At 43.3% G+C, this 71,878-nt stretch overlaps 1 protein-coding gene across 2 annotated transcripts; it reads left to right on the top strand.

Annotated features, from left to right (window-relative positions):
* Positions 1-31,101: 31,101 nt before the first annotated feature.
* LOC116522364 (solute carrier family 12 member 3-like) lies at positions 31,102-71,291 on the top strand. 2 transcript variants are annotated; one of them, XM_032237246.1, is made up of 25 exons: positions 31,102-31,164; positions 31,993-32,068; positions 33,580-33,675; positions 37,235-37,374; positions 38,243-38,353; positions 39,590-39,701; positions 41,083-41,213; positions 45,497-45,581; positions 45,671-45,831; positions 45,951-46,058; positions 48,625-48,748; positions 50,583-50,684; positions 52,403-52,558; positions 53,519-53,618; positions 56,338-56,494; positions 56,856-56,948; positions 58,639-58,745; positions 60,369-60,451; positions 61,866-61,880; positions 61,962-62,048; positions 65,056-65,167; positions 66,736-66,822; positions 68,422-68,557; positions 69,178-69,245; positions 71,150-71,291. In XM_032237246.1, the coding sequence occupies exons 1-25, from the start codon at positions 31,129-31,131 to the stop codon at positions 71,289-71,291; spliced, it is 2,625 nt and encodes an 874-aa protein (XP_032093137.1). In that variant the 5' UTR covers positions 31,102-31,128. The 2 variants fall into 2 exon arrangements, with proteins under 2 accessions (XP_032093137.1, XP_032093138.1); XM_032237247.1 differs by lacking the exon at positions 61,866-61,880.
* The last annotated feature ends 587 nt before the right edge of the window (positions 71,292-71,878 follow it).

Here is a 71,878-nt window from a genome sequence, read left to right as displayed (position 1 = left end):
GTGGAGTGGAGTGGAGTGGAGTAGAGTAGAGTAGAGTAGAATAGAATAGAATAGAATAGAATAGAATAGTTTATTGGCCAAGTGGGATTGGACACACAAGGAATTTGTCTTTGGTGCTTATGCTCTCAGTGTACATAAAAAGACAAGCTACATCCGTCAAGAATCCTAAGGTACAAAACTTAATGATAGTCATGGGGTACAAATAAGCAAATAGGAAACGATCAATCAATATAAATCGTAAGGGTACAAGCAACAAAGTTACAGTCCTGCAGTCATCAGTTGGAGGAGATGGGTGATAGGAACCATGAGAAGATTAATATTAATAGTAATGCAGCCTTTGTGAATAGTTTGATCTATTTGTTTAGCAGAGTGATGGGGAAATACCGTTCTTGTGTCTTGTTGCCTTGGTGTGCAGTGCTCTACAGCGTCATTTTGAGGGTGGGAGCTGAAACAATTTGTGTCCAGGATGTAGGTATGTCAGTAAATATTTTCACAGTCCTCTTTTTCACACGTGCAGTGTACAGGTCCTTGGCGGAAGGCAAGTTGGCAGTAATTGTTTTTTCTGCAGTTCTGATTGTCCTGTGAAGTCTGTGTCTGTCTTGTTTGGTTGCAGAACCAAATCAGACAGTTATAGAGGTGCAGATGACAGACTCAAGAATTCCTCTGTAGAACTGTATCGGCAGGTCCTTGGGCAGTTTGAGCTTCCTGAGTTGGTGCAGAAAGAACATTCTTTGTTGTGCTTTTTTGACAATGTTTTAGGTGTCACTTTAGGTCTTGAGATATGACAGAACCTAGACATTTACCTGTAGGACATGTACATGCTGGTTTCAAATGTGGAGACCTTGACGAGTACAGGATAGAAAAAGAAAGTGGCTAGGACAGCTCTATTTTTTCCCCCTAACCAGATGCAACCACAACATTTGGCAAGGTCTGAGCCTCAGCCAATTAAAAGGGTTGTGTATTCGGTTCCTGCTTTAGCCAGTGCTAGCAAGTTCTTCCCATCTGGGGAGAGTCCCCAGCTTTGGGCCAGCGAGGTCATGCTTGTTCCTCCATGCCACATGACACCTTGCTACTGTATTCAGGACCTCACTGCCTGGTTAGTGTTGCAAGAAGACAACCTCAGCCAGCATGGGTGGGGCTGGAGTTTCGATGCTTATGGAGTGGCTGGCACATGGTTGTGAGCTCGCCTGTGTGCAAGAGTAAGGAAGGGGAGGATACACCGACTCAACGATGAGGCATTGCTCCATAGGTTTATTAGCTGCAGGGAGGCATGTCAACCAAGAACATGCTTCCATCTCTTCTTTAGGATCAGAGCGTGCCTGTTTGGGAAGGGCTACAGGATTGGCGGGACAGTCTGCGTAGCATCTTCAGAGCGAGTGGAAGAGAGGATTGGAGATGCACTGCTGGTTGAACCGTAACCCAGGTATTGCTTTGAGGCTGTAAGAAAAATCTTCTAAAGGTAGTTTCTTCCCGACTGCACTTGATGATGTTCTGCTTGCTTTCAATGCTTTCGCATCTGATGAAGTCCTGCTGGGCGAAGCTCTAATTCAGAGCCCTTCAAACTTGGCAACCTTAAAACTTGTGGACTTCAAGTCTCAGAATTCTGGGAGCTGAAGTCCACAAGTCTTAAAATTGCCAAGTTTGGGGACTCCTGCTCTAACTGTTGCCTCTTTATGGTAATGAAATGTGTTGTTGTACTTTGTATTTCAAGGGGTTGGGTGATCAGCTACAGCTTCCCCTAACTCCCTTAACTTTCTGAGTCAAGGAAAGCTTTCCTCTTCTAAGTAATGATCCTGTCCTAAAGCTGTTGGAGACGCAATAACCCTGTTTTAAAATATCTGTTATTCCCAAATTCTGAAATTCTTTGTGTGCATGAATGTCCCCTTAATCCCCTCTGCTTTTTCTTCTTGGCCTCTTCTTTTTTCCTTTAGATTTTGTAGAGCTATCAGATCCGACCTGCAAAACCCTAATTAATCACCATATGGCAGCAAAGAGCAATGTAAAAAAAAAAAGTATACTCTGCTACCCTCAAGTGCTGAACCTGATTTTTACACTCCATGTGGAGTAGCCCCTGTTTTGTTCCCTAAAATGTGGAGATCATTTCGGACGGCATGATCATTTTAACTGTGATTGTGTTCATCGATCACTTTATACGTATTATGTGTGGTTTGATGGGTTATGTCAGCTTACAGTAGCCTGTTCAACAATCACGGTTTGGAAAATTACGGTTTAGTCTAACATACGGATCTTCTTTATTTCCATATTTATCTTGTTTATTAATGTTTCATTGTTTATTTTATTGTTCTATTATTTCGCCTTCTGTTACGGTTACTCTGCTTTCTTTTCTTCATTTTTTTTTCATTGTTGTAAGCTGTCTAGAATAGCCCCATAGCAAGATAGGTGGCAAATAAATTTAACAAATACAATTTTAAAAATAAGTTTATGCTGGGAGAAAAAAACAAAACTGTTGGTACATTCAAACCTATAGAAACCTGGAATCATGCCTTCAAAGGGATAAGCAGCTTTCTCATAGTTTTTTAAAATAAGAAAAACAGTTGCTTCTTGAGAGGAGGAGAAGGTGGCCATTTTGTCAGGCTATTGGTGGTTTTCCTCAGTTTTCCTCAAACTTGGAAATTTGAAGATGTTTGGATTTCAACTCATGCGGGTTGAGGAATCCTGCAGTTGAAGGACACCAGTTTCAAAATTGCCGAAGCTAGCTTATCTTCTTTTCTTCAGAAGCATAACTCTTAATAGTTTTCTTTTGGGCATCCATATGTTTTGAGTTTATGGAACAAATTGTACTTTTGGCATCAGCATAGAAGCAAATTAAAAAAAATTATCTTAGCAACGCGGATCCTGATCGATAATACTTCTTGAGACATAAATCATATACGTGCCGATTTAGCAATAGAAAAAAAATGATTAGCAAATGATGCGTTGAAGTGTTATCATCAGTTGCTGTAGACTTGCTCTGAAGATTATATAACAAGGAAGTTATTTTCCTTCCAGGTCACTCTTCGTTACTGCTTTCTCTGTCTTTCCCAACAACTTATTTTGTCAATATGTTCTGACCTAAAAACATCAATCACAATTCTTTGTAACTAAGCCTTTCTTAAAAACCTGGAAAGTTGAGAAGAGCTTCCACCTCGGAGGTGGCCATATAGGAGAAACAATTCTCATGCTAGGACATTTCTTCAACGAGGGTTCCTAGATCATCCCTTAATTATTTGTTCCCTGCTGATCTTTGAGGTGATGTTTCTCAACCTCAGGAACTTTAAGAATTCTGGGAGTTGAAATCTACAAATCGTAAACTTGCCAGAGTTGAGAAACAATGTTCTAATGAATTCAGGGTGGTTCCTGAAACACGAGACCTTTTACTAACGCAGGATGTTATGACCAGTTGTATTGTGTCCTTTTACCTGGAACAGGCCACTTAGATGTCATCACACTTTCTTCTAGAGCTATGGAGATGTCGATCAACCATAGGGATTTCATGGATAGCTTTGAACCTGTTCTTATTTGTTGGCATAACTTAAGTTTACTGGGCTGATGCTTTGAAGTCCTAAGCAAAGATAGAAAATGGATGTAATAAGTGGATACATTTAAATTGGGCTAGGAATTAGGTAAGATAAAGGTAAAGGTTTTTCTCGCACACATGTGCTAGTCGTTCCCGACTCTAGGGGACAGTGCTCATCTCCATTTCAAAGCTGAAGAGCCAGGACTATCCAAAGATATCTTTGTGGTCATGTGGCCGGCATGACTAAATGCATGGAACATTGTTACCTTCCCACTAAAGGTGGTTCCTATTTTTCTACTTGCATTTTTACATGCTTTTGAACTGCTAGGTTGGCAAAAGCTGGGACAAGTAATGGGAGCTCATTCCGTTATGTCGTGCTAGGGATTCGAACCGCCAAACTGCCGACTTTTCAGTTCAGCATCTTAGCCACTGAGCCACCATGTCCCTTTTAGGAATTGGGTTGTCCTTCAAATAAATAAAGTTCTTAAGTCACATCTTTGGATCCTTTTCCATTGAAAAACTTTTTAAAATGGTAAAAACTCAGTGATTTTATGTTAGTTCCCACATCACATGAGTTTGTTTAACAAGCATCCAATGGCATTGTCTAGTTTTGTACAAGGAGCTAATTTATAAACTGTGGTGCTGAAAGGCACTCTAGATGGCTTCACTGAAGATACCTACCTTACGGAAAGATGTTTCTATCCATATTGATGTGTGTTGTTGTTAGTTGCTAAGTCATCACAACCCCATGGACAACATTCCTTCAGGCCTTCCTGTCCTCTACCATCCTCTGAAGTCCATTTAAGCTCATGCCTACTGCTTCAGTGACTCCATCCAGCCATCTCTTTCTCTGTTGTTCCCTTCTTCTTTTATCTTGTTTATTTGGATGGTGCTAAAATTGTGGTCCTTTAGAAAGTCTTTAACTTGGTTATTCTCCTGCTCTGAAACCCTGGTGAGTAAAGTTCCCATTGGGAGAAGGTATGAAAATGAGACAGGTCACTTCTTATTGATTACTGATTATTACTGTTTATTACTGATTATTATTGAATATTTTTGTCTTGGCTTGTTTTCTGTTGTAAGCTGCCCAGTATTCCTTTGCTCATGTTCGGGGGAGGGGGAACGACACATAATTTCTCCAAACAATTAAGCATGCTAAGGTAACCTTTGCCACTTTGTGAATTCATGGGCTGGAAGAGGATTTAAACACTTAGCAGTGCATCTTAGCAGTAAGATTTCATTTAATATAATGAATGATTGCTCACCTGTATGAAAGTGTGCATTGATAAAACAACTTTCCGTAAGGATGTGTTTCTCAACCTTGGCAAGTTTAAGATTGTGGACTTCCAGAATTCCCCAGCCAGAAGATATGAGGACTTTGAGTGCCAGAATTTTGGGAGTTGAAATCCACACAGCTTAAAATTTCCAAACTTGAGAAACACTGCTGTAAGGAATAGTCAAAGTACTGTCATCTGGCAGAAGCCATTAATGGCTTCAAAATAAGGTTGCACGACAATAATTGTGTGATGATGTCATTGAAGATGATTGTGATTCTGAACATAAAATGGGAATTTCCAATATTAACATCAGATCATATTCCTGTAGAAATGAAGATTTCTACAAAAAGAAAATGAAACCTACCTATCTTAGCACATTGCATAGCCACATCAGATCTTGTGGGAGAACCAAAGTTTTCCCTATGTGGTCTCTGCATCTGCTTCCTGTTCATTCTGAAATATTTCTGTAAAATAAAAGCAACTGTGTTTTGTCATATCTTGAGGTTTTGCCTCAGGAAAAATCACAAGTGACTCAAAAACACCTTAACTTTTCCAGAACTGAAAGACAAAATCCCAGACGGGCATCTTGACTAACTGTGATACTTTAATAGTACAAAACCATTAAATCTATAGGAGAACTGAAGAGAGAAATAAGTAGAATATTAGTTTGGCGTAGTGGTTAGGGAGCAGGCCTACAAATCAGAAGACTGTGAGTTCTAGGCCTGCCTTACACGTGAAAAATGGCTGGATGAGTTTGGGCCAATCACTAGGTGACCATGAGTTCTAGTCCTGCCTCAGGCATGAAAGCCAGTTAGGTAACCCTGAACCAGTAACTCTCTCTCAGCCCAACCTACCTCACAGGGATATTGTTGTGGGCAAAATAAGAGGAAGAAGAAGTATTAGATATGTAATAAATAATAAAAGGCGGGAGAAAAATGATAAACAAACAAACAAATAAATAAATAGCCCCATTCAGAGAAGTCTATTTGATGGATAAAAATGTTTCCCTGTTAATCCATTAATTTAACCAATTAATCCACGCAGTGTAACACAGGACTGCCGTTTCTCAGTTGCAAAACTCTAGCGGCTCACTAGATCGCAACAAAAAGCTAGTTTTCAGAATCTCATCTAATATTTGCAGTCTGTATATGTAGCAATGCCTCCCTTTTTACGACACTGTAATCCCTTTTCAGGGTAGAGTTGGGGGCGACTGAACGGAGGTGAGCATTTACTGGCCAGATGCCCTTCCTGATGCCTAGGTGTAATAGGCAGCAGATTTTTTTTTTCAGAAGCCCTTATGAATCCTAATATACACATCTCTCAATTAGCTCTTTTACAGTAAGATCGGATGCTATAGATCAGTGATGGCGAACCTTTTTTGGCCCTGTGTCAAAAGCAGGGGGAGCGCAGGGGGGGTCATGCATGGGTGTGCCATATCCATAATGTTATGTGCATGACCCCTCCCCCCATGTGCACACACGCACGACCAGCGACAAACCCCCACCCGTGCTTTTGGCATGGTTTTTCCCCCTCCTCAGGCTCCAGAGGCTTTCTAGGAGCCTGGGGAGGGTGAAAACAGCCTCCCTTGCCCCCCCCCCCCCGGACATTCACCCTGAAGGCTCTGGAGGGCGAAAAACGGACCTGCGGGGAACCTGGAAGTTCGGGAATGGTGACTTCCAGTTTGTCCATAGGGCCGATTTTCAACCTTTGGAGCCTTCAGGAGGCTTCCCTGAAGGCTCTTGAAGGCAAAAATGGACCTACTGACAAACCGGAAGTCACTTCCTGTTTGCTCATTGGGCTGTTTTTTGCCCTCCAGAGCCCTCAGGGAAGTCTCCTGAAGGCCCCTGAAGGCTCCGGAAGGCAAAAAAACAGCCCTATAAGCAAACCGGAAGTCTATTCCCGAACTTTGTAGGGCAGGTTTTTCGCGCTCTGGAGGCTTCAAGGAAGCTTCCGGAGGATGAAAAATAGCCTCAAAAGAAGGCCAAAGCCAGCTGGCCAGAGCGCACATGCACACAGGCCAACTAACAGGGCAGCACCTTGCGTCCCCCAACGAATGGCTCTGCGTGCCACCTGTGGCACGCGTGCCATAGGTTCATCATCACGGCTATAGATGTTTACAGCCCCTTCAATAAAGTCAGTGGGGCATGACCGAAAGATCTTTGTCTGTTGTCATCTACCATTAGAAGGTCCCTGCATCAGTTTGCATATGCTTCGCTGCTCTTAACGCAACAGTCAGGAAGTTGCTTAAACAAGGAGCACACAGAGAGGATCTCAAAATGATCCATGAACCCAGAAATGGGAAGTTGCCAAGATGCTTCTGGTCTGAGTCAAAATGCTTCCCTTTTTGTTCTAGCAATCTCAGGAATGGGGTGTGTTATGTCCCTCTTTCATAAGACGTGTCCGGGCACGGTCGTTCCTGATTGGCCAAGCCGCGAAGCCAGAGTGGGAAGATTAACGCATCCTGATTGGCCGCCACGTTGACAGCTTGGGGTGCAAAAACTGTCAAGTGGGAACTGTTCTTTAGCCTAGTTCTGGAGTTGCCGTTAGCGTGTTAATAAAGGTTTCTGTTAATAGCAATAGCAATAGCAGTTGGATTTATATACCGTTTCATAGGGCTTTCAGCCCTCTCTAAGCGGTTTACAGAGTCAGCATATTGCCCCCAACAACAATCTGGGTCCTCATTTTACCCACCTCGGAAGGATGGAAGGCTGAGTCAACCCTGAGCCGGTGAGATTCGAACAGCCGAACTGCAGAACTGCAGTCAGCTGAAGTAGCCTGCAGTGCTGCATTTAACCACTGCGCCACCTCGGCTCTATAAGTTAAGTTGCCGTTTCGCCTCAGTCATTCTTGCCACCTCAAGATATATAATAGGGTGGGCTTAAATGTCCCTGTTTAGAAGATGTGCTAGTTTCTTATTAATTTATTAATCACAATATTTCCCCACCTTCTTGCAATTCTTCCTCTTCCTCTTAGAATAGAATAGAATAGAATAGAATAGAATTCTTTATTGGCCAAGTGGGATTGGACACACAAGGAATTTGTCTTTGGTGCATATGCTCTCAGTGTATATAAAAATGCAAGATACATTCATCAAGAATCATAAGGTACAACATTTAATGATAGTCATAGAGTGCAAATAAGCAATCAGGAAAAAATCAATATCAATATAAATTGCAAGGAATACAAGCAACAAAGTTACAGTCCTGCAGTCATAAGCAGGAGGAGATGGGTGATAGGAACGATGAGAAGATTAGAAGTAGCGCAGATTTAGTAAATAGTTTGACAGTGGTGAGGGAATTATTTGTTTAGCAGAGTGATGGCATTCAGGAAAAAAAAAAACGGTTCTTGTGTCTTGTTGCCTTGGTGTGCAGTGCTCTATAGCGTCATTTTGAGGGTAGAAATGGAAACAATTTATGTTCAGGATGTGAGGAGTCTGTATATATTTTCACAGCCCCCTTTTTGACTCGTGCAGTCTACAGGTCCTCAATGAAAGGCAGGTTGGTAGCAATTGTTTTGTTCTGCAGTTCTGATTATCCTCTGAAGCTTGTGTCAGTCTTATTGGGTTGCAGAGCCAAACCAGACAGTTATAGAGGTGCAGGTGACAGACTCAATAATTCCTCTTCCTCCTCCTCCTCTTTCTCCGCCCTCCTCCTCCAACCAATGTGACCCCCAGGATTTAAAAAAAACTTTCGTCCCACTTCCGCTGCACATAATGCAAGATATCCTGAACAAAATTGTGAGTTGCTCAGAAAGCGACTTCTTATTGAACCTGCTGCAATGAAAAAAGTAAAGACACTGATTTCCCCTTCCCCGCCACACAGCAGATGTGGTTGGTATAATTGATAGTTGCCTTCTGTGCTTTGGGATTTATGTAGTTGAATATATTTAGAGATCTGGGCAAAGCAAAGTAACTGGGTTTGGTCTGCAAAGAGCAATTCAGCTCCCAGTGGGTTTAGCCAGAGTTTGAGGCATTGTAAAGTCCATCATTGTAAGTCTCACAGAGGACTTATAAACAAAAACAAAAGAAAGAAGTAGATTATCAGATAGGAAGAATTGCCAGAGATTATATGGGCTATTAGCACATCAGAGTCTGGGTGTGAGCCAGACATTTTTGAGTAAGGTACATATGCAAAGTGATAAGAATCCTCCCCTCTGTTTAATTTAGAAAAAAATGCTGCATCCTTTATTGAATTCCTACTTCTCAATGTCCCCTGATTTTTTTAAAATTGGCTTTGCACAAGACCACTGCTTTCAGTTCAAAAGCAGCTGTACCTACACCACTGAAATATTTCTGCACTGAACCTTTTTTTAAAGTGCCATGTTTGAGGTCAGAACAACAGTTGGAAGGGATCTTGAAGAGTTGGAAGGGATCTTGAAGAGTTGGAAGGGATCTTGAAGAGTTGGAAGGGATCTTGAAGTTTCCAAATAGAAAGACAAGTGAGAGAATCAGAATCTAGCTGGAAAGGACCTTGGAGGTCTTCTAGTCCAACCCCTTGCTCAAGCAGGAGACCCTGTACCATTTCAGAGAAGTGGCTGTCCAATCTCTTCTTTAAAACCTCCAGCGATGGAGCATGGGCTGGCTGGGGAATTCTGAGAACTGAAGTCCATGCATCTTAAAGTTGCCCAGTTGAGAAGCACTGGACTAGAAGAACTCTAAGGTCCCTTCCAACTTGGTTATTCTATTACACCCAAACCTTTGTACCTTGGGAAGCATCTCCAAAATATGACCGTATGCTTTCCATTTGAACATATCCAGATGACTATTCTGGGTCATTGGTTCAATTGCTGAAAATTGTTTAAAAAAAATATTTTTTTGAAGGGGGGCAATATTCAATTCTTGTAACTTCCAAAACCTGCATTCTGAAGAAGGATAGAAGGGATCTGGCAAGCTGTCCCATTGGTTAATTGTTCTCACTGTTAGGAAGTTTCTCCTTAATTCCACTTTGTTTCTCTTCTTGATTAGTTTCCATCCATTGTTTCTTGTCCTCCCCTCTGGTGCTTTGCTAAATAAGCTAACTCTCTCCTCTTTGTGGCAACCTACCAAATAATCCTGCAAATATTCTTTTTAGTCTCCAGGCTTTTAATCATTTTAGTTGCATTTCTCTGCACTTTTTCCAAAGTCTCAAAATCTTCTTTGCAATGGATGCAGTATTATTCCAGGTGTGGTCTTTTTTGAAACCAAACATTCTCTGTCTGTTGAAAGTTATTCACAGAATATAGTTTCAAATCCTCAGATTGTTGTCTGTCGCCAAGTCTGTTGCAATTTCTATTAATCTTTCTTAAAATGGTGTTCCCAGGATAAGATGCAATACTCAAAGGATTCCAGCAGTGTGAGAAAACGTGGAATTGTGACTTCCCATGATTGGGAAACAATACTTGTGTTATGGAAATTCATCTGCATTTTTTTGTAGCTATTTGACACCACTGACACACATTCCATTAGTAATCCATTTTTAGTTCAGGTTATGTTTTAAATACGGTAGTTGTTAATCAGCAACAGCAAAGTGACATCACCCTACAGTGATATCGATAAAACGATACAACTTTGTGGCACAGCTGAATGCCAACTCTGGCAATGGAATGGAAATGGTGGTAGATTTTAGGAGAAACCCTCCTATATTATCACCTCTTATAATATTAGACAATACAGTATCAACAGTGGAGACCTTCAAGTTTCTAGGTTCTATCATATCTCAAGGCTTACAATGGACACCTAACATCAAAAACGTCATCAAAAAAGCACAACAAAGAATGTTCTTTCTGCACCAACTCAGGAAGCTCAGACTGCCCAAAGAGCTGCTGATTCTGTTCTACAGAGGAATTATTGAGTCTGTCATCTGCACATCCACAATTGTTTGGTTTGGCTCTGCAACCAAACAAGAGCTGCAGAAAAAACCAATTGCAACCAACTTGCCTTCCATCAAACACCTGAATATTGCACAAGTCAAAAAGAGGGCTGTGAAAAAAAACTATAGGCCCCTCACATCTGGGACACAAATTGTTTCAACTTCTATCCTCAAAACAATGCTGTAGGGCATTGCACACCAGAACAACTAGACACAAGGAAAGTTTTTTTTCCCCGAATGCCATCACTCTGCTAAATAACTAATTCCCACAACACTGTCATATTACCTACTAAGACTATATTATTATTATTATTATTACTATTCTCTTCCTTCCTAGTACCTATTTCTTCCCACTTATGACCAGTGGTGGGTTTCAAAAATTGTTCGAACCTACTCTGTGGGTGTGGCCTCCTTTGTGGGAGTGGCTTGCCGTCCATGTGACCAGATGGGAGTGGCTTGCCACCCATGTGACCGGATATGAAGATGCCGACGACACTTGTCAGAACCACCTTAAATTACCTCACACACAGCACTGGCCTGCATAAGAATATGATGTAAACTTGTTTTTTAAAAGGCATCTTTGGTTTGCGTTAAAACAACTTCAACACACGCAATGTTCTGATTGCACCACAAACGCAGTAGTCATCCTTACCTTTCACACAGGCACTGAGTTTTATATATATGAGCATGACAGTGTAGAATAATCATATCCAAGGACCAGTGGTGGGTTTCAAAAAATTTTGGAACCTCTTCTGTAGGTGTTGCCTGCTTTCCGGGTCCACTGGTGGAACCTCTTCTAACCGGTTCGGTAGATTTGACGAACCGGTTCTACCGAATAGGTGCGAACTGGTAGGAACCCACCTCTGCTTATGACTATAACCATGTTGCTTGTATTTTTCCATTTCCATTGTTTTATTTGTTTCCTAGTATAATTTGATTGCTAATTAGTAGTCTATGACAATCACTAAGTGTTGTATCTTATGATTCTTGATAAATATATTCTATTTTATTTTTCTTTATGTACAGTTTATGCACCAAAGACAAATTCCTTGTGTGTCCAATCACACTTAGCCAATAAAGAATTCTATTCTATTCTATTCTATTCTATTCTATTCTATTCTATTCTATTATATTTGCCATAATATGGCCAGAGATTCCATTGGGTTCTGCCCACAGTTATATTGTTTAGCCCATATCACTGTGGGATGATCGCCTGTTGTTACTACCCTGTTTCCCTGAAAATAAGACCTCCCCAGATAATAAACTCAATCGGGCTTTTGAGCCCATGCGCTAAAATAAATCCTCTCCTGAAAATAACCCCCGCCCGCCAAATATTGCAACACAGAAGCAGCCAGGAAGTGCCCATGCTCGCTGTCTCCTGCACCTCAAAAATAATAAGGCCAAGTGCTTATTTTGGAGGTCAAAAGAAAATAAGCCCCTGTCTTATTTTTGGGGAAACATGGTAACAACTAAGCCTTGAGCATTAAATACTGACTTACCATACAAATGTGGTATATTCAATGTAGTACAATTATATATCCAACGTGTTACTTACCTACCATGGAAGTCTGTATATACAATATATTACAATTAAGTTTGAGTGTTTTGATATGGAGATCCTTTGGCTGAGATCATTCTAGGTCATAAATGTGGTTGTTTGGTTTTGGCTTTATTTTGACATGCAAATCTAGGTGTGATGCTTTGCAAATCACAGTTTACCCTCCTGCATGTTGTGTAAAGCTAACCTATAGCAAACAATGACTTAGCAAAACATTTCTTTAGGGAATGGTTTTTCGGGAAAGGAAGTATATGCCTGCAATTCTTCGGTGTCTTATTTCATCCAGGTTCTCTGTCTTCATTTCATTCTGCATTTGTTTCCTTCTATGAAGAGAGTCAATTTGATCTAGTGATTAAGACACCAGAAATTGTAAGTTCAATTCCAGCATCAGCCATGAAAGCCAGCTGGGTAACTTTGGGTCAGTCATTCTCTTTTCAGCCCAACAAACCTCACATGATTGTTGTGAAGAAAATAGGAGGAGGAAGGTGTGCTGGACATGTTTGCCATTTAAGAAATCCAATTTGATGTAATGATTAAGGCACCAGACAAAAGAGCAGGAGACTGTGAGTTCAAGACTCATCTTAGCCATGAAAGACAGTTGGGTCACTTTGGGACAGTCACTTTCTCTCAACCCAATTTACCTCACAGGATGGTTGTTGTGTGGGGGAAGGAGGAGGGTGACGTATTGGATATGTTCACTTCCTTGTGAAGACCTGTCCAACCCATTACGACCCCAAGGACAATGTTCCTCCAGGCCTTCCTGTCCTCCACCGTCCTCTGGAGTGCATTCAAGCTCACACCTATTGCTTCATCCAGCCACCACATTCTTTGTCATCCTCTTCTTCTTTTGCCCTCCATGTTTCCCAGCATTGGGCTCTTCTCCAGTGAGTCCTTTCTTCTCATTCAGGGGCCAAAGCATTTGAGTTTCATTTTCAGGATCTGGCCTTCTAAAAGAGCAACCAGAGTTGATTTCTTCTAGGACTGAGCGGTTTGATCTCCTTGCAATTCAAGGGACTCGCAGGAGTCTTCTCCAGCACCATAGTTCAAAGCCTCAATTCTTTGGCGCTCAGCCTAAGGTCCAACTTTCATAGCCATACGTTGCAATTGGGGAAACCATAACCTTGATTATAGGCATTTTTGTGGGCAGGGTGATGTCTCTGCTTTTTAGTATGCTGTCTAGATTTGCCATAGGCCCTTGGGAGATATACCCAAAAGAGCAAAGCATGGCATGAAAGTCTTCCTTTCAGAGATTGATTTAACTGTGCTCTCTGTGAACTTCCAAAGAGATATGCAAAAAGATGAAACCCAGCCTTCAGTCCTGAAGTAAAGAGATAAAGAGTTTCCTAATCACCCAAAACACAAATAGTATAAAAAACAGAAATAATCACCCATGCCCACAGGGTATTCAAAAATAATGGTGTGTTAGCACAAAACTGGAAAAGTGAAGAGATCCCTACTGATGAGAATGTGATTGGGAAAGTATTAGAATATGCAGAAATGAACAGACTAAAGCTGGTAATTAAGGAGAAAGAGCAAACTCAATATTATAGGATATGGGAATTATTCTATCAATGGTTAGAGAATAAAAATGGAAATTGGAAATAAAAGAAGGAGATTAAAGAAGACTAGAAAATATGTTAAACTAGAGATGTAAACAATACAATAATTGTTAGTATTATGATTATGAGGATTATTATGTTTAATATTATTATTGTATTAGTATTTGAAGATAAGTTAAGAGGGAAAAACGAACAAGTTTACTATGCTGAATTGTTCAATATACTATAATTGTAAAACTAGAGAATTAATACCAACGTAGTGAATGATGTTGTAAATTCTGATGGTTATTGCACAGAGATACCGTATTTGTACTCAAACAACACATTGTTTAAGAGAAGATGTAATGTTTATATATATATTTTTAATAATTGTATGGGGGAGGAACCAGAAGGAGAAGGACCTGACTTGGCTGAGAGTTTGAGCAGTGCCTTGTCTGAATCAGAATCAGAATAGAGCTGGAAGGGCCCTCGAGGTCTTCTAGTCCAGCCCTCTGCTCAGCAGGAGATCCTATACCATTTTAGACACTTTACTGTCCAGTCTTTTCTTTAAAATCTCCATTGTTCTGAAGGCCAGCTGTTCTATTGGTTAATTGTCCTCACTGTTAGGAAGTTTATCCTTAATTCCAGATTGCTGTTCTCTTTTGTTAGTTTCCACCTGGAGGGTTATGAGTTCTCCACTTTTGTGTTAAAGACTTTAAAATATGGAGCACAAGTGAATTTTCAGCTGGGATCTGGCTTATTCCATTGCCCCAAGTGTGAGAACATTTTTAGACACACACAGATGCACAACTACTAGTTGAGGAATGGGAGCGAGACCCATGCACCACTGATCCATTTCTGCCCAGGCATTTGGACTGAGAATTGACTGAGTGTTTTATTATTACCTTAGTAATTTAAAATGGTAATGTTTATTCAGCACCGTGTGTTATTTTTTTTAAATAATGTTTTGTTTTATTTGTATCCCACTTTTATTACTTGATAAGAAGCTCAAGGCAATGAACATAACCAATACTCATTCCTCCTCCTTTTCCCCACATCAACAATCCTATGAGGTGAGTTCGGCTGAGAAAGAGTGGCTGGCTTTCAAGGCTACAACATGACTAGAACTCACAGTCTCCTGGTTTCTGGGCCAGTACCTAGACTAGCCTCTCTTCTGTAGAAATAAGAATTATCTATGCATCAATAAATATTATTTATCAGAGGTTGTATTCAGCAGGTTCTGACCAGTTCTGGAGAACCAGTAGAGGAAATTTTGAGTAGTTCGGAAAACCTGTAAATACCACCTCTGACTGGGTCCTGCCCCCATCTATTCTTTGTCTTCGGAGTCCCAGCTGATCAGGAGGGAATGGAGATTTTACAGTATCCTTCCCCTGCTCACCAAGCCATGCCCACCAAGCCATGCCATGCTTTACAAGCCACGCCCACAGAACCGGTAGTAAAAAAAAAAATTGAATCCCATCACTGTTATTTATGCTACACATTTTGGGGTTTTTTAAATTTCTCCACCACCCAAGATAGGCGACTATATAAATTGTTTTAATCAATCAAATTGTTTCTTCTCAATGGAAGAAAGAACCACCTTACAAACTGTAGGAATAGAACGAAATATGGGTTGAAGAAAACATATATATTAAAGCTGCATTTGTTTCAAAGTAATGATTGCTTTATATCCACTGTAAACAAACTTAAATTTAAATCTGTGCTTTTGAATTTAGCTATTTCGAATTTTTTCACAATGCATTCTCCAGTGTTGTAGGCCAGGGGTGGTAAACTCAAGAACCGGGGGCCAGATCTGGTCCGCAGAGTACTTAGATCTGGTTGCGGGGCCAAACTGCGAAGGAGTGGCCCATTGTGCTTCTGCCAGTAAAAATGGGTTCCCAAGCAGAGGGTTGTGGCAGCTGAAAACGGAGTGCTCAGAGCACTGAGGCCACCATAGGTGCCCCTGGCAGGAGTGACATTGAGCTGGCCACGGACCCACCCCTGGCAGTGATGGGATTCAAATAATTTAACAACTGGTTCTCTGCCCTAATGGCCATCTGGGTAGGTGGGGCTCGGTGGTCATGTGACTGGGTGGGCATGGCCAACTCAAGGTCACTCAGGTCGATGGACGCTTTGCCTTAGCTGTTACAATGTAATAAGGGTTAACCGGAGAGGCAGTTTCTGTAAGTAGGGCAATAAAGATTAGACTAGAAACAACACCAGAATGTTTCCTTCCTTCCTTCCTTACAGGATTAATTATGTAAAGTGGAAAAAAACAAAAGGAGATTTCTTCAAACAATCGGTTCTCCGAACTACTTGGAAAGTTACCAACCGGTTCTCCCGAATAGGTGCGAACTGGCTGAATCCCACCACTGCACCCTGGCCACGGCTCCCCAGCCCCCCCCCCACAAAGTCAAACACAACCCAGATGCAGCCCTCAGTGAAATCGAGTTTGACACCCCTGCTGTAGTCCTTCTTAAGAGTTGCCAGTTGCTTTCTCCTCTCCTGCTCTCCTGGAGCCTTTGGTAAAGGAACAATCAAATGCATGTCCTGTCTTGCTTTATGCAAAGTTTAATTTGAATATTTTTTTTTCATATTGTTGTTAAAGGTGTGGTGATGAAAAGAGCAGGTTGGAATATTTACTCAGAGTACTTATTTCAATTGGTTTATTTAGAGTTTGGCTTACTAAGTTACCGGTATTTGGCAAACCGATCTCACCCAGCCAATACTGTGCAGCATTTAAGATTATTGGATGAGAGACCCAGGTTCAATTCCATATTCATCCCGGAAGATCCATAGGTAACCTTGTAATAGGTTATTGTACTTGTTCATACTTCACACTAAGCCAGACTAAATCTGATTTCGGCTATGTGTACTGTGTAGATTCAGCTATTACAATATGGAAGCCATAATTTATAACTCTACCATTCCAGACCAAAGTCTCTCTTTAAAAACTGCCAGTGATGGTTCTGCAATCCTTATTACCTCCTGAATATTCCATAAACCATGCAGGCTGGGAAATTCTGGGAGTTGGAGTCCACCCATTTTAAAGTTGCTGAAGTTGAGAAACACTGGTTTTGGCCGTCACATCTACTTATAATGACTGTAGACCAGGTAGAATTCAATGTGAGAAAAGGGACTCCTTTTAACAGATTAACAGAGTTGGAACTCTTTTTAACAGATTAACTGAGTTGGAAGGGACCTTGTAGGTCATCTAATCCAAGCCCCCTCCCCCATCCAAGCAGGCAACCCTACACCATTTCTAACAGATGGCAGTCCAATCTCTTCTTAAAAGCTTCCAGTGATGAAGCTGCCACAACTTCAACTGAAGGCAAGCTGTTTCATTGGTTGATTGCTGTCACTGTCAGAAAATTTCTCCCTATTTACAGATTGAATCTCTCCTTGTTCAGTTTCCATCCATTATTCCTTGTCTGGCCTTCAGTGCTTCAGAAAATAGCTCGACCCCCTCCTCTCTGTGGCAGCCCTTCAAATATTGGAACACTGCTGTCATGTCTCCCCTGGTCCGTCTCTTCTCTAGACTAGCCATGCCCAGTTCCTGCAACAGTTCATCATATGTTTTAGCCTCCAGTCCTCTAATCATCTTATTGCTCTTCTCTGCTCTCTTGTTCCAGGTCTGTGCATCTAACAGGCCATAGTTAGACCCAGAATGTTGGTCTATGTGACCATTACCCTTATCCAGCATGACAATTATCCTTGTTCAACAACCATTCTGTAGTTCTTAAAGACTCCTTTTTGCCTTGGTGAGACAAAGGTTTTGAAATAATTAGTGGGTCCCAAGAAAAGTAAAACTGAAACCCTCTATCATACAATCTGCTCCAGCGGAACAATGTGCAGGAAATGTCATGGAAAGATGCTAACATCTTAGGAAATTCTTTAGTAGGGACATTCTCCCTTCCTCTGCTGCCCAGCCCAAAACTTTGATGATCATTTCATTGAGCCAGCTGAAAAATACTCAGCGGTGAATGTCAGGACATTTTGCTTTCCAGGAATTGTCACCTTAAATTAGAATAAGCCAAACAGGTGAATATAAATTGACTTCTGAATGATTAAAAATCAAGGGTTTTTATCAACTTCCTTGAAAAGCAGGGAAGGGAGAGGAATTGAGATGTTGACAATGAAGCAAATAGCACAAGACTTTCATACATATAGAGACGGAAGGACTCACACATTCCCACAAGTGATGAATGGATATTGCAGTTCATGAAGTTGGCAGAGATGACAACACTGTTTTGATTAAACAAAAGACTTTGTCTAGCTGTGTTCCTACTGGGAAACCAACTTTGAACTGTTTACTTGAAGGTGAAAGAAATTAAACTTTAACTCTGGATGGTTGGAATTGTTTGCAACTGTAGAAATACTATGTGCTATAATTCATTTTTGAAACTCAACATTAAGAAAACTAAGATCATGGCATCAGGCCTCTCAATTCCTGGCAAATAGATGGGGAAGAAATGGAGGTAATGACAGATTTTATTTTCCCGGGCTCCAAGATTACCACAGATGGGGACTGCAACCAAGAAATTAAAAGATGCTTGCTCCTGGGCAGGGAAGCTATAGTACATCTAGACAGCAGACTAAAACGCAGAGACATCACCCTGCCAACAAAAGTGCATATAGTCAAAGCTATGGTTTTCCCAGTTGCAATCTATGGCTGTGAAAGTTGGGCCATAAGGAAGGCTGAGGGCCAAAGAATTGAGGCCTTTGAACTCTGGTGCTGGAGAAGATTCCTGCGAGTTCCTTGGACTGCAAGGTGATCAAACTGGTCAGTCCTAGAGGAGATCAACCCTGGTTGCTCTTTACAAGGCCAGATCCTGAAGAGGAAACTCAAATACTTTGGTCTCCGAATGAGAAGGAAGGACTCACTGGAGAAGAGCCTAATGCTGGGAAAGATGGAGAGCAAAAGAAGAAGGGGACGACAGAGAATGAAGTGGGTGGATGGAGTCACTGAAGCAGTCAGCGTGAGGTTAAATGGGCTCTAGAGCAGTGGTCCCCAACCCCCGGTCCGCGGACCGGTGCCGGGCCGTGGAGTACCTGGCACCGGGCCGCGCAGCGGCCGGGGGCCATGATCGCTGCAGCGGCCGGGGGACATGAACAGCTGCCCAAAGGTCCGCGCGCGCGCTGGTGGAATCCCCGGGCGCTGCTGGTACCGCCGCCACCGCCGCCCCCTGCGAAACCCAAGAGCGGCTCTTCTCCTGCGAGGCGGCTGGCTGAACAGCTGCCACCACCGCGCGCCTTCCTGCCTCAGCTGCTCCGTCGCTTCCAAGGAACGGCATCAGCAGCGGCAGCTTTACTTCTGAGGCGCTGCACACTTCCCCAATAGTCGTCACAGCCCAGGTAAGAGAACGGGAACTTCCCGCCTGGCTTTCAGCCCGCACCGAAAGGGGGCCGTTGGGGTTTTTTGTGGAAAACCCATAAAATTGGGTTTTTTTTTTCCTTCCATCCTCTGAACTGCTGTTTCCTATCATCAATTCAGACACGGCCTCTCCGGATTTTTTTTTTTTTAAAAAAAACCCACACCAATTTCTTTTCCTTGCCCCTAAGCAGATCAGCCCAAATCCTCTGCTCTGATTTCTTGAAATAAAACACACACACACACACACACACACACACAGACACACACAGACACAGACAGACACACACACACACACACACACACCTACCTTTCAAGCCTGGGCCCATACCTGCCCCAGTGTATTTTTTGGCTTTCTCCGGGGGGGGGGGAGGCGAAGGACCAGGCTGCAGCGCAAAGGCTCCTGGGCCGTGCGCAAAAGCTCCTGGGCCGTGCGCAAAGGCTCCAGGGAAGAGAGCCCCGTGCGCCCCTGCGCGCGCTCAGCGGGCCACGGTAAAATTATCAAAGGCTGACTGGTCCGCGGCGATAAAAAGGTTGGGGACCACTGCTCTAGAGCAGTGGTCCCCAACCCCCGGTCCGCGGACCGGTGCCGGGCCGCAGAGTACCTGGCACCGGGCCGCGCAGCGGCCGGGGGCCATGATCCCTGCAGCTGGGCGCCGTGGCTCTCCTGCTGCGCCAGCCGCTCCTCTTCCAGCCGCTCGCCCAGCGCACAAAGCTCCCGGCAGCAGCGCCACAGCTCCTCGAGGCGCCGGCGGCTCTCCTGGTTCTGCGCGCGCAGCTTGCGCAGGTCCTCTTGGCCCAGGCGGCCCCCTTCCAGCTCCTGCATCGCCCGCAACTCGGCCTCGTATCGCTCCAGGCTCTGCGCGCAGCTCCAGCTCACCACCAGCGCGTAGTCGGAGGCCAGCTGCCGCTTCTCGGAGCGCCCGGCCCGGAGGACGCGCGGGGCAGACAGCAGCGCGGCTGGCCGCTGCTTGCGCGCTTCCTGCAGCCCTTCGTGCTCGGCCAGGAGCTGCTCCAGCAGCGCCTCCAGAGCGGCGCAGTCGGCCCACAGCCCCTCCAGCTGCTGCCGCCGCCGGGCCAGCTCGGGCTCCAGGCGGCGGAGACGCAGCTCTCCAAGTTGCGCGCTCAGCCTCTCCAAGCTCTCCAACTCGTGGCGCAGCGCGTCCCGCTCCAGCTCGCCTTGAGGTGATCTCAAAAAATAAGCTAGGTTGGATATGACTGGGATAAGATTTCCAGATGTTGACTTGGCTCAAGTCACCGGTTCCTTTTTCTTGCTGAATGAAAACTCCTGCATCATGGTTGTATGTAGGATGTATTTAGAAAAATTCAAGATGGGAACCATCTTGGTTTTTATGTGATGCAAATAAAAGAATAAATAGGCTTTTAATTTCATAGTCATGGCTATTACCTTGACATTTTCGATGTCACTCTGACACCCCTGTCCCAGATAATTTGGTGAATGGACAGAGAGGCTACCAGCTAGTAGTAGGCTGGCTTGAATGCACTTACTAAGAAAGGATTCACAGTGAATTCAATGAATAACATTTTTGGGTGATCATCAATCTGATGGGAGCTATATATCTATTGCAGCATTTACCTGCAAATTTAAAGGAAGTCCAGAAAGCGATTGCAATCTATTTGGCATATATTTACAAATACATATTGAAAATAATGCAACATCTAACATTTTCTGATCATGGTGCTGTCATTGGTGTACTATCCTGGTAATTAAAAATGGTGTCTGTAGAAGAATAAAAATGTGGTTGTGTGTTAACAAAAGAATAGAAACTATAAGCATATAATCTTCCATTCAAATAGTTAGAAATTAACTAGAAATAGTTAGTCCAGTTTACAAGCAACAGCCTGACGGTAGATCAGTTTACTGAAATATGGATTACTTAAAGGGGTACTCCGGGCTGGGAGTTTTTTTACACCCCCACCCCTGCGCGCGCTCAGCGGGCCACGGTAAAATTATCACAGGCTGACTGGTCCGCGGCGATAAAAAGGTTGGGGACCACTGCTCTAGAGGATGGTAGCGGACAGGAAGGCCCAGAGGAACATTGTCTATGGAGCCGCAATAGTTTGGACATGACTTTGCAATTAACAACAACATTGTTCATTTTAGAGCAAAAGAAATATTTTATTCTTGTATCTGTATCAAAGAAAGTTGGAAGTTATTCTTTTCTACACCTTTCTTCTCCTTTTTTTTCTTACATTCCCAATTTTGGCTTTTTGACACCCACTTCTTATTTTATTTCATATTTTCTTGCATTTTAGCTTCTTTCGGAACTGAACAGTTTTTTGGGGAAAAGAAACCAAGTAGTAAATCCTTATCTTGAACACACCCAGAACTTACATGAGACTATTGTAATGCTTAATGATTATGTAATTCTGAATTTCTATACCTGGAGCCCAGGATGCTGGGACAGATAAGGAGAGAAGAAATTCTCAACTAAGTTAATTGTCTCTTCCATGGATAAGAGATACTTTTCACCTTTCTTTCAAGGTATTCATGGCTGAAAACAATATATCCACACACACACCCTTTAATTTTATCTTTCTAAGAATCCTCTGAGGGGAAAGGAGCTAAAAGGTTGCCTGGGTTTGTGTATTTGCTAAGTCAAGATTTGGTAATAATTACATTTGGGGAGGGGCCCGAGGGGGAGGTTTAAATCACATTGTCCCAGTTGGCATAATCTTCTAAGCTAAGTCTCACTCAAAGGTATCATGATTTTGCATGATTTGAATGTCAATTCTGGAAGTTGAAGTCCATCCCTCAACTATCTTTGAATATTCTCAGTTATCCGGGTCATAATTGTCTCAAAGGTGCTTTAAAAAAAAAAAGGCAACTCGACTATATATTTTTTTAAAAACACACACAATCCAGTTGCCTTTTGAAAAAAATAAAAAGCACCTTTGAGACATCCCTCTTAAAGTTTCTGGTGTTAAGAAACGGCCTAAAACTTCAAGAACTTGTCAGCTGGACTTTAAAAACCAGGCCTCTGGTTATCACAAGTGCTAGTGGGACAAATTCAAAGTTTATACTATGAGCAGGTTAAAAACGTTTTGCCACAAATCACCTTGCTTTTAAGTTTCACAAATGAATTTGAATATATATATGTCCCAGGATAATGTTGCAGGATACAATCTGGGTCGGTCACTGGGACTAGAGGTTTAGTCTTTAGAGGTTTTTGGATTTGTGATGGAGTCCATTCTCGGGGAACTTCTCTCTAGCAATACAATACAATATAATAGCAGAGTTGGAAGGGACCTTGGAGGTCTTCTAGTCCAACCCCTTGCCTAGGCAGGAAACCCTACACTGTTTCAGACAAATGGCTATCCAACATCTTCTTAAAGATTTCCACTGTTGGGGCATTCACAACTTCTGGAGGCAAGCTGTTCCACTGATTAATTGTTCTAACTGTCAGGAAATTTCTCCTCAGTTCTAAGTTGCTTCTCTCCTTGATTAGTTTTCACCCATTGCTTCTTGTTCTGCCCTCAGGTGCCTTGGAAAATAGTTTGACTCCCTCTTCTTTGTGGCAACCCCTGAGATATTGGAACACTGCTATCATGTCTCCCCTAGTCCTTCTTTCTATTAAACTAGATATATACCCAGTTCCTGCAACCGTTCTTCATGTTTTAGTCTCCAGTCCCCTAATCCTCTTTGTTGCTCTTCTCTGCATTCTTTCTAGAGTCTCCACATCTTTTCTACATCGTGGCGACCAAAACTGGATGCTGTATTCCAAGTGTGGCCTCACCGAGGCATTATAAAGTTGTATAAGCAGAATGTGTGCTTTGGCCTACTCTCTGTGTGGTATTTATATGGTGCCCGTTGTGTGTGGTTTTTAAGTTTCAGTTCACGATCTTTCTTTCTGCAGTGAGTGAAAAGTAAACCTTCTGTCTCCCTCCACATTACAGTTAGTCCTCAACTTACAACAGTTTGTTTAGTGGCCACTTAACATTACCACGGCACTGAAAAGTGTGGCTAATGACCATTTTTTTCACGGTTACAACCTTTGTAGCATCCCCATGATCAAAATTCAGGTGCTTGTCCTCATATTTATGACCGTTGCTGTGTCCCAAGGTCACAGGATCCTCTTTTTGTGACCTTCTCACCAGAAAAGTCAATGATGAAACCAGATTCACTTAACAACCGGGCTACTAACTTATCCACTGCAGTGATTCGTTTAACAACTGTGGCGAGGAAGGCCATAAAATGGAGCAAAATTCACTTAACCAATGTTTCACTTAACATTAGCTCTGTTTGTTTATTTCTACAAGCGTTGTGTTATTAACATTTATCAGTTGGGGTGTCTCTGAAAAAAGCTACGGTTTGAAGGATTTACTGTCCCGTCTGAGCTGCCTCTGTTTCCAGCTGTGGCTTGTGTACATATGAGTTGAGAAACACTTTTGTAAGATCAGGGCAAACAATGCTGCATGTTGGTGTGCAATCTTCACTTTAGTTCCCTGAATTAACTTCAAAGCCTCTGTTCTGGCATGCACCTTTCTTTCTTTCTTTCTTTCTTTCTTTCTTTCTTTCTTTCTTTCTTGTTCGTTCTTTCTTTCTTTCTTTCTTTCTTCATTTATTTATTTAGAATGGCTTGGATCGCTGTCTCTCTTTTCAAAAATATTTTCAGGACATTCAGGTCTTCCATGTTCTTAGTGTTTGAATGTATGTTTGAATGTTTAATCCAGTGTTTCTCAATCTTGGCAACTTGAAGATGTCCGAACTTCAACTCCCAGAATTCCCCAGCCAGGGTTGCCAAGGTTGAGAAACACTGGTTTAATCGATTTATAAGCCGCCCAATCCCGAGGACTCCGGGCGGCTTACAACGAAAGAAATAATAAAAAATGAAAATACAAAATAAAAACAAGTTAAAATCAACACACATACATTTGATTACGATCGGGGGCTGGACCTCAACAATGTGCCTTGTGGAAGTTATCTAGATCAGGGGTCACCAACCTTTCGGACCTCAGGGATACTAAATTCATAATTTCAAATCCCGCGGACCCCTAATAGGATCTGCCTAATGACTGGCTGGCTGGGCCTGGTGAGGTGGTCATGTGACTGGGTGGGCGTGGCCAACTCAATGTCACTCACGTCAAGGGGCGGCTTGCCGGCTTCTACTTGCCACTCTTCCCCTGCCCACTCAAGCTCCTTAGGGCCCCAACAGGAAGCAATTGTTGGAGCTAAGCAGCCACCACGAGAAAGCTCAGTTCAAATTGGATCTGACAGAGAAGGAGGCTCAGCAGAAGCACCTCACTGAGGACTACGAGCATAAGCTTTCCAAGACCTGCGAGAGTGCAAGGCCAGGTACAGGTGCCTGGAGGCTCAGCGGGCTGAGATGGGCAGCCAGTTCCAGGCCATGATGCAGTCCCACTGGAACAAGGCCCTCCAGCTCTTTGCCAACAGTGGCGCTTCCCTCTAGCTTTCACCCAAAGCCCCACACCAGGGGACTGAAGCAGACCCTGAGTCAGAATTTCTGCCCCCCTCCTACCCATATCAAGAACCTCCAAAGGGGGAGGCTCTCTGCAGCAACACAAATGTTCGTTGTACATCTCTGGCCCTGGGACCATAGTTTGAGGACCCCTCATTAAGTGCAATATAAAATCCTACTTGGATTCAAAGCTGGAATCCAAATCAAGCAAGCAAGCCCCTAGCCTCCTCCTTCTTCTCCAGTCCATGCCTTAACAGATGGTTCAAGTCCCTGAGCATGCAAGGCAAAGAAGCATGGCTTAACCTGAAGCACAATATAAAAAAAGATGTGGAGACTCTGGAAAGGGTGCAGAGAAGAGCAACAAAGATGATTAAGGGACTGGAGACTGAAACATAAGAAGAACGGTTGCAGGAATTGGGTATGCCTAGTTTAATGAAAAGAAGGACTAGGGGAGACAGGATAGCAGTGTTCCAATATTTGAGGGGCTGCCACAAAGAAGAGGGAGTCAAACTATTTTCCAAAGCATCAGAAGGAAAGAATGGCTGGGAACTAATTAAGGAGAGGAACAACCTAGAACGAAGAAGACATTTCCTGACAGTGAGAACTATTAACCAGTTCCCTTTTTTTGGCCTCCAGAAGTTGTGGCTGCTTCATCACTGGAGGCTTTTAAAAAAAGACTGGACAGCCATTTGTCTGAAATGCAAGAATCTCCTGCTTGAGTAGTGCTTGCTCCAAAGTACATCATCTACCATACCCCAAGCCCAAAGTTCATGAGAAGTTGAAACTGGAAAAAAAAAAAAGTGCAAAGAAGAGCAACTAAATTAATTAAAGGCCTGCAGACTAAAACATATGAAGAATGGTTGCAGGATTTGGGTTTGGCTAATCTAGATAAAAGAAAGACTAGGAGGGATATGATTGCTGTATTCCAGTATCTGAGAGGCTGCCACAGAGAGGAGGGGTGTGTGTGAATTAATTAACAGATTTGTTGACAGGCAACAATCTGAGGATTTGAAACTATATTCTGTGAATAACTTTCAACAGACAGAGAATGTTTGGTTTCCAAAAAAAAAAAAAGACCACACCTGGAATAATACTGCATCCATTGCAAAGAAGATTTTGAGACTTTGGAAAAAGTGCAGAGAAGCGCAACTAAAACGATTAAAAGCCTGGAGGCTAAAAATAACGTTTGCAGGATTTGGGTATGGCTAGCTTAGGGAAAATAAGGACTAAGGGTGACATGCAAGCACCATTCCAGTATTTGAGATGTTGCCCCAAAGGGGAGAGAGCTTATTTAGCAAAGCACCAGAGGGGTGGACAAGAAACAATGGATGGAAACGAATCAAGGAGAGAAGCAACCTGGGATTGAGGAGAAACTTCCTAAAAGTGAGGACAATGGACCAGTGGAACAGCTTGCCTCCAGAAATTGGGGGTGCTCCATCACTGGAGGTTTTTAAGAAGAGACTGGACAGCCATATGTCTGAAATGGGATAGGATCTCCTTCTTGAGAAGCGGGCTGGACTAGAAGACCTCCAAGGTCCTTTCCAGCTCTTGTCATTCTGTTAAGCCTGCCTGCAAGGCTTGGTCTGAAGCCTTCATTCTTGCATCCTGCTGCTTTTTGGCCTGCTGCCCACCCCTTGCCCACGGGCCAGCCACACACCCAGCCAGACAGATCCCTGAGGCTCCAGCCTTCCTCCAGCCTTCCATTGTCTTTCTAAGTTTCCATTGCCTTGTACAAATGGGCTTGTGGAAAGAACGCTGCAGGGGCAGGAGATAAGGCGAGCAAACAGGGCCCTTAACTTCTTATGTTATGTGCAAGAAAGGGGGAGGATGTTCTTTCAATTCCACCCCTAATCTTCTCTCCCCCCCATCGCCTCCGCCCCCCCTTTTCCTTCTTGCATTTGGAAAGTTTGTCTATTTGAAGAGGGGGGGGGGTTGGAGGTGTGGATGATGGATAGGAGGGATCAAGTCAGTGAGGAGCTGTTGGGACCAGTTTAGAAGAGCTGGACCTGCCTTTATCAGGAGGCTTTATAAGTCAGGAGAGATAGCAGGTGAGAGATAAGATATCAAGGAGACGCTGAAGGAGCAGGTAGATGAACTCTCCATCTCATCTTCTAGTTTCTGGGACTTTTTCTTTTCTGCCCTCATTCCTGGTTCCTGGGTCTCTGCAGTTGGGCTGTTCTTCACCTCCTGCTCCCTTCTATCTCATTCTTTCTGCCTTTATTCTTCTTGGTTTTAAGCCATCTAGCACAGCATCAGTCCTAGGCTGGAGTGGTTCTTTCCATTTTGACTTTGAGGAGTGAAGGCCAAATTTCGTACCTGCAGAGAAACGAACTGTATGAGGTATCTATTTTCAGGGCAGTTCTTGGAAATACTCAAATACTCAAAATGTGAGAAAACAGATTTTTACTATCTCTCTCTCTGTCAGTTTCCCTCTCTCTCTTTCTCTCTCTCTCTCTCTCTCTGTCTTTCTCTCTTTCTCTGTCTCTCTGTCTCTTTCTCTCTCTCTCTCTCTCTCTGTCTCTCTCACCCCTCTCTCTCCCTCTCTCTGTCTTTCTCTCTTTCTCTGTTTGTCTCTCTCTTTCTCTCTGTCTCTGTCTCTCTGTCTCTGTCTCTCTCTCTTATAGTTTATATAATTAATTTGGTCTTTTGGCCATCCCTAAGAAAAATAATTCCTGTATCTTGTTGCAGTGTAGCCTTTTGGAAGGAAAATAATAATTCTGCTGGATGAGACCAAGGTTGGTATAAATATCCTAATAATAAATATATTTTAATATGTAAAATATATGTAAAATATATTTTATAAATGTCAAATATATATTTAATTAATTTTATAATTATTATTTAAATATATTTAATTATTAGGAAAACGCATTGCCCCAGTAAATGGGAGTTTGTAAAGGTCAAAACCATCCTTGTGGCTCTTGTTAATTTATTATAGCATGACTCTTAAGCTCTTGGGGTTAGTTCTACCACAAGAAATCAGATTCATCCTTAAAGTGGCACAAAATTCTTTAGTTAACTTTAATGGATTAATTTCATCTTTTTTCTGATGAGGTATATTCCCCCTGGTCTGTTAACATAATACTGTTAATAATATTGTTAAAATAACAGGAACATAAATCAAATGTTTTGAATGTGGGAGATTTCTTTTTCCAGCTTATATTTTTCCTGGAAGAAAATCAATTGTATTCAATGGGATTTACCTCTGATTTGATATATTTGTATGTGGTCTTATAGGGAAACTGCTGTAGTTTCTACCTGAGAATTAGTTCAACTTAAATAGTGCATCTCTTTCTTTCTGTATCCTAGAAAATGTGCTAAATTGAAAAGTACGGTATTTTGATTTTGTCCTTGGCAAGATCAGGATAGATGGAGACTGTGCTTTTAATTCTGTAATGACTTTATTGTGTAATTGATTTTATTTCTAATAATTTAACATGACCATTTTTACCGCTATCGTTTTTTATGAAGTGCATACTGCCGTTTTCTACTGCCATTTCATCACAGCTTATATAGTTTTAATATCAGTACCAATTATATTTTACCTGGAGATTTTTGCAATACAATGTTTGTATAGTCTTTGGCTAATATTTCTGATGTTTTGCTATTTTTTCCATAGGTTTTTATAATGTATATTAACATTATCTCACATTATTTTAAACTGTACTATACTAAACTGTTGTCTTAACAATTTATATTTGTGATGTTATTTTATAGTTGGGGCAGTAATCTTAAAAGCTCATTTTTTATTGCACCTTAGTTAGGCTGTTTGTGTAGAGATGGTGCTAAATTGCCATCCTATAATAGTATTTTATGCAGATCAATGACCTAGATAAAGCTTGATTGCTTATAGATGGCAGCCCATTGCCACTATCCCTTTATTTAATGGATTAGAAAACATGATATGCATTTCAAAGCTGTATGGAAACAAGGGGTTCAAACTGAGTTTAGAGAAATGATGTCTTATTTTTCACTTGTAAAAATAAAGAGAAAAGTGGAGAAAGCTTTGTGATGAATATAGTTCAACTAGACTAGGAAAATGATCTTGAAAATTTAATCATTTTGGTGTTAATTAAGGGCATGCTTGAATTATTTTGAACTGGGTGTTTTGGAATGGAACTCTTCAGCTTCTGATCTGAAAAAAAACATTTCTGCTTTTCAGAAACAGATATACAGAAAGAATATGAGCCATATATAACTTTTCTATTCCCAGGACTAACAGAACCAAATATACTTGTAAATATTCTGTGGGTTTGTTCTTATTTTATACATCTCTTTATCCAAGGTATCAAATTCTAAATCACAAGAGTCTCGTAAAAAATACTCTTGTAAAAATAATCTGTCCTATGTTATGGAATAAATTCTTATTCTAATTCTAAACTCTAATTCTTTGCAGTATTTTAAATCACATGGTTATCTTGCCAGAGAGGTTCAGTTATTGGGTAGGTGACTTATAATAAGAAGGCTCTGCATAGTCACTGCCAGGAGCTTTTTGCCTTGCTCAGGAACACAGTATGTGTGCATGAGGACCTCTATGAGGATAAATGTTCTATCTTGTTCAGGACCCTCTTGTGTGGTTTAAAATTTGGGGATGAAGGATTATCTTGTGATAATACATTTCTGGGCCCAGGAACTGCTCAACCAGGACTAAATTCAAGTTGCGACCTTAGCTAAGTAAGAGAGATGGTATAATGGTTAAAATACTGGCTTGAATTGTTGTTGTTAGTTGAAAAGTCATGTCTGACCCATCCTGACCTCATGGACAATGTTCCTCCAGGGCTTCCTGTCCTCTACCATCCCCCAGAGTCCATTTAAGCTCATGCTGACTGCTTCAGTGACTTCATCCAGCCACCTCATCCTCTGTCCTCCCTTTCTTCTTTTGCCCTCTATCTTTCCCAGCGAGTCCTTCCTTCTCAATAGGTGGCTAAGTATTTGAGTTTCATCTTCAGGATCTGGCCTTCTAAAGAGCAGTCAGGGTTGATCTCCTCTAGGACTGACTGGTTGGATTGCCTTGCAGTCCAAGGGACTCGCAGGAGTCTTCTCCAGCATAGCAGAGAGCTCTGACAAAATGTGATCCACTGGAGAAGGAAATGGCGACCCTCTCCAGTAACCTTGCCATGAAAATCCCATGGACAGTACTGGCTTGAATGGGATGGGTCGAATCATGAATGTCTACCTAATTCCTGGCTTGTTAAGTGGTGGATAAAATCAAAGTGAGCAGCCTTGCAGGAAAAAAATTATAAACACATATGTTATTTCTCTTCCTAACAGGTGGGAACAATTCTAAGAAGGTCATGGAAGAAAATTCCTCAACCTTTAAGACTGTCCTTTCCTTTGGACGTTTCAAAGTTCAAAAATTTCAAAATGGCCTTCCCCCGGAGCAAGCCAACCACACTCCTAAACCGGATCTTCCTTCTTCCACGCAAGCAGAAGGAAACGGATCTCTTTCAGCTCCCCCTGATTATGAGACTTCGATTGATGCTAGTCCCCGATATGAGTTTTATGCGCTCTCTGCACCCCCTGGGAGGCGGAAGATCCGGCCCTCATTGGACATGTTGAGGAACGCAGAACCGGTAAGAATGTAGAGCCAGTAAGAATAAAATGAAATTCAATGGTGAAAAGAGTAAGGTTTTACATTTAGGCAAGAAAAACGAAATGCACAGGTACAGTATAGGTGGTACCTTGCTCAATAGTAGTAACTGTGAGAGGGATCTTGAAGTCCTAGTGGACAACCGTTTAAATATGAGCCAGCAGTATGCAGCAGCCGCCAAAAAAGCCAATACAGTTCTAGGCTACATAAACAGAGGGATAGAATCAAGATCACGTGAAGTGTTAATACCACTTTATAATGCCTTGGTAAGGCCACACTTGGAATACTGCATTCAGTTTTGATCATCACGATGTAGAAAAGATGTGGAGACTCTAGAAAGAGTGCAGAGAAGAGCAACAAAGATGATTAGGGGTCTGGAGGCTACAACATATGAAGAACGGTTGCAGGAACTGGATATGTCTAGTTTAGTGAAAAGAAGGACTAAGGGAGACATGATAGCAGTGTTCCAATATCTCAAGGGTTGCCACAAAAAAGAGGGAGTAAAACTATTCTCCAATAGGGAGAATAGCTTGACTCCCTCTTCTTTGTGGCAGCCCCTGAGATATTGGAACACTGCTATCATGTCACCCCTTAGCCTTTCTTTTCTATACAGTATAGTAACCGAATTATTTTGTTCTGCATGTTTAAAATAAATCACAATTTAACACAGTGTGTGGGAAAAGCACCAGTCTTTTTTCCACAAAGTCACATTTTGGGGAAAGGATGGAGCCAAAATCCAGCACATTTGGAGAGCACCAGAAAGGAGATCAGCTACAAAAATGTTAAGGCGCAGAACTATAGGTGATTCACATTGGAACTAATTTCAACTTCTTTCTCTTCTCTCTCTCTCTCTCTCTCTCTCTCTCTCTCTCTCTGTTTAAATAGGGGAAAGGGCAGGCATATCCTGGGGGCTCAGACTGTTCTGACCCCAATATGGAAACTGGTTCTAAGGATGGGGAGGAAAAGGACGTGGAAGATCCCAAACCGGAAGCAATGCCCGTTCGATTTGGCTGGGTGACGGGAGTCATGGTAAAGTTCACAGTGCAATGTGTGAATTCATTTGACCCAAGAGGATGGGTGGGATGTCAACAGTCCCATAATTGGGAATAAATAAAGCCTGGAGCTGCCACCGATTGAGTTGGAGCCTTAATGTCGTGGTTTCTTAATAATTTTTAAGTAAAAGTCAAGGGATGTGGTGGCTCAGTGGCTAACAAGCTCAGCTTATCAATCAGAAAGGTCAGCAGTTCGGCGGTTCGAATCCCTAGCACCGCTTAATGGAGCGAGCTCCCGTTACTTGTCCCAGCTTCTGCCAACCTAGCAGTTCGAAAGCATGTAAAAATGCAAGTAGAAAAAATAGGAACCACCTTTGGTGGGAAGGTAACAGGTGCACCTTTGGCATTTAGTCATGCCGGCCACATGACCACGGAGACGTCTTCGGATAGCGCTGGCTCTTTAGCTTTGATAAGGAGATGAGCTACACCCCCTAGAGTCGGAAACAACTACCGCATATGTGTGAGGGGAACCTTTACCTTGACCTAAGTAAAAATACATGCCACTGAGAGCCAGTTTAGCCTAGTGGTTACAGCATCAGCCTAGAAACCAGGAGACCGTGAGTTCTAGTCCTGCCTTAGGAATGAAAGCTGGCTGGGTGACTTTGGGGCGATCCCTCTCTGGGTCAGCCCAACCCACCTCACAGTGTTGTTGTTGTTGTGGGGAAAATAGGAAGAGGACTAGGTGTATCTTCATCGCCTTGAGTGATTTATAAAACTAATAAAGTCAGGATAAAAAAATGTAACTAATAATAAAATAATGAGACTTTGTGAACAGATTTTCACTCGTGTCTTTTTTCCTCCCAAGATCCGATGCATGCTGAATATTTGGGGTGTGATTCTTTATCTCCGTTTGCCCTGGATAACGGCCCAGGCTGGCATAGGTAAGAGATTTTGTGGAATTAACGAGGGACTATTTTTATGGAGATTCTCTGTCATCCAGTTCATGGTTTTCCCACAGGTGCTTTTTCAAGAGGCAACTGGACTTCCTGGTTTTTCTTTGAAGACATTTTGCCCCCCCCCCCCATCCAAGAGGCTTCTTCAGCTCTTGACTATTCAATGAGTCATGTTCCCCACCATCCAGTCAGAGCTGAAGAAGCCGCTTGGATTGGGGGGGGGGGGGGGGGGGCAAAACGTCTTCAAAGAAAAACTGGAAAGTCCTGTTGCCTCTTGAAAAAGCACCTTTCGGAGGAACTATTTTCTTGATTTCACCTTCTCCCTACTGAAAAACGGGTTCTTAAATCATACATAGCCAGCCTTGATATGAGTTTGTAAATACTTTTATATCATGTAGAGATACTCCTTGACATACGACCATTTGTTTAGTGAAGGTCGAAGTTACAATGGCACTGATAAAAATTGACTTATGGCCGTTTTTCACACTTAAAACGTTCGCAGCTTCCCCATGCTTGGGCAATGAAACTTCACTTGGTAACTGGCTCGTATTTATGACGGTTGCAGCCTCACGTGTTCCCCTTCTGAGACGCAAAGCCTATGGGAAGCCAGATTCACTTAGCAACCGAGTTACCAACTTAACAGCTGCAGTGATTCACTTAACAATGTGGCGAGAACGGTTATAAGGTGGGGCAAAACTCACTTAATAACATTTATACAACAATAGTTTTGGGCTCACTTGTTATAAGTTGAGAGTTACCCATACATGCAAGGAGGGAAAGATATATATTTTAATGCTGCAGGGTGTTTTTGTATCTTGAAATGCATTTTGTCCACAGAAAATGACTATTCATCTTCAGAACAAAAGGACAAATCGTTTAACTTAATAAAAAAAACTAATCAAGCTGCCTTCAAATTAGGAGAAAGCAAGGCAGAAATAATGTAATATAAGTAGATAATTTTAGCTGAATAATTACAGTTTAATAATTGCAAGATTGGACAGAAAGCTCCTAAAATCTTATAATCTGGTACAGATATCCCTTGCTTAACAACCACAGTTGGGGCCTGCAACTCTGTTGCTAAGCAACCCAGTCATTAAGGGAGACATCACGCAACAGGGATGAACCTATGACGTCATTTCCTCCACAGTTATTAAATGAGTCAGGCACGTTGTTAAGCAGGCATCATGGGATTGCAATTGTACTGCTGACTTCTCCTATGAACCTGCATGCCAGAATTGTGGAAACCCACAAATAGCAAATCTCGTGACTATGGGAATGTTGCAATGGTCATAAATGTGAGGACTGGTTGTAACATCACTTTTTCAACTTCATCATAGCTTTGAATTATTGCTAAACAGGGCAGTCGTTAAATTAGCACTACCTGTATTAAAAAGAACATAATACCATTGGTCACCTCTTTGTTAAATGCATACATTATTAGGCCATGGATATTAAGACAGCCATGCTTCCGAACTTCTGTATGTTCCTTGTTCTTTCAGGGCTAACCTGGTTGATCATTCTCATGTCCTCTGTGGTGACCAGCATTACTGGTCTCTCCATCTCTGCAATTTCCACCAACGGCAAAGTCAAAGCAGGTAAATCATCTTTTACAATCTTGCAAATCCTTTTCTGGCTCAGCTGCTGGCCTAGCTTACTCTGTCTGTCTGTCTGTCTGTCTGTCTGCGTATCTCTTTGCTGCCCTCTAATGGCCATTCAGGTTTCTGCAGTTCCGGTAAAGCCATCCTACAAACAGTTACACCAAGTCATCACAGTTCCAAGTCAGGAGGCATAAAAAGAGAAAAAAGTCAAAGTACAAAACTGGGCAGAGTCCAAGAAGCCAATTCAAGGGGCCCAGGGTAGAGGGAAAAAAAGGAACATCCAGACAGTGTTTTTTTTCACATAGTTTTAGTTTTTTTTTTTTTTTAACATAGCTTTAACATAATGAGAGCTTATTTGAAGGTACTTAAACTTTCCATCTTCAGCAGGGGTGGACAATTAAAGGCAACTTTAGGACTTTAACTCCCAGAATTCCCAAGTCAGCCACAGGTTGCCACGTTGCCATAGTTCTCCATCAAAAAAAAAAAAATCAGAGTATATTGTGGGAGCAATTGACTAGACTGTAAGTCTCCAAACTTGGCAACTTTAAGACTTCAACTCCCAGTTGGCTGAGGAATTCTGGAAGTTGAAGTCTACAAGTCTAAAAGTTGCCAAGTTTGGAGACCCCTGAACTAGACATCTAATTCTAGAGAACATTTTCTTGCCCGGTCCTTGGTCCTCTCAACGTCATTGCTTTAGGGCAGTGGTTCCCAAACTTGGCAACTTTAAGACTTGTGGACTTCAACTCCAGCAGAGCTGGCTGGAGAATTCTGGGAGTTGAAGTCCACAAGTCTTAAAGTTGCCAAGTTTGGGAACCACTGCTTTAGGGGAGGACATTCCAAGGAATTCAGATCAAGTTAAGCTGGGTTCCAACTCATGCTTTCTTCTGGCCGCTCCTTCAATGTCTTCCCTCGACACTTATTCACCTTTCCAAAATGAGTCTTCCACAAGAGCCATGGCTGCTCCTGCTCACTGTAGGTTTCCCTGGGAGACTTATAAAAGTTGTTGGTGCAGGGAAAAGCAGGTGGAAGTGTTAGAATAGACGTTGGATAAAGAAACTAACAAGATTGAGGATGGCTGGGTGGCATTTCTTGCATTTGAAAGGGAGATGGCTGAACGTGGTGGTGGGAAGAAGGTTTGAAGAGCCCAGGAGCTACGATGGAAAGAGACCAAATCTCAGCCCCATGAGAATTTCTTCTGAGAGCAGGGGGAAAAATAATGGATGGAAACTTATCAAGGGAAGATCCAAGTTAGAACTAAGCAGGAATTTCCTTGCAACTGAAAACAGTTAATCAGAGCTACGGCTTGCCTTCAGGAGTTATCGGTGCTCCATCACTGGAAGTATTTAAGAAGATATTGGGTAGCCATTTGCCCAGAATTGGAATTGCTTGAACAGAAGGTTAGATTAGAAGACTATTCTGTATTCTGTGTTCTGCCTCTTTATTATTTAAGGTCCAATTCTGGTTCCCCCCACCCCCATTTTCTTCCATGCTATCTCTTCTCCAGCCCCACAGCGTTGATTTGCTTCCCTGGGCAGCACCAGTGACAAGGTAGCAGATACCCCTTTTAAGTGCCGCTTGACTGATAGTGTCTTCATAGGCTCGTAGATATGGGGAAGGGCTGGGCATATTCCTCTGGAATATTTTCTTCCCCGAAACCTGCAGGTGAAACAGACTTACCAGTCTAGATTATGGCCTTAGGGTAGGTCAATTTTACCATCCACACATTAATCATATCCAACTATGCTTATTTCTTCAAAATCTGCCAGAGTCTGCCAGATTTCCCTATGGAGCTGGCTCTCACTTTGGGATGATGTTCCCTCGGTTTGGCCTTGAGCTCTTCCTGCTGGCCTGTTAGACTTCCCAATCTAGTTTCCAGACTCTGGAACTGTCTCGAAGGGCTATCCAAGCCCTGCTGATTTGTACAATTCAGCCCATGGGCAAAGACTCATAAAATCTAGAACCAAGAAACGAACGTGTTATTTAAGAATAAAGTCCAGGATAATATTCTGGGAGGTGGCGATCAGAGAAACAGATGGACAGAATAACAGAGCTGGAAGGGACCTTTGAGATCTAACCCAACTTCCTGCTCAAGTAGGAGACCCCATCCCATTTCAGATAGCTCTCTTCTTAAAAGCTTCCATTGATGAAGCACCCACAGCTTCTGAAGGCAAGCCATTCCACTAGTTCATTGTTCTCACTGTCAGGAAGTTTCTCCTTAGTTCTAGGTTGGTTCCCTCCTGGTTTACTTTTCATCCATTGTGTCTTGTCTTTCTGTCTGATGCTTTGGCTGATGGTGGCTTTCTCTGGGAGTAGGATCCTTCCTCCTGTCTCTCTTCCAGTTCAGGTCTGAAGCAAAGGTGAACGTCCATTGTCTGTTGTAGCTAGGTGTGGGCTTCAAAAATTTTATCAAGGCGTTCTCTGCCCAGTTGCTGGGTGGGTGTGCCCATGCTGGGAGTGGCCTAGTCGGCTTCCTGCACCATGGAGGGGGGGGTTGCCCTCCCCGGGCTCCAGAGGCTTTTTTCGAGCCTCCGGGAGGTTGAAAACGGCCTCCCCAGGCTCCAGAGGACCTCTGATAGGCCCGTTTTTCACCCTCCCGGAGCCTTCCCATGGGCCCTGCACTTACCTGCTCCAAAACAGGCCATGTGGGGACTCTTGGGAGGGGAGGGGCATGGTGGGTGGAGCCAGCCAGGAGAGGGATTTGGGGGTTCTCTGAACTGTTAGAGGGTCTCCTGAACCCCCAACAGCCCACCCCTGGTTGTAGCCTCAGTTGAATTTACCTTCTGCAGCTCACATATTCACAGCTACACAAACTCTTTCTAGAAACCAGAAGAGTTTCACTCCACTCATGAATTCACCAAGGCAGCTTTTGGCAAACCATTTTGCCAAAGGTTTGGTTGCTATGACCTCCAGGGCAAGACATCACAATAATACTGACGGGCTTTATAGAAGTGTTGTAAGGATTGCCAAGATTGCACACACTGGGCACCTAGCAACTGCCCACAATAAATAACAGAATAACAGAGTTGGAAGAGACCTTGGGGGGGGGGGTCTTCTAATCCAACCCCCTGCTCAAACAGGAGATGCTGTACCATTCCAGACAAGGGGCTGCCCAACTCTTCTTAAAGACTTCCAGTGTTGGAGCTTTCACAGCTTCTGGAAGCAAGTTGTTCCATTGATTAATTGTTCTAAGTGTCCTGAAATTTCTCCTTAGTTCTAGGTTGCTTCTCTCCTTAATTAGTTTCCACCTGTTGCTTCTTGTCCAGGTGCTTTGGAGAATAGCTTGACTTCCTTTTCCTTGTGGAAGCTCCTTAGATATTGGAATACTTCTATAATGTCACACCTATGCTTCTTTCCACTAGAGTATATGTACCCAATTCCTGCAACTGTTCTTCACAGAGTTTAGCCTTGTTTAATGTTCAACAATAAATGTTGTTTGAATAAAGTTTTTATATGCTGCTTCTCCAGGGTGCAAAAACCTTCTATTTCTGATTTTAAATTTACTGGTCTGGTTATAGGGGAAACAAAACTGACTTCATTTTGCTTATGTTGGGTGTAGGGGGAACCTACTTCCTGATCTCTCGCAGCTTGGGCCCAGAACTTGGTGGATCCATTGGCCTTCTCTTCTCCTTTGCCAATGCTGTGGCTGTAGCCATGCACGTAGTGGGTTTCTCCGAAACAGTGAAGGACCTGCTGGTGGTACGTGTGAAAAAAAAACAACTCTTGTCTTTCCTCTGTTCTTCTAGCTCAGGGTTTCCCAACCTTGCAGTCTTTAAGATGGGTGAACTTCAACTCCCAGAATCCCTCAACTGGCATGGGAAGCGTGCTGTAGCAATGGATGCATGCTGGCTGGGGAGTTCTGGAAGTTGAAGTCCACATATTTTAAAGTTGGCAAGATTAAGAAACACTGTTCTCACTGTTTGCTTAATAGCATGTTAGTTGTGCGTATTATGGGCTGATTCCTTGGAGCTCCTGATGAAGCCAATTTTACCTTTCAATTTCCAGATCTCATACTTCTACAGCATCTATAAAAGATTTGCCCTTTCCCTTCCCTTCTTTTCCTTTCCCTTCCTTCCCTTCCCTTCTTTCCTTTCCTTTCCTTCCTACTTTCCTTTCGCCTTCCTTTCCTTCTCCTTCTCCCTCTCTCCTTCTCCTCCTCCCCCTCTTCTCCCTCATTTCCTTTCTTTTGTTTCCTTTCTTCCTTCATTTCCTCCCTCTGCCCCTCAACTTCTACGTCTCCTCCATCCTTCTCTAATTTTCCTTCCTTCCTTCCATCCTTTCCTCTCGGTCTTCTTTCTCTTCCTTCTCTCTCCCTCTCTCCCTCCCTGACTCCCCTCCCTCCTTCTTTCTTCTTTCCCTTCCTTCTCTCTCCCGCTCCTCCCTCCCTCCCTTCTTTTCTTCCTCCCACCCTTCTCCCGGTACTGCTCCCACCTTTTAAGAACAGATGGCATTGTTGGGCTGATCTAACCTTTTCAGGATGGTAGGATCAACCAGTTTGCCTCTGGGAGGCTGCTTAGAGGAGGAAGCTGGTGTGAAGGGAATGTTCACCCTCTCCATCTTTCCACAGGAGTCGGATGCCGTGATGGTTGATCCGGTGAACGATATCCGCATCGTGGGTGTGATTACTGTCACCTGCCTCCTTGGAATCGCTTTGGCTGGCATGGAATGGGAAGCAAAAGTAATGGCACAGATGTGTTGACATTGGGATGGGTGGGCAGTCCGAAGGAGAGAGTAGATCTTAGCGGTTAGAGAAGATGATTGAAGCCAAGAAATGTGGGTTGGAAGAGGAGGGGTTGTTTCTCCGTGTTGGATCTATTGTCATCTGACAATTTGAGCAGCAACAACAACTTTGGGAAGGTTTGCCAAATGTTTATGAAGAGGAAAACTAGATAGACTCGTTTCTGAATATTAAACACTGGTCTAAGATGGTTATCTGGCAAAGCTGTTCTTGATATGGATACACCTTATTATACGATCGCTATCGTATTGTTATATGGTAGCACATAAAACATTTGACTGCTAGGTGTTGAAATCTTAAAAAGGAGCCGAGCAGCATTGTGATATGGACTGTTAGGCAAAATATCCTTGAGGGAGGGAGGGAGAAAACAATAAGTTAAATGGGTTATGCAAAGGTGGTTTATTTTTGGATTGCCAGATCTTCATAGAAATAATCAAAGTTTAGGAAGGAGAGAAAAAAGACATTTTTTTTTACTTCTATTTCTGCTGCAAAGCTACGCTATCTACCCAGGGAACCTTGTAGAGCTTAACTGCACCAAGGATATACAGGTAGTCCTCGACTTACAACAGTCCATTTAGTGACAAGTTACAATGATACTGGAAAAAAGTGACTGGTGTCTGTTTTTCAGCACCGCTGCAGCAGCATTCCCATAGTCATGTGATCAAAATTCAGAGGCATAACAGCTGGTTCATATTTATGACGGTTGCAGTGTCTGGGGGCAGAGGGGTGTTGTCAGCTTTTGTGCACCTTCCAACAAGCAAGGTCAATGGGGAAGGCCGGATTTGCTTTAAAATCGTGTTTCTAATTTAACAACTACAGCGATTCACTTAACACAGTGTTTCTTAACCTTGGTGATTTTATGCTGGCTGGGGGATTCTGGGAGTTGAAGTCCACAGGACTTAAAAGTCGCCAAGGTTGAGAAACACTGACTTAACAACTGTGGCAAGAAAGGTCGTAAAATGGGGCAAAACTGAACAAAGGTCTCACACAACAATGCAAATTTTGGGCTCAGTACAGGACTACCTGTATCTAGCCAGTAAATTAAAATAACTAATAATCAATTTCAGGTAAAATCCATATATATTAAATAAGTCTCCTATGAAATCCAGGATCAGGAAGCTGATCCAGCTGGGAATGAAGCTTTCATATCTTTTCTCTTGTTGCTTCTCTTTCCAGGCTCAAGTGGTCTTCTTCTTTGTCATCATGGTATCCTTCATCAACTATTTCGTCGGGACATTAATCCCGGCCTCACCAGCGAGAATGTCTAAAGGCTACTTCAGCTATCGTGGTAAGACTCATACTTTGCAATTAGCAGTTAGACTTATGTACCGCTTCATAGGGCTTTCAGCCCTCTCTAAACGGTTTACAGAGTCAGCATATTGCCCCCCAACAATCCGGGTCCTCATTTTATCCACCTTGGAAGGAGGGAAGGCTGAGTCAACCTTGAGCCGGTGAGATTTGAACCGCCGAACTGCAGCTTAGCAGTCAGCTGAAGTGGCTGCAGTACTGCACTCTAATCACTGCGCCACCTCGGCTCTTTCTTGATCTTCTGGACAGAATCATAGTTATATAACACAGATTTCATGGCTTCCCAGTTTATGTAGCAATACAAATACTGCTCTCCTCTTTAAAGCAGCTGTATCTTCTGAGAAGCAGCTGCTTTAAAGAGTTGCAGCAGATGCAATATTTATACTCTTTATACTCTTGCAGCATGTTTTCCTAATTGTTCCGAACATGTTGTACAGTTCAATAACATAATAGAGCAGGCCATATTCAGGAAGAACTGAATCTCAGAAGTAGATACCACAACAGGCCCAGCGGAGGTCACAGGTTCTGACCATGGGACTTCTAATGGACTCAGACACAGAACAAATTTTGTCTAAAACAATATTGGTCATCCCTGGCCAAAGACAGATCAGTTGTCTGCCTCCCTGCCTGGCGTTCACACATTGCACTGATCCACCAGGCCACTACGTACTCTTCACATAGCCATAATTGGATTTGTGAATACCGGCAATTCTAGTTTGTTCAGTACATTATGGTTAACCATTCTGAGTATTGAGACGCGGTAAAGCAGCTTCCTATGTTCGTATTAAAAGTGTCCTCTATTTGGAATCATGAGGACTAGAGCCTGAGTGCCCAGAGGTGGATCTCTCACCTCACAATCAGGAGGCTGTGAGTTTGATCCTGGGTAGAGGAAGATATTTCTCTCTCTCTGGGAACAATGAGAATACATCTGCTGAACAAAACTCTGTATCGGTGACAGGAAGGGCATCTGGCCAGTAAACACTCTGATAGTTCCATTCAGTTACCCAGCTTCCACCCTGCGAGGGATGATGGGGTACTTAAAAGGAGATGGTGATGATGATGAGGAGGACTAGAGCCTTTATTTTTGGGGGACAAGGGAAAGAGCTCAGGTATCTGCTATGTCTACTGAAGCTCCAGGTTCCCGTCTTCTGAGTCATCAAGTAGAATAATCTTAAGGAGCTGCTGCTAATTAAAGGAAACCACATTAAAGCAGATAATCAAATAGCTTGATTCTTTCTAAGGCAACTCTACAGTCTGGATTCTTGGAAATGCCAAATGCCTTTAAAATAAAAAAAAGTTCAATGGCTTTTGGGGTACTTGCTTGATTTTTTTTTTTAAAAAAATTCCTTTCCTTCTTCAAGGTGACATCTTCTTGGAGAACCTCACACCTCAATGGCGAGGAGATTCTGGAAGCTTTTTTGGCATGTTCTCCATCTTCTTCCCCTCAGCCACTGGGATCCTGGCCGGGGCCAATATTTCAGGAGATCTGAAGGTAAGTTGGCATGGCAGCTTTCCTTCAAGGAAGGGGTAGCAAGTTCCATCAATGCTCAGTTGGAGTTCTCTTGTTCGGCTGCCTCCCTTAAAGATTCATATTCCCTTATCAGTAAAATATTCCCAGGGCATTTTTTTTTTCAGACGAAAGGATTCAAAAGTAGAGAGAGAGGGAAAAATGGTAACAGATTCACTGGAAACAAGAGTGGAGAAAACATAGCAAAAGGATGTCCCAAATGTGCTTTTTTCAGGAGGCAACAGGACTTTCTTGTTTTTTCTTTTGAAGACATTTTGCTTCTCATCCAAGAAGCTTCTTCAACTCTGACAGGATAGTGGGGAATAGAATGCAGCTGAAGAAGCTTCTTGGATGAGAAGTGAAATGTCTTCAAAACAGAAAAAAAACAGAAAGCACCTTTGGGACTGCCATGGTCTGGTTGACTGAGAATCTCTACAGACTTGTAGCAAAAGGATGAAATTTTGCCTTCAACAGTCAAAAACTTCCTAGAAATTCTGCTTGCAAGTACTTCCGGGAAAGGAGCAAACTGAAAACGTCTTGGGGACTAGAGGTTGTTTTTTATATAAATATTATATAATATTTTATTTTACACAAAATATTACAGAGCTAGCTTGGTTTGAGATGTAGGGTGGGGGAGAGCTCCTCCCCAAGATGGCTGCTGCTGGGTAGGCAGAATGTCTTCTCCCGCCCATGATGTTCTGCGTTTGCTGACAGAGCTGGTTCTTTGGCAGCCTTGCCCCCAGGATTTGAATGGGAGCCACTTAAGAAGGACCCCAAGATGACTTTTGGATGCTGTGTGGACCCACCTAGGAGGGGGAAATCTTGAAGATTTCTGCTCTCTTTGGGAACAGCTGGAAAGTCAACTGTGTTTATCTTCAGCTTTTCCTGTCAGGAGAACTTTTTCATAAGCAAGCTTGAGACTTAGGATAGGAAGCAGAGGTGGTATTCAGCAGGTTCTGGCCAGTTCTGGAGAACTGGTGGAAATTTTGAGTAGTTCGGAGGACCGGTAAATACCTCCTCTGACTGGCCCCCTCCCCCATCTATTCTCTGCCTCCCGAGTCCCAGCTGATCAGGAGAAAATTGGGATTTTGCAGTAACCTTCCCCTTCCAATGGGTAGGAAATAGAGATTTTTGCAGTATCCTTCCTCTGGAGTGGTATGGGAGTGGAGATTTTACATGATCCTTCCCCTGCCACGCCCATCAAGCCACGCCCACAGAACCAGTAGTAAAAGATTTTGAATCCCACCACGGATGGGAAGCTTGGAGACTAGTTGTAGCCTTAGGAACAAAACCAGATGGGTGACTTTGAGCCAGTGCCTTTCTCTCAGCCCTAGGACCACTTCCAAAAAACCCCAAAAAACCCTGTTGCCAAGACTGCAGGGACTTGTCCATGAATCATCAAGAGTCAAACACTTGAGTCAAAGGCAGAGATTTGCATTTCACCATTAGGATAGGATGAGGAATGGGGATTCACGGCAATATAATTTCAGCCAAAGCTCATGATTTATTAAGAAAACAAATAGAATATCCTGTGTACTGGTATGCTCCCTTTTTTTCCAGGCTCCCCTGCAGTGAGTTAAACACACACAAACACACACCCTTCTGCATTCTGGCGCCTTTAAAACTGACTTCTGGGAACTGCAGACCCAGCATACCTAAATTATATTGATTAAGGAAGGGTGATCTCATAACTGGATAAAAGAGAGTGTAATTTTCCATTCAGGTTACTCTTTAGGCATGTGTGAGCAAGATCTGGCCAAGCCACATTCCATAGAAGACAGAGGAATCCCACTAAATCTCCTCACAATCAGAGGGTTCAGGTTTAAAAGATTACCCCTTTTCTCCAGAAAGATAACTTAGGCCAGTGTTTTTCAGACTGGTAGCTTAAAAATATGTGCACTTCCACCTCCCAGAATTCCATAGCCAGCATGAGAGGTGAAGTCCACTCCTTTCACACGGTAGCCAAGTCTGAAAAATACCAATTTAGACCAATCCCAAACCACCATCTGCTCAGAAAAGAAGATCAAGGCCAAGATCTTTGATTCAAGATCCTCTAAGGTCAAGGGCAGGATCAGGACCACGAATCTTGCTTCAAGAGAAGGAGCTACCAAACTGGGGGACAACACAAAAAAAGGCCCTTTTCTTTATTGTTTACCTGGATCACTTCAGATGAGGGAAGCACACAAAGAAATAATATTGGAAGATACTTCGCCATTCTACCTGGGGTTTGTGCAGCTGTAATTCAACTTTGAGGGATGTGGTACTCAGTGGCTAAGACGCTGAGCTTGTCAATGAGAAAGGTCGGCAGGTTGAAGGTTCGAATCCCTAGTGCCGCTTAAGGGAGTGAGCTCCGGTTACTAGGCCAGCTTCTGCTAACCTAGCAGTTCGAAAGCATGTAAAAATACAAGTAGAAAAATAGAGACCACCTTCGGTGGGAAGGTAACAGTGTTCCATGCACCTTCGGCGTTTAGTCATGCCGGCCACATGATCACGGAGACGTCTTTGGACAGCGCTGGCTCTTCGGCTTTGAAACAGAGATGAGTACCACCCCCTAGAGTCGGGAAAGACAAACACATATGTGTAAGGGGAGCCTTTACCTTTACTTCAACTTTTCAGGAAGCATCCTGGTTTTGCAATAAAATCAATCCACAAAAGTAAGATTTCGAACGGAACTAAGTCTAAGAATATCTTACAGAAGAGAATATGTATCTGTAACTTGGGGTTGAACTGTGGAGTCTTTGGTATTGTTCTCTGAGTTTGAGTTGGCCTGCAGGTATTTCATTACCCAATTAGGTAACATGAGCAGCAATGTACTTATTAGTTCAGATGATATACCCAGTTGGGCAATGAAATGTCTGTAAGCAAATAACCAAGCTCAGAAAGCATCAAGGATTTCAAAGTCCATCCACACAGAGTAACTTTTTATGGGTTATGTTCTGCTGCGATTCACAGAAGGGGACTTGAATTGTTTGCACCTTGAAAAATAATTCCCATTGCCTGTGAAATTACTTTACCTGGATCAGATAAGCATAGAATGGGCACACCTGGGTAGCAGGGCTTTGAGGCTAATAGGAAATGGGGGAAATGGCCTTACAGTCTGGGAAAGAACATGCATGTAAAGACACCATACCTAGCTGAGTAATGTCCATAGTAACCGTACTGATCTCTAATTATGCAACCAACTATATAGGAGACACTGTTGGGTTTAATATACATGTCCTGGTAAGCAAGAGAGCGGTGCCAATGAATTCCAGCACATATGGCTGGTTGCAGTAATATTGCAGCAACTGTTGCAACCGACAATTCCTTTGTAGGTTGGGGCAATGCTGTGCATTTCTTCTTGTTCCTGGCACTTGCCCCAAAAGTACATTCAGTGCTGGTGAAACATCTCATCTCCCTTAGATATAGCAGATAGAGGCAATTCTAGGAACAGAAGAACTACATTGTCCCTGGTGCCAGTTGAGCTGAAGGTTGGATCCACTGTGTTGGAGCAGAGGATAGTCCCCTAAAGGGAGAAGCTAATTGGCTTCCAGATCATTGATGATGGCTTCTCCTCCCTCAAATATCATTAAGTGGGGCCCCTGTAGGAGGAACTTTCTGTTCCTGTTTTTTAGTTAGAAATGTGTTTATTTATAGCACCACAGAGCAAACGGAGAGTACAGTCACCATGTACCTTCTCTTATTAGCAGCATCTTCATCTTGAATTTATAAAACTGATAGTTCTGGTTTATCTGGTTTGCAAATGAAATCTTTGTTGCCACAGTATTACTGGCCATTTTATTTTTATTCTCTTGCAGTCTCCTTTCTGTTGCTGTATCTTGCACTTATTTGCTGTAGTTGGTTATGATTGGGTTGTTTATGTTGTTGCACCACACTTGGATTTCTGGGCTCATAATCTGTTAGAAATTCTTGTTTATATGTAGCACCACAGTTAAAACAGTTGAGCAGTAAAGCACATGGTGACTGTACTTTTTGTTTGCTCTGTGGCGCTACATATAAACAGAATTTCTTACACTGTCCTTCATGACGGTTGAACTGAGAAAGTTTTTCTGGTGTTTTCATCCAGCTGCCAAGAAGATGGTGCTAGAAAGAGGGTGCAGGGGTGGAAGCCTTGCTTCTCCTCAGATAGGTGGAGGCAGTTCTAGGAAGTGAAGAACCATATTGTTCATGGTTTCAGCTGAGTGCATCCCTGTTTTCTCCTGTGTCTTCTCCGTCTTCCTCCAGCAGTTTCTTAGTCATTTTTGCTCACCATGGCCTTCCTTTTGCAGGATCCAGCAGTTGCCATCCCCCAAGGAACACTAATGGCTATCTTCCTGACCACCATCAGCTATTTGGCCATTGCAGCCACCATAGGTAACTAAGATTCCATTTTGGGACCAGAGGCTCCTGACAGCCATGCCAGGGTCCCATCCTGTGAGACCTTTTTCCTTCATCTTTTACAGGAGCTTGCGTCATCCGTGATGCCTCTGGAAGTCTAAATGACACTTTGGTTTCCAACTTCACTGGCGGAGACTGTGTTGGCCTGGGTTGCGGGTACGGCTGGAACTTCACTGAATGCAGTGTGACACAGACCTGCAACTATGGGATTGCCAATGATTACCAGGTACGGCTACTGGACTCAAACACCCCCCCTCCCCTGATCTTTGGGAGTAGAAGAGAGATTTGGGATGTGTGACTTGGACTTTTCTCTCTTCAAAATGGTCCCTCTCACTTCTTTTCCAGACAATGAGCATGGTGTCGGCATACAGCCCCCTGATCACTGCAGGAATCTTCGCTGCTACACTCTCATCTGCTTTGGCTTGCCTTGTGTCAGCCCCCAAGGTTTTCCAGGTAGATTGGGGAAATAAAATTATGGGGCAAGAAACACAATCAATTAATTAATAGAATAAGGTAGCACAGTGGCTCGTTTGCTTAGGACACTGGGTTGGAGATAGCAAGCCCGCGTTCTGAGACCTACCAAGTGCTACCATGGGGTGGGGTGAGCTTTCGTCCTTCGCGCCAGCTCCTCCCAGGGACATGAATGGAGCCCCCAAATGGGCATCCCCGGGGCAATGATGATGTCACCAGTTAATCCTTTCAACCAGGGGTGGGTTACTGCCAGTTTGCTTCTCGCGCACTTCGCCCGAACCGGTGCGAACCGGTAGCGGACCACCTCTGCTTTCAATCCAGAAGCATCTCAGTGCTTGTTGAGTGCACAGTTGAGTGTCATGCGATCGGTGAGTTAGCTTGCCTCTCGGAGTTGTGTATTCTTATTACTGCAGCTCGGTGGAGATTCTTAGTCATGGTTGTCCCAAAGGTGCTTTTTCAAGAGGCAACTGGACTTTCTGGTTTTTCTTGGAAGACGTTTCGCTTCTCATCCAAGAAGCTTCTCAAACTCTTCGGAAGAAGCTTCCTGGGTGAGAAACAAGACACCTTCAAAGAAAAACCAGAAAGTCCAGTTGCCTCTTGAAAAAGCAGCTTTGGGTCATTGCTGGAAGTTTTCAGAAACAAACTGCACAACCATTTGACTGAAGTGGTACAAGGCTTCTACCTTGAGCAGGGAATCAGACGAGAAGACCTCCAAGGTCCCTTCTAGCCCTATGATTCTATGAAATAGGGATATCATGTTGGGGTTTCCCTAAGAATATCCTTCAAATTGATGTTGGCTGTGAATTCTGGTTGCTCCAAATCATCCAGAGAAGATTAGGGTTACAGAAAACCCTTTGTGAAGATGACTTTCCACATGTTCCACATGGCAACAAACTCCAAAATTTTCTTATGTTGTGATGGAGTTTGGTTCTATCTCTCCCCAAATTTATCACCAGGTCAATTTCATGGGTTAGCCTTTAACTTTAGAAAGGAACAAGTTCTTTTTCACCTGGCCAGGCTGAACTTTGACAAGTGGGAGGATTTCTTTCTGAATGTGCTGAGCTTGAATATTATGATTCAGCTTTAAAGCTCCCAGGTGAGGAACGGTAGAGACAGTTACCGTGTTTTTCGGATATAAGATGCTCTGGAGTATAAGACACACCTTAGTTTTTGGGGAGGAAAACAAGAAAAAAATTCTGCCTCGGCCTACCAGCATCCATCGGTATTCATCTGGCTAGCGTCCTTAGCTAACAACCTGGTCAACTTCAGCACATTAGCCTGATTCAGCACAAATTTGGGTGCGTCTTATACACCGAATGTAGCCCCGCCCACCTGCTGGTCCCCACCCTTCTGCCATTTTAGGCTTCCGCGTGTCATGTTTTAGACCTGTTGCAGGCTACGGGGATTGCAGCAGACCATTGCCGCTTCCATGCCTTGCGTTTCCAGCCTCCATTTCTGACCCGTTCCAGGCTGCAGGAATCGCCAGATCACATCACTGCCAATTGACACCTCCGTGCATTATGTTATAGGCCTTTGTGCATTGCATTTTCGGCCCCTGCACACCCCATAACACGTAACATGATACATATAGGCCAAAATGGAGGCCTCCAGAGGCCGAAAACGCAAGGAGCAGAGGCCAAAAACGCAAGTGGCGATTGGCAGCAATGTTCTCTGACAATTCCTGCAGCCTTGAATGGGTCTGAAGCGGAGCATTCAGAGACTGAAAACGTGAGGCACCAAGGCCAAAAATGCAAGGCATAGAAGTGGCGACAGTCTGAGATAAATCCTGCAGCCTGGAAGAAGTCAAAAATGAGACGCGCAGAGGCCGAAAATGGCCAGCGGGTGGGGGCTGGCAGGTGGGCGGGGCTACATCCGGTGTATAAGACGCACCCAAATTTTCACCCTCTTTTGTGGGAGAGAAAAGGTGTGTCTGATATTCCAAAAAATACAGTAATTAAAAGCTGTACCGTCTGTGTATCGTGCTTTCTTGTTCTTCACTTTGGGGCTGTTTATCAGAGAAAAGTAGATAGAGCTGTCCCAAAAATGCTTTTTATAACTGGACATTCTTCTTGAAAACATTTTGCTTCTCATCCAAGAAGCTTCTTCAGTTCTGACTGGATGGTGGGGAATGGAAGGAATTTATATTCTTCGCAGTCATCTGGTCGTAAAGAATATAAATCCTTCTATTCAGCACCACTGTCAGTACTGAAGCTTCCGGCTGGAGAAGTGAAACGTTTTCAAGGAAAAAAAACCCGAGAAAGTCCTCTCACCTTTTGAAAAATATCTTTGGCATAACCGTGATCTGGTTGTGATAGACAATCCTCGTAGCCAGAAGGTAGAGATGTTATCGCAGGTAAATTAATGGGAATGGTGAATCGGGCCCTGTGTTCATATAGATTGAGATAGAACTAATGCCAAATCAAATCTTTCTGACTTGCTCCAACCTGCCCAACATAAGACTTTAATCATCTCTGTGGCCATTAGTCATGATTGTCCCTAATGAGTTTTGAGACTCCTGCTTCAAAGTTTATGTCCCTCTTCCTTCTAGTGCCTCTGTCAAGACAACCTCTACCCTCTGATAGGCTTTTTCGCCAAGGGTTATGGAAAGAATAAGGAGCCACTGAGGGCCTATGGCCTGACTTTTATCCTGGCTGTTGCCTTCATCCTCATAGGTAAGTTTATACATTGGTCATCTTAATTTCTCTATTCCAAAACGTGAACAGAAATTGAGGGCAAAATGAGACGAATAGGTTGGAGATGCTTTGAACTAGAAGATGAATCTGACCATGGATTGTGGAGCCAGTTGTAATGAAAGGATTCACACAACCCGTTAAGCACATTAAATAGATTGGGTGCTTTCTGGATCTGGGCGTTGTGTAGGAAGTCTTCTTTTCAATATGGTTTCCTTTAAGAGGGGATCAGCCTGTTTTCCAAAGCACTTGAAGCCAGGACAAGAAGCAAAGGTTGGGCACTAATCAAGGAGAGAACCAGCCTAAAACTAAGGAGAAATTCGGGGGTGGGCTTCAACATTTTTAGCAAGGGGTTTTCTGCCCAGTTGCTGGATGGGCGTGGCCTAGCTGGCCTCCTGCACCACAGTGGAGAGGAGCGTTATTTACCCTCCCCAGGCTCCAGAGATCCTCTGGAGGGAAGAAACAGTTTCCAGCCTTCCTGAACCCCGTTTGGCCTGTTTCCCCCCCTCCCCGAGACTGCATAAGTGCCCTACACTTACCCCCTTTTACTGTAAGCCGCCCTGAGTCTCTTTGAGAGTGGGCGGCATACAAAATTTAATAAATAATAAAATAAAAAAATAACCTACATCTAATACAGGCTGCATGGGAACTCCTGGGAGGGGATGGATGGGCGCGGCCAGCCAGGAGTGGGAGTTGGGGGTTCTCTGAACGGCACAGAATCTTAGCTAGAGGTTCTCCCCCTGCGGCACCCTCCCCAGCAGGCTGTCCCTGGGGAAATTTCCTGAATGATTAATCAGTGGAACAACTTCCCTCCAGAAGTCGTGGGTGCTCCATCACTAGAGGTTCTTAAGCAGAGATTTGGATCACCATTTGTCTGGAATAGCATAGGGTCTCCTCTGCTTCAGCAGGGGTGGAAGTGGAAGACCTCCAAGTTCCCTTCCAACTCTGTTATTCAGTTAGACCACAGCAGATTTGGGAGACACAGCAATGGAGTTTTCTTGACTTGTTGAGGTCTAGAATGTGATGGGAATTCAGCTAAGAGGCCAGAATGGTTTAACAAAATAAAATTGTTAAAAAGAAATCCCATTGCTGGGATATACGATTAGTCACAGAGAAACCTCGACTTCCAACTGTTTGTTTAGTAACCATTCAAAGTTACAACAGCACTGTAAAAAGTGGAATTATGACTGATTTTTCACACGGTTGCAGTATGCCTCTGGTCACCTGATCAAAATTTGGGAACTTGGCAAATGGCACGTATTTATGACAGTTGCGGTGTCCTGGGGTCACGCGATCACCCTGTGTAACTGTCCCCACTGGTTTCCAAGAGCCGAAGTGGCGCAGTGGTTAGGGTGCAGTACTGCAGGCCACTTCAGCTGACTGTTATCTGCAGTTCAGCGGTTCTAATCTCACTGGCTCAAGGTTGACTCAGCCTTCCATCCTTCCGAGGTGGGTAAAATGAGGACCCGGATTGTTGTTGGGGGCAATATGCTGACTCTGTAAACCGCTTAGAGAGGGCTGAAAGCCCTATGAAGCAGTATATAAGTCTAACTGCTATTGCTATTGCTATTCCAACAAGCAAAATCAATCGGGGAAGCCAGACTTACTTTAACGACAGCATGTTGCTTAACAGCTGTAGCAAAAAGACTGTAAAATGAGGCGCAGCTCACTTAACTACCGTGCTTAGGCATGGAAATTTTGCATTCAGTGGTGGCCGCAAGTCGAGGACTCACCTGGGCCCAACACAGGAGAATCCTTGCTGAGTACTGCAGTGGGTTTTTTTTCCAGTATTCCTTACATCCATTTCCCTTTGCAGCTGAATTGAATACCATCGCTCCCATCATCTCCAACTTTTTCCTCTGCTCTTATGCCTTGATCAACTTCAGCTGTTTCCATGCCACCATCACCAATTCCCCAGGTAAGATGGGACGGGTACAGAGGTGGGTTCCTACCAGTTCGCACCTATTCGGAGAACCGGTTCGTCAAATCTACCGAACCGGTTAGAAGGGGTTCCACCAGTGGACCCGGAAAGCAGGCCACACCTACAGAAGAGGTTCCAAATTTTTTTGAAACCCACCACTGGTCCTTGGATATGATCATTCTACACTATCATGCTCATATTTATGAAACTCAGTGCCTCTGTGAAAGGTAAGGATGACTACTGCGTTTGTGGTGCAATCAGAACATTGCGTGTGTTGAAGTTGTTTTAACGCAAACCAAAGATGCCTTTTAAAAAACAAGTTTACATCATATTCTTATGCACGCCAGTGCTGTGGGTGAGGTAATTTAGGGTGGTTCTGACAAGTGTTGTCGGCATCTTCATATCCGGTCACATGGGTGGCAAGCCACTCCCATCCGGTCACATGGGCAGCAAGCCACTCCCACAAAGGAGGCCACACCCACAGAGTAGGTTCGAACAATTTTTGAAACTCACCACTGGACGGGTACTTTGAAACTTTGGCGGAAAGTGCCAAGAAGAGCAACTAAGGCCTGGAGACAAAAACAAAAACAAAAAAACCCATACGAAGGACGGCTGCAGGATTTGAGTTTGGCTGGTCTAGAGAAAAGAAGGACCAGGAAGGACATGATAGCCATAGAGATAGTCCTTGACTTACAAGAGTTCGCTTGGTGACCATTTGAAGTTACCAAGGCACTGAAAAAGTGACTCAGGACCACGCTTCACACTTACGACCATCGCTGCATCCCCCATGGCCATGCAATTTTCATTTGGATGCTTGGCAATTGACTCACAGTTTTATGACAGTCACAGTCATGGAATCATCTCTTGCCACCTTCTGAAAAGTAAAGTCAGTGGGGAAACCAGATTCATTTAACAACGGTGTTACTAATTTAACCACTGCAGTGATTCACTTAGTGAATGTGGCAAGAAAACTCATACAGGCACACATACGTACTGTATGAAAATTAGTAGTCATTGTAGAGAAATCTAAAAAAGGTAATAACATTGCAAGTTATAATACGTTACATATTAAGAACATAAATGCAGTGTATTGTGTATTATATATGCCCATATATATACTGTATAGTCATGTATGCAGTGTATAATACTAGCTTATGTGATGATGTGGCTCAGTGGCTAAGATACTGAGCTTGTCAATCAGAAAGGTCAACAGTTCGGTGGTTTGAATCCATAGCACCGCATAATGGAGCGAGCTCCCATTACTTGTCCCAGCTTCTGCTTTTCGAAAGCACGTAAAAATGCAAGTAGAAACATAGAAACCACCTTTGATGGGAAGGTAACATTGTTCTGTGCGCCTTTGGTGTTTAGTCATGCTGGCCACATGACCACGGAGGCGTCTCTGGACAGCGTTGGCTCTTCAGCTTTGAAACGGAGATGAGCAACGCCCCCTAGAGTCGGGAACAACTAATACATATGTGCGAGGGGAACCTTTACCTTTAAGTGATGATGTATGCTGTATGTAATAGTAGATTTCATGATTAATATATACTTCTATTATACATAACCCCAAAACAGAAACTCTCTAAATTTCTGGCCTTGCATGGCCAACATTAAAAACATTAAATCTTTTGCATGGCTAAAGCTTTAGATTAAACCGGTGGGAAGGCTCTGGAGATGATAAAATGAGATTCCCATCTTCCTTTTGCCCCTTCTAGGCTGGAGGCCTTCCTTCCGCTACTTCAGCAAATGGACCGCACTTTTTGGAGCCATTGTCTCTGTGGTCATCATGTTCCTACTGACTTGGTGGGCAGCCCTCATTGTGGTTGGGATCATCATTGTGAGCTTGGCGTATGTCACCTACAAGAAACCAGGTGAGGACACCTTGATATTGAAGTTCCTAAGGTAGGCACAGCTCACCCACATGATGTTCTCCAGAGTTGGAGAACTGCAATGCCCTCCATTCACAACCTGATACCAAGATCAGGTTAGTCGCCATGATGTAGAAAAGATGTGGAGACTCTAGAAAGAGTGCAGAGAAAAGCAACAAAGATGATTAGGGGACTGGAGACTAAAATATATGAAGAACGGTTGCAGGAACAGGGTATATATCTAGTTTAATAGAAAGAAGGACTAGGGGAGACATGATAGCAGTGTTCCAATATCTCAGGGGTTGCCACAAAGAACTGTGCATGACTTACATTTATTTCAGTTTAATTTTTGATTTTCTCATCTTGCAAAAAGCTATTTCAGAGGTTTAAAAATCCCCCCCCCCTTTTTTGCAATTACAGATTGGAGGCTTCAACTCATTGCAGTAGAGGCCAGTTTAACCGACCCTCTTATCTGCTTTCAAATTTATTTGATATCATATTGGTTTCTCAAAAGAGGGCCTTGTTCATTGGGAATGTCTAATTTAATGAAAAGAAAGACTAGGGGAGGTATGATAGCTGAGTTCCATTATCTCAGGGGCTGCCACAAAGAAGAGGGAGTCAAGCTATTCTCCAAAGCACCTGAGGGTAGGACAAGAAGCAATGGGTGGAAACTAATCAAGGAGAGAAGCAACCTAGAACTAAGGAGAAATTTCCTGACAGTCGGAATAATTAATCAATGGGACAACTTGCCTCCAGAAGTTGTGAATGCCCCAACACTGGAAGTCTTTAAGAAGAGATTGGACAATGATTTGTCTAAAGTGGTGTAGGGTTTCCTGCCTAAGCAGAGGGTTGGACTAGAAGACCTCCAAGGCCCTTTCCATTCTGTTATTCTATTTCTGTTTCTAGTAGGAAATGACTGACAGAATATCTCATTTTCCTCTTCTCAACCCTTTTTCTTCACAGAGGTGAACTGGGGCTCCTCAGTGCAAGCCGGGACCTACAACATGGCTCTTTCAAATGCCATGAACCTGAACAATGTGGAAGACCATGTCAAGAATTTCCGGTAAGTGTCGAAGTGGAAGAATGTGTCCTTGGCTCTTGGGTTCATCCCATAGAGGGAGTAAGGGCTACAAAGGTGCTTTGAATTGTGGTTGTCCCAAAGGTGCTTTTCTCAAGAGGCAACTGAACTTCCTGGTTTTTCTTCGAAGACGTGTCGCTTCTCATCCAAGAAGCTTCTTCAACTCACCAGGACAACAGCACTGGGAAAAAATGAGTTATGACCAGTAGTGAAATTCAATTTTTTTTACTACTGGTTCTGTGGGAGTGGCTTGGTGGGCATGGCAGGGGAAGGATACTGCAAAATCTCCATTCCCACCCCACTGCAGGGGAAGAATATTGCAAAATCTCTATTCACACCCCACTCCAGGGGAAGGATACTGCAAAATCTCCATTCCCTCCCCATTGCAGGGGAAGGATGCTGTAAAATCTCCATTCCCATCCCACTGCAGGGGAAGGATGCTGTAAAATCTCCATTCCCATCCCACTGCAGGGGAAGGATACTGCAAAATCTCCATTCCCTCCCCACTCTGGGGGAAGGATACTGCAAAACCTCCATTCCCACCCCACTGCAGGGGAAGGATGCTGTAAAATCTCCATTCCCATCCCACTGCAGGGGAAGGATACTGCAAAACCTCTATTCCCACCCCACAGCAGGGGAAGGATGCTGTGAAATCTCCATTCCCATCCCACTGCAGGGGAAGGATGCTGTAAAATCTCCATTCCCATCCCACTGCAGGGAAAGGATACTGCAAAACCTCCATTCCCACCCCACTGCAGGGGAAGGATGCTGTAAAATCTCCATTCCCATCCCACTGCAGGGGAAGGATACTGCAAAATCTCCATTCCCTCCCCACTCTGGGGGAACGATACTGCAAAACCTCCATTCCCACCCCACTGCAGGGGAAGGATGCTGTAAAATCTCCATTCCCATCCCACTGCAGGGGAAGGATACTGCAAAATCCCCATTCCCTCCCCACTCTGAGGCCAGCCAGAAGTGGCATTTGCTGGTTCTCCGAACTACTCAAAATTTCCAGTACCAGTTCTCCAGAACCTGTCAGAGCCTGCTGAATTTCATATGACCATTTTTCACCCATACAACCATAGCAGCATCCCCACGGTCCAGTGATCAAAACTCAGATGTTTGGCAAATAACTCGTTTTTTTATGACAGTTGCAGTCTCCTTGGGGGGGGGGGGTTTCACATAATCACCTTCTGCAAACAAAGCCAATAGGGAAACCCATTTTGCTTAATAACCCTACTGCTGAAGTAGCAAAAGTGGTGATTCACTTACAGCAGGGGTGTCAAACTTGATTTCATTGAGGGCTACATCACGGTTCTGTTTGACCTTGGGGGACCAGGGTGGGTGTGGCCTTGGTAGGCGTGGCCAGCTGGACGTCACTCCTGTCGGGAGTGCCTGTGGCGTCCCGAGCACTCTGCCAATGAAAACTGGCTACTGAGCTCCGTTTTAGGCTGTGACAACTTCCTGCCGCCCTCTGTCAGCTCAGGGGGTGGGGGGACCTCTGTTTTTGTTAGCAGAGACACCGTGGGTCGGTCCTTCATTGTTTTCAGGGCAGCCCAGATCTAAGTACCCTGGGGGCTGAATCTCACCTGCGGGCTTTTGAGTTTGACACCCCTGATTTACAGGAACTACTGTGGCAAGAAAAATCGTAAAACTGTGCAAAACTCATTTAACAAATGGCTCAATTGGCAACAGAAATGTTGGGTTCAATTGTGGTCATAAGTCGAGGACTACCTCTATAATGTTTTGAGGAACATCCTAGTTATGCCAGTTGCTCCCCCCGTGCTACCTGCCTAATTGAATTACATTCCTTAATGCGCCTGCATGAAGGACTTGTAGCACATCTGCAGCTGAACCGAGTTAAAGGGAGCTTGTCCATCCCTGAATGCCAAGTTCATCTTGTGGTTATTTATTACCATTTAATATGATGAGAACATGACGGAAGAGAAGTAAACATATATACACCATCCATGTAATAAGTAAAATCTCTAGGGGAGTAAAGCAGTAGCTTCCTAACAGGATGTTCTTGTGGTCCGCCAGGTGGCAGCAGATTCCGACAGTGAGGAGGTTGGGGAGGAAGATGGGCCAGCTCTGGGGTCTGGGAAAGGCTGATGAGGGCTCTGTGTCGGAGGCAGAGATGTGGCCATGCCATCTGACAGTTATCAGCTGCCTTTGGAGTCAGACATAAATGAGGCAGAAGAACAACTGGAGCCTGTTCCCAGTGTGCGCAGGCATAGAATTGTCAGATGAAGGGAACAGCTAAGGAACAAGGGTCGACTTGGGAGTAAGGCCACAGGTGGATGGTGAATGGCCCCTCCCATAGGGAGCAGCAAAAGGGGAGTGGAGTTTGCAGGAGACAATTAGTTCATTCCTGCATTCTTGCCAATTATTGGGGCGTCTGAAAGATATCGGCCTGGCCACTTCAAGCCTGATAAAAGGCGGTAATTGTGAACAATCTTGAAAAACTGTGGGAGGGGAAAGACTTTGCTGGAGAGGAATTCATTGTAAATTAAATAAAAGAGGCTTATTGGGACAAGGACTCGGCTTCATGCTGAAAAGGCTCGTTCAGAACAGATGCACAATTCAGCTCTTCAGGCGATTGCCTCTGGTTTCATGCAGATCTTCTAGGGAAACAGGGAACACATTTTGTGGTGTGATACATATTTACTAACCATCTTGCGGTTGCTACCTTTCCCATCTGCAGACCTCAGTGTTTGGTCCTGTCAGGTCCTCCCAATTTCCGACCAGACCTGGTGGATTTTGTTGGCGCCTTCACTAAAAATGTCAGCCTCATGATATGCGGAAACGTGACCGAGGTTTGTGAATCTTATTGGGGGATCAGCTCTTTGGGGGGGGGGGGGGTGTCTAGGACAACTCATTGCGGCCCATCTTGCCAGGGCCAACTTGCTGCGGGACAATTTGCCACAGGATAATTCCACACGGGGTAACTCAAACACGATAAATTTTATCTGCCATTGTTTCTTCTACATTATTTTCATGTTTGTTCAATTCCACAAAATAATGTCATAGAAATAATAGTGGGTAACGTTGAGTTATCCCACTTATAATTTTCCTACGGCAATTTGGCCATGGCAAGTTGGCAGCAGCCGTGGGGCAAGAATAAATTGGTTGGGCGAGGTCTGCTGCCCCTTTTAAGCCCAAACCCTCTGGTATTGTTACCATCACCCACAGGATTCCTCCTGCTTTGAGGATTACGATGAGCAACTCCAGTGGCTTGGCGAGCGGAAAATCCAAGCATTCTACAACTTCATCACCATCGGAGACTTACGTTCAGGAGCTAGAACCCTTATGCAGGTATCACATTTGTAAAGTTGACCGAGGTTTGGGGAGTGAAGCAGTGGTGGGTTCCAGCCAATATGCCCTGGAATGGCAGTACTGGCGGTTGCTGGGAGCAGCAGCCACTGTACCGGAACGGTGCTTTGGAGGGCCCACCCGCCCACCCTCGTTCCTTACCTCTATTGGAGCTAACCGGGCCATTTGCGCATTGAAACGGAGAGAATAACTCTCAGTTTTGTTCTGGCGGTGCTTCCTCAGTCAAAGATGATGAGTTTGGCCAAACAAGGACGATAGCAACAGTAAAGAATATTTGTAGCTCATGGTTGAATTATTGGGGTTCTTGGTGCTTTCGCAGCTGGGTGGTTTTTTTGTTGATGATTCATTACCAAACTAGGTGATGTACTTACTGATGATGTTACCTTATTTGGTAATGAAACGTCTGCAAGAAAACCACCCAGTTTGGAGAGCACCAAGGACCACGAAGAGGATAGCACAGATTCCAAGCTACTCTGTAATATTGGTGTTCTGTATCAGCCGCTTTAAGACTGCTTGGAAATCTCCCCTTGGTGGCCTGGAGATCCCATTCTGTTAGCCAAGATAATGAGGACAAAATCTTCTATATTTCTTTGGAAAGAGGTTGTAGCTTAGTGGTAGAGAACCAACATTAAAAAGTGGGTATACCCTTTACAATTTCTATAACATGCCTGATTCCAAACACATTGATTAAAAACAATAATATAATAATAATTAAAAAAAGCAATCACAGGACATTGCAACCATCGTAAACATGAATTTTTGATGAATTTTGATCACATGGCCATGGGGATGCTGCAACGGTCATAAGTATAAAAATTGGTCATAAGTCTGTTTTTCAGTGCTGTTACAACTTTAGTCACTAAATGAATGGTTGTGAGTTGAGGATTACCTATAATTCTCTAAATAATCTTTACACTTACGGTAATCGATTAATTTATTATATTTATATAGCCTTATCACTGAATGCGTTGACAATTAGAACAAGTTGAAAGTAAATTTTTGGCTCAAGTTAAGTTCTAAGTCCACCTGGATGGATAGATGGGTGGAATGGATGGAATGGATGGATGGACGGATGGACGGACCAACTGATAGGCCAACAGACATGGTTATCAAGACACGGTGGCTCAGTAATTAAGACACTGAGCTTGCTGATCAGAAAAGTTGGCAGTTCAGTGGTTCGAATCCCTACGGCCGCATAACACAGTGAGCTCCCGTTACTTGTCCCAGGTTCTGCCACCCTAGCAGTTCGAAAGCATGTAAAAGTGCAAGTAGAAAATATAGGGACCACCTTTGGTGGGAAGGTAACAGTATTCCTTGTGCCTTTGGTGTTTAGTCATACTGGCCACATGACCACGGAGGCATTTTTGGACAGCGCTGGCTCTTCAGTTTTGAAACGCACCACCCCCTGGAGTCAGGAACGACTAGTATATATGTGTGAAGAGAATCTTTACCTTTAGCATTTAAAACATTACAAGGCACACATATCCCTAGGCTGAAATTTTGAGTAGGCTGGATTAACCTAACCACGATGATTTCTAGGTATTAGTTTATGGTCAAGTTATATAAACCAGGCCACCATAATTGTTCAACAGACTGGTTAAAATAAACCATGTTTAGCACAGTATATAAATGTGGATAAGATAAAAAAATTCACCATACTTTCTCCTTGCAGGTCTCAGGTCTAGGACGTCTAAGGCCCAACACCATAGTTCTCGGTTATAAAAGTGATTGGCAGACCGACTCTCCCCAAAACCTGGAGAATTATGTGGGCATAATACAGTAAGGACATCATGTTCTCAAGAAGAATAAATGGGAAAAGGGGTGGGGGTTAGGGAATGGATAGAGATACAGCGAGTTTATGAAAGGATGGGTTTGGATCTCTCCTAAGGTAGAGAGTTTGTAGAAGAATCTTTGCCCTTTACACTTTATATATTCTTTTAGTATGTAAAGCTGCCTGAGTTAAAATCAGTTCCAGAGGAAAATCAGTGAAAGCCATACAAATATATTGTTTTTTGAGTTTGATAAGCCAGGTGTCACTTAATATCAAGGAAACTTTTGGAATTTGGAGAGAATTAGATGAAGGATATTCCATGTTGTTGTTGTTAGTGACCCCATGGACAATGTTCCTCCAGGCCTTCCTGTCCTCTATCATCCTCTGGAGTCCATTTAAGCTCAGGCCTACTGCTTTGGTGACTCCATCTAGCCACCTCATTCTCTGTCGTCCCATTCTTCTTTTGCCCTCAATTTTTCCCAGCATTAAGCTCTTCTCCAGTGAGTCCTTCCTTCTCATTAGGTGGCCAAAGTATTTGAATTTCCTCTTCAGGATCTGGTCTTCTAAAGAGCAGTCAGGGTTGATCTCCTCTAGGACTGACCGGTTGGATCTCCTTGCAGTCCAAGGGACTCGCAGGAGTCTTCTCCAGCGTCATAGTTCAAAGGCCTCCATTCTTTGGCGCTCAGCCTTCCTTATGGTCCAACTTTCACAGCCATAGATTGCAACTGGGAAAACCATAGCCTCCACTATATGCACTTTTGTTAGCATTTTGATGTCTCTGCCTTTTTTTAGGATGCTGTCTAGATTTGCCATAGTTTTCCTCCCCAGTAGCAAGCGTCTTTTAATTTCTTGGCTGCAATCCCCATCTGCGGTGATCTTGGAGCCCTGGAAAATAAAATCTGTCACTACCTCCATTTCTTCCCCATCTCTTTCCCAGGAATTGAGAGGATATTCCACAGCTGTTCATTTGGTGTAGAGGTTAAGTCACCAGGCTAGAAAGCAGGAGATTGTGAGTTCAAGTCCTGCCTTGTCAATGAAAACCCAGTCCTTCTCTCTCAGCCCAACCCACCGCATAGGGTTGTTGTGGGGAAAATTGGAGGACAAAAGGATAGGTTCGTGGCCTTGAGTTATCTGTGAAGATTAATAAAAGAGGGATACAAACACATATTTGGGCAAACTCCAAGAGACAGTGGAAGCCAGGTTAGCCTGGTGTCCATGAGGTTGCAAGGAGTTAAACACAGTGAATGGAAAAACTACAAATAATACATAAATAAACACCCTGTTTTCCTGAAAATAAGACCTTCCCCAGATAATAAGCCCAGTCGGGCTTTTGAGCACATGCACTAAAATAAGCCCTCCCCGAAATTATTGCAACCCAGCAGAGCCATGAGGTGATCATACTCACTGCCTCCTGAACCTCAAAAATAATAACACCTCCCCGAAAATAAGGCCAATTATGCTTATTTCAGGGATCAAAAGAAAATAGGACCCTGTCTTTTTTTTCGGGGAAACACGGTAGACTTCTCTTAGCTTATTCTGTTTTTTTTTAAAAAAGCAGATGATAGGGACAATGCATAAAAGTTAGTTGATAATTATTCCAAATTTTCTTTTCCACCTCCACTCTCTTGCAGTGACACTTTCGACCTCGGCACTGCAGTCTGCCTGTTTCGGATGAGACATGGGCTGGACGTGTCACGGGTGATCAAAGCCCAAGGTGAGTGAATCCAAAAAATGAGTTTGGAATCAACAACCTACCTTACTTTAGTTGGGGGGGGATGGGGGAACCAGGTTTCTATTGCAAAAGGGGATCACGTGATCCTGGGACACTGTGACCGTCAATAAAATATGAATTGGTTGCCAAGCATTTTAATTTGGATCATGCAACCCTGGAGATGCTGCAATGTTTGTAAGGGTGAAAAACGGCCGTAAGTCCATTGTAGCGTCGGACGGTCATTAAATGAACTGTTATAAGTCGAGGACTGCCTGTACACATTTTGGAACAGCATTTAATGTTGCTGTTTATATTTTAATTTCTCCCTGCTACCTGTGCGACAGAATTAGGTGGAAGGCAGGATAATACATAGCTTATTGGTTGATTTATTTCTAAATAAATCAATAATAAAGGAGGGGAGGAAGATTGTAAAGTAATAAAGGCAGAATAAAAACTTAATAAATAAATAAACACAGCTTTGATTAATTGTTATTTTTCCTCTCGTTTCCTGGGACAGTGAACCTGGGTTTTGAAGATACAGAAGCTGCCTTGGGGAAGGAAAAGCAGAAACGTAAGTTGGTCTATAATAAGAAATGGGATCTGTTAGGATTAGCCTATTTTCAGACCGTTCAAACTTCATATATATATATATATATAAAAAAAGAGGACTGGAAGCTTGAATGTGCTATGGGAATTTTTTAAAATCTTAATCTAACGTTTTCCCACAAATGGTAGGGTCTGCTTTCTTCAGGTCAACCAAGTGTTGATCCTTTGGTTGCAACAAGAATTGGCTAGCGGATTTATTGTTTGATATCGTGAGCTACTTGTGACTGGCTTGAAGTCACCCAGCTATCCTGCATGCCTAAGGCAGGACTAGAACTCACCGTGTCCTGGTTTCGAGCCTGGTGCTTTAATACTAAGCCCCAGGTATCACTTAATCAGGGGTGGGCTTCAAAAAGTTTAACAAGGGGTTCTCTGCCCGGTTGTTAGGTGGGCGTGGACATGGTGGGTGTGGCCTAGTTGGCCTGCACCATGGCGCCAGTGGGTGCTTTTGCCTTCCCCGGGTTCCAGAGGCTTTCATTGAGCCTCCGGGAGGGCAAAAACGGTCTCCCCAGGCTCTGAAGGCCGTCTGGAGGCTGGAAACAGGCCCCTGAACTTCCGGTTGGCACATTTTTCACCCTCCCTGAGTCTCCGCATGTACCCTGCACTTACCTGCATCAAAAATGGCCTGCGTGGGGACTCCTGGGAGGGGCGGGGTGGGGGAGCCGGTAGTGGGATTTGGGGGTTCTCCAAACTGCACAGAATCTTAGCTACAGAGGTTCTCCCGAACCCCTGCAAACCCCCAACAGCCCACTTCTGCTAATGCTGGGAAAACTTTGGAGTTTGGAGAGAATTGGATGAAAGATATATTCCGTAGCTGCTCCTAAAGCCGGTTTGGTCTAGCCGTTAAGGCACTGAGCCATGTGGAACATCTCTTTATCTTTATATTTCACTATAGGTGGCATGTATAAAGTTGGTGCCGATGCTGCATTGGAGACCGTGTTCCAGAGGAATCAGAAGAAGAAAAATATCGATATCTATTGGTTGTTCGATGATGGCGGTACGTGAATTTCCCTGGAAATAATAATTCTTGTTTTTAATTGCTATTGTTTGTGGCCAAAAAAGCAGTATCTAACAGCCTACAAATACAATTGGTGCCATGATACTGTGATAAAATGGCGACCTTCTTTTTTCCTTGCAAAACTGGAAGGACACATTTGAAGCAGGTGTGTGACTATGAATAGGGCAAAATTCAGATACAGATGGGAAAGCCATAAAGGGAGGTTTTTTTTCATGGCTCTTTATGGCTTTTATTACATAAATTATTAACAGCAATAGATATATAGCATATGCAATATTTAACTATAATTTCATAAATGATAGATAATGTGCCATCAAGTTGGTGTTAAGCCAGCTATCACAGATAGATCTTCCACAGATAAATGAATGAAAGAGGTAATTCTTGACTTATCACCACAATTGACCTCAGAATTTATGTTACTAAGCGAGACATTTCTTAAGTGCATTTTGCCCCATTTAACAACCTTGCTTGCCACAGCTAAGTGAATCACTGGAGTTGTTAAGGGAATTTGGCTTCCCCCATTGACTTTGCTCATCAGAAGGTCTCAAAAGCTGATTACATGATCCCTTCAATCACTGCAATCGTCGTAAATTTGAACCAGCTGAAAAGCATCAAAATTTTGATCACGTGACCATGGGGGATGTAGCAATGGTCGTAAGTGTGAAAAATGGTCATAAGTCACTTTTTTCACTATTGTTGTAACTTTGAATGGTCACTAAATGAACGGTTGTAAGTCAAGGACTACCTGTATACAGATATGTGTGTCTGCATCTATATCTCTGTGTGTCTAGCTTCGCGCACCTGCAGATATTATGTAATTAAAATTAAATGTATGCTCCCACATATGTATATATATGTATGTATGTATGTGTATATATGTGTGTGTGTGTGTGTGTGTGTGTGTATGTGTGTATACAAGTAGTCCTTAACTTCTGCCCAAATTGAGCCCAAAAATTATGTTGCTAAGTGAGAAATTTGTTCAGTGAGTTTTGGCCCATTTTACGACTTTTCTCACCGCATTTGATAAGGGAATCACTTCAGTTCTTAAATTAGTAAGTGAACCTGGTTTCCCCATTGACTTTACTTGTCAGAAGATCAAAGTCACAAAGGGGGATCACATAACTCCGGGACGCTGCAACTGTCATAAATGTGGGTCAGTTGTCAAGCATCTGAACGTAAATCACCTGACCTGTAACAGTCATAAGTGTGAAAAATGACATAAATCTCTTCTTTCAGTGCCATTGTAACTTTGAATTGTTGCTAAATGAACTATTGTGCATCAAGGAATTTGTGTGTGTATGTATGTATGTATGTATGTATGTGTGTGTGTTTGTGTGTATACATCAGTGGTGGGTTTCAAAATTTTTTAGAACCTCTTCTGTAGGTGTGGCCTGCTTTGTGGGGGTGGCTTGCTGGCCATGTGACTGGGTGGGCATGGCCAACTTCTAAAATGTGGTGAAACTCACTTAACAACGCTCTTGCTTTGCAACCAAAATGTTGGCTCAGAAACTCTGGCATTTGAAGCACTCAAGTCTTCAAGCTGTCAGGTTACAAGACCCTTGCACCCCTAACCCTTTAGAAAAAAAAAACCCAGGGGTGTTCAAACTTGACAGCTTTAAGACTTGTGAACTTCAACTCCCAGAATTCCTTCTCCAGTCATGTTGGCTCAGAAACTCTGGCATTGAAGTCTGCAAGTCTTAAAGCTGTCAGGTTACAAGACCCCTAACCCTTTAGAAAAAAAAACCCAGGGGTGTTCAAATTTGACAGCTTTAAGATTTGTGGACTTCAACCCCCAGAATTCCTCCTCTCGCTCTTCATCTTGATGATGTACGGACGGCGCCGGGTGGTGGTGGAAGGAGCTGGAACCGGTTCTAAATGGCACTGTAGATTTGTGGAATCTCTTCTATAGAAGAGGTTAGAACTGGCAGGAACCCACCCTGGTATACATACATATATACATACATACTGGACATAAACACAATCATTATTTTATATAACATGTTTATTATATACAGATATATATCATGAATGATATATCTGGGATCTGTTTCTTAACAATTGTGAGAAATTGGAAATAATCTTTTCCTTCCATCTCGTCATTGGTTCTCATGGGCAAACCCTCCATCGATGTAAAAAGGTTATTTTCGGGTGTAATGGAATGTGTGAATGGCCTTGAGGGATGAGGGATAGCAGGAAACTAAAATTAGACAACAGGTGTAGGTGCCCCAAAGAAAGTCACAAGAAGAAACTTAGAAGCACCCCTTCCTAATTAGCCAGATGGTTAAACCAATGGTAGGAAATTTGTACCTTCAAATTTGTAAGATTCTAGCAGCAGAGTCTTACAATAAAGCAGAATTACCTAATCTAGCCACATTTCATATCTGGTTTAGCAATGGAAGGCTGACACCAGATGGTAACGGGGCCTGTTTGCCCTATTGAATTGGAACTTCAACTGGATGGGAGAGATGCCTTCCCAGCAGTGGTGGGATTTGGTCGATTCACCCCGGTTTAAGCGAACCGGTTGTTAAATTATCCCTGCCCCACTCTCAAAGTAGATCCTGGGCGCTGCGCTGCAATGGAGAAGCGGGCAATGGAGTGGTTGGTACGAGGGAAAGAGAAGGCCTCTTTCCTTCTTCCATTGTGCCAGCCACCCCAATTCTGATTTCTCCATTGCAGCGCAGCACTCAAGATCCACTTTGATAGCTGGGGGAGCGGGGGAGATTTAACAACCAGCCCAGGGTCAGGTTGGCTGTCATGGGAGGTTTGTCCCATATGTGCGGCGAAACCAGAAGTTGGGGATGGGCCACACTTCCCACGACAGCCAACCTGAGCGAATCGGTTGTTAAATTATTTGATTCTCACCACTGCTTCCCAGTGCAGCTAAGGCTCTGCTTTCAAGACAGGATGTTATTTTTGGCAGTGTGGTTGTGCCACCATGTTATGCAGCTGGTCTCTGGACTTTTTTTTCCCCCTCCTTGCTCCGCAGGGCTGACCCTCCTCATCCCCTATCTTCTGACTCGCCGGAAACGTTGGAGCCAGTGCAAAGTCCGAGTCTTCATCAGTGGGCAGATCTCTAATGCCGAGGAACACAGAGAAGAGTAAGGGAGAAAGGGCAGGGATGTTGGGGAGATTAAAATCCAAAGCTAAGCAGTTCCAGGAAAGGGCTGGTGATGTTTCCAGCTAACCAGAGTTTGCTCAGGGAGATCGTAAATGCAAGAGAGACACTCTGTTCTGAAAGTTACACTTTGTCTTTAGATTGCCCTCAAAGTTTGCGGTGAAGTGTTGACATTGCTTTGAAAAACTTGTCCTATTCTCTTTGTTTATGGCCTCTTCATCATGGATGTGCCAGGTAGAGCCTGTATTTTATTGATCGATTGATTTGATTTAATTTGATTTCTGTAGCCGCCCAACTTTGGGCAGCTCACAATTCAATAACGTATTTATTACAATTAAAATCTTAAAGACATTTAAGCCATGGTGGCGCAGAATTAGAATGCAATACTGCAAGCTAATTCTGCTGACTGCTCACTGCAAGCAGTTCAGCAGTTCAGTTCCCACTGGCTCAAGGTTGACTCAGCCTTCCACCCTTCCGGGGTCGGTAAATTGGGAACGCAGACTGTTGGGGGCAATATGCTGACTCTGTGAACCACTTCGAGAAGGCTGTAAAAGCACTGTGAAGAGGTATATAAATCTAAGCGCTATTGCTAAGTGCTATTTTATTATATAGAGTAGGTAGATAGATAGATAGATAGATAGATAGATAGATAGATAGATAGATAGATAGATAGATAGATAGACAGACAGACAGACAGACAGACAGACAGACAGACAGACAGACAGACTCTAGAAAGGGTGCAGAGAAGAGCAACAAAAATAATTAGGGAACTGAAGGCTAAAACATATAAAGAACAGTTGCTGGAATTGGGTATGTCTAGTTTAATGAAATGAAGGATTAAGGGTGACATGATAACAGTATTCCAATATCTCAGAGGTTGCCACGAAGAAGAGGGAGTCAAGCATATTCTCCAAAGCATCTGAGGGTAGGACAAGAAGCAATGGGTGGAAATTAATCAAGGAGAGGAGCAACCTAGAACTAAGAAGAAATTCCATGACACTTAGAACAATTAATCAGTGGAACAACTTGCCTCCAGAAGTTGTGAATGCCCCAACCCTGGAAGTTTTTGGTTTTTTTTAAAGAAAAGATTGGACAGTCATTTGTCTGAAATGGTATATGGTTTCCTGCCTGAGCGGTGGGTTTGGACTAGAAGACCTCCAAGGTCCCTTCAAAAAAAAACACACACACAAACACACAATGAAGAATGCTCTTCCTGCATCAATTCAGAAAGCTCAGACTGCCCAAAACCTGCTGCTACAGCTCTACAGAGGAATTATTGAGTCTGCTGTTTGTACTTTTGTATATACACTGAGAGCTTATGCAACAGAGACGAATTCCTTTTCTATTCTATTCTACTCTACTCTACCCTGTCCTGTCCTGTCCCATTCCATCCCATTCCATCCCATTCCAAAACAATAAAAACCATTAAAACACCAAAGAACTACAAAAGGTCTCACTTGAGTAGATATCAAAGCAAAGCATCTGGTGTGTCAACAATATAATCATGAAATTAAAAGATTTTTCTTGCTAATAACTCTTTCTGTTCTACAGGATCCGGTCTCTGTTGGACAAATTCCGCCTCGGCTTCAGTGAGGTTGTGGTGCTGCCTGAAATTATATGGAAACCTGAGGAGAACATGTAAATACCCAGTGATTTGTCCTAATTATTGTCCCTGAGCCTTGGTTTCCTAATCCAGCTCCCTCTTCTCAAACCAATACAGATAATCCTCAACATTACAGCCACAATTGTGACCCAAATTTCTGTCGCTAAGCAAGACAACTGAGTTTTGCCCCATTTTATGACAGCTGCCGCCAGTTGTTAATTGGATCACTGCAGTTGTTAAGCCAGTAACACGGTTGTTAAGTGAATTGGGATTCCCCACTGACTTTTTTTGTCAGAAAGACTCAAAAGGAGATGATGTGGGACTGGGACACCGTCATAAATGTGAACCATGCCTGGATCTTGATCACATGACTGTTAACAGTCTTGTGAAAACGATAGTAAGCCACTTTTTGAGTGCTGCTGTAACTTTGAACGGTCACTAAATGAATGGTCGTAAGTCCAGGACTGCATGCAAAAGAAAAAGAAAAGAAAAAGTGTAAAAAAAAATGTTTGAAAAGTAGTAACCTCTTCACAATCCTCTTCTTTCGAAAAGGGTGCAGCTGGGCATGTTTTTTTTAAGACAATGAGAGTTAATCCTCGACTTACAACCATTCATTTAGTTGACTGTTCAAAGTTATGGCACAGGGAAAAGTATCTTGTGATTGTTTTTCACTTAACGACCGTTGCGTGACGACCTCTCACTTACGACTCCCCAGGGTTTCATGATCGAAATTTGGCTGCTTGGCAACTGGTATGTATTTACGGTGGTTGCAGCGCCCTGGATCATGTGATCACCTTTTTTTTTTACGGCATTCTGAGAAGCGAAAGCCATGGGAAAGCAATATTCACTTCACAACCCTGTTAACAGCAGCTGCCTGTTTCATTTGACAATGAAACAGGCTGAGGTGGCGCAGTGGGTAGAGTGCAGTACTGCAGGCCACTTCAGCTGACTGCTAGTTCAGCAGTTCAGCGGTTCAAATCTCACCGGCTCAGGGTTGACTCAGCCTTCCATCCTTCTGAGGTGGGTAAAATGAGGACCCAGACTGTGGGGGCGATAGGCTGACTCTGAAAACCGCTTAGAGAGGGCTGAAAGCCCTATGGAGCGGTATATAAGTCTAACTGCTATTGCTATTGCTAACTGAAGCAAGAAAGGTGATAAAATAGCAATAGCGGTAGCACTTAGACTTATATACCGCTTCATTGTGCTTCACAGCCCTCTCTAAGCAGTTTACAGAGCCTATTGCCCCCCAACAATCTGGGTCCTCATTTTACCCACCTTGGAAGGCTGGAAGGCTGAGTCAACCTTCAGCCTGGTGAGATTCCATCTGCCAAACTGCTGGCAGCCGGTGATCACCAGAAGCAGCCTGCAGTACTGCACTCTAACCACTGCACCACCGCAGCCCAAAATGGGGCAAAACCCACTTAACAACCATCTTGTTTAGCAATGAAAAGTTTGGGATCAATTGTAGTCGCAACCCCAGGACTAACTTTATCGTTTCTTGAGGGATGTGTGATGTTTGTCCTTTGCTATCTGATGCCCGTGTTCCCTAAACAGTGATGCTCCTGTCCATTCAAATTTTCCCTTCCTCGCTTTTCATACAACTTCTCTTTTTGTTTTCCTCTTCTCCATGACAGTTACAAGGAATTTGAGGATCTTATAGCTCCATATCGGCTGAACGAGGGCCAAAAAGATGCTGAAACCATAGAAACAATGAAGAAGGAGATGCCATGGAAAATCACCAGTGAAGACCTGAGAATCTACAAGAAAAAGGTGAGGTGTCCAGGCTGGTTTTTCTTGAGGTCAAAGAAACGGTTCCACCACAAAACTGTGGTCGACTAAAGCACGCTCGACGAAACCGCGTACCTGACGTCATCACAGCGCGATGAAAAAAGCACGCTGTGAGCGCTAAAGCTAAAATTAACCCCTAAACCTAAACCTAACCCCCCGAAACCTAACCCTAACCCTAAACCTAACCCTTAACCTAACCCTAACCCTAAACCTAACCCTTAACCTAACACTAAACCTAACGCTAACCCTTAACCTAACCCTAAACCTAACCCTAACGCTTAACCTAACCCTAAACCTAACCCTTAACCTAACCCTAAACCTAACCCTTACCTTAACGTGAATCGGCTTGCTTTGAAAGCGCTTTTTAAAGCGCCCTTTTTTCTCCACGGTCGCTGTTGTCGCGCTGCTGCTGATGTCAGCGACGCAATTTAATCGGGCACGCTTTAGTGGACCGCGGTTTTGTCGTGCCACGAAAGAAACAAGAGAAGAGAATGTTTGAATGAATACTTTAAAGGGATTAAAAGGGTTGGGAAAGGGAAGAAAAAGAAGTCCTCACTAAAAACTTATTTTTTTCCCCCTCCTCCACGATGTCATCCGTCTAGTCTGAACAGCACTTGCGCCTTCACGAGGTTCTACAAGATCACTCCCGCAATGCAGCCCTCATCGTCATGTGAGTTGCGTCCCCTTTCTCAGAATGGCCAGCACCCCTAATGGTTGTAGCGTTCTTACCTGGGGCAACGATGCAGCCCCTTCCTTTAGGAATTAAGTTTGTGGTAATGGATGGGTCACAAAACAGCAGTTTTGAAAGATTTGCCTTGTTAATCCCTATTCATTTGACAAATAATGTGGTGTGATTTGAGTGCCAGCGTGGTTTAGTGTTAAGGATACTGGACTAAGAGCAAAGAGATTTATGCTCTATCTTCAGACCCACAAGCGTCCTGAGGGGCTTTCGGTCAGTTCCTAACTTTCATCCTACCTTACAAGGTTGTGGTGGGGGAAAAGTTGAGGAAGGAGTACAAGTTGCATTAGCATAAGCTCCTGAAGTAAAGGCAAGAGACATGTGTATACGTTTGGCCACAAAACCTCCTGCATTCCAGTTTTACACACAAGAATATTGGGTGGAAAATCCAAGACTCAGAAAATTCAGCTTTCTGAGGATATACATTTAATCCCTGTGGCCACCCTCCATAAGCTTGGGAACAGGAAATCTCCAGAGCTTATTGTGTGTCATTAACAGTTCCAAAGTACAGTGTTTCAGGTCTTAGTGTCCTATCCTTTTTTTGTGTGTGTGTTGCTAGACAATTAAAAACTCTTTAGGCAGGGAAAAATAAACTACATGCCTGGCTATGAAAACAGACCTGATTCACCTTTTAAAAAATATTTTTTATCCCGCCTTTATTATTTCTATAAATAATAAATAATAGAAGGCAGCAAACATACACTTTCCTTCTATTTTCTTCACAACAATCCTGTGAGGAGGTTGGCAGAGAGAGAGAGAGAGAGAAAGAGAGGGGGGAGGGAAGGGGGGAGAGACAGACAGACAGAGACAGACAGACAGACAGACAGACAGACAGACAGAGAGAAGAGAGACAGAGAGACTGACTGGCCCTGGCTTTCTAGCCTGGTACCTTAACCACTAGACCAATTTATTTTAATTTTAATTTGAAAAGTTGTATACCTATTAAACAATTCCCTCTGGGCATATACTCTCACCTGCTAGAAAAATAATCACCGCTTCCCCCTCAAAAAAAGTGACAGCAGGTTTTGGGGAAAATAAGCAAAATATTTAATTTTTAATTCTTTGCATCTCGCCTTCATTATTTTTACAAATAATTAAAGGCAGTTAATATATCCAACACATCTTCTTCCTCCTATTTTCCTCATAACAACATAAGATTGTAAAACAGGTTGTAAACAGTAAGCAGTCCAAGATGAAACTATTATTAATAACCAGCCCACTCAAGAGTTTATTAAAGACTATTTGAGGCTAAGATGAGGCAATCAAATTACCACGTGGCATTCAGTAGTTACAATGAAAATAGCCTACAGGCCACCCCAAAAGTTCTCCTTGACTGGTTTCCCACCAAATGAAAAAGGCTATTGATTTAAAGAGATTAATGATCTTCAGGTTAATAAATTTTCAGCAATTAATGGTCTGAATTAGTGGCTTTTCCTCTGAGCGGGGATAAAGTATTGCCACGTATTGTGTTGTTGTGTAATGATCCAACGATGAGCCATACAAATGTGGATACTTAAAAGATGCTGTGTCCAACCTTAGAACATGAAAGGATCCTTTCTAAGTTACCATTTTTGTTGCGAGATTATTGCTTGCTTGCTAAAAACTTTTTTAGAACAAATGGCCTTATATCACAGCTTGTTCAAACAATGGTATAATGCAGGAGGTCAAGTTAATCAGGTAATGGCAGAAATTGTCTGCTCTGTTTTCTTCAGGAAGTCATATCTACTTACACAATGCCCATCCTAGTTGTAACATACACATAGATTTTATAATGTGGGCCTCTCAGTTCCTTACTAGCAGATCCCTAACTTCTCTACTTTCCCTTAATTCTCCAGAAGCCTTCCGGTGGTGCGTAAAGGAGCCTGTCCCAGCTCCCTCTACATGGCCTGGCTTGAGACAGTCTCCAAGGACTTACCCCCACCAATTGTCTTCATCCGAGGCAATCAAGAGGATGCACTCACCTTCTACTGTCAATAGGGGGTAGCAGGATCCCAAAGAAGACTTGCGCAAATAGGCTATAAGGGGCTATCTATTATGCCAGCCTAATTACAAGGGGGAACGGGGGCAGAAGACTCCAAAGTCTGACAGTCCCCCCCCCCCCCCGCCATGGAAAGCAGATGGGCATTGTCACTGAGTGTGTCAGCATCACCACGAGGCCGGGACCATCCATGCACAACAAAGGGATTTTGCTGAGGATTTTTTAATAAAAAAAATCCCTGCTTGTTGTTGAGTTTGAACGCAAAGGACCGATTCTGGATGTGTTGTGTCTCCATGCTCTGTAAATAGTGATACTTTTTTGAATATTGTTATTTAATAACCCTGGTGTGTCTCCTACTTTGTTCTTCTTGGCGTCGTACTTCCGCTGATGGGGTTCCTTTTCTAGAAAAGCTCTACTTTAGGGTGCAACTCTCGAGTGACAAATACAAGGCCTTTAAGATAGGGAGGGCTTTACCCACCCAAAACCCAGCCAAGGAAAAGCAGAACCAAGCTTGCAAATCACACAAACACAAACAAGCAGATATAGGTTTAATGGCCAAGAACCTGGTAGGTATAATATATTGCAT

The sequence above is a fragment of the Thamnophis elegans genome, chromosome Z, assembly GCF_009769535.1.
Source record: "Thamnophis elegans isolate rThaEle1 chromosome Z, rThaEle1.pri, whole genome shotgun sequence".
Lineage (NCBI taxonomy): Eukaryota > Metazoa > Chordata > Lepidosauria > Squamata > Colubridae > Thamnophis > Thamnophis elegans.
This window is presented reverse-complemented; position numbering and strand designations above follow the sequence as displayed.

Coding starts and splice junctions, on each gene's coding strand:
- LOC116522364 (XM_032237246.1), top strand. CDS start 31,129: ATGCCCGTTCGATTTGGCTGGGTGACGGGAGTCATG. Junction 41,214..45,496: donor ATATTTCAGGAGATCTGAAG/GTAAGTTGGCAT, acceptor TTCCTTTTGCAG/GATCCAGCAGTTGCCATCCC. Junction 66,823..68,421: donor TGGAAACCTGAGGAGAACAT/GTAAATACCCAG, acceptor TCTCCATGACAG/TTACAAGGAATTTGAGGATC.